At 40.9% G+C, this 72,089-nt stretch overlaps 1 protein-coding gene and 1 long non-coding RNA gene across 2 annotated transcripts; both read left to right on the plus strand.

Annotated features, from left to right (window-relative positions):
• Positions 1 to 16,834: 16,834 nt before the first annotated feature.
• Positions 16,835 to 17,575, plus strand: LOC126455505 (uncharacterized). The gene is made up of 3 exons (XR_007585329.1): positions 16,835 to 16,968; positions 17,127 to 17,233; positions 17,410 to 17,575. It is a non-coding gene; the product is annotated as an uncharacterized LOC126455505 (long non-coding RNA).
• A 7,577-nt stretch (positions 17,576 to 25,152) lies between these two features.
• Positions 25,153 to 53,131, plus strand: LOC126456779 (alpha-ketoglutarate-dependent dioxygenase alkB homolog 7, mitochondrial). Its single transcript, XM_050092558.1, has 4 exons — positions 25,153 to 25,566; positions 26,009 to 26,182; positions 40,498 to 40,622; positions 51,554 to 53,131. Exons 1-4 carry the CDS (start codon positions 25,225 to 25,227, stop codon positions 51,684 to 51,686), a joined length of 774 nt encoding a protein of 257 aa, XP_049948515.1. The 5' UTR covers positions 25,153 to 25,224; the 3' UTR covers positions 51,687 to 53,131.
• The last annotated feature ends 18,958 nt before the right edge of the window (positions 53,132 to 72,089 follow it).

Consider the following 72,089-nt stretch of genomic DNA (forward strand, 5'->3'; position numbering starts at 1 on the left):
AAATCTCCAGCTGGGAATATGTAGCAATGTTGTCTGTCTAGCAGTGTAAATGACTCATAGTTGCAGATCGTTTATCGAATTTAATGCTACTGTTATTCAACATGGCAGCACTTTTCTTTAGGCAAAATGATCAGTTTTGTCAAACAATACCACATGCACACAACACTAATGTATTTTTCCTGTCAAAATAATTCATAAAAGTTGTTACGAAATAACCAGGCTTCATACATTTATAAGAATTTATATCACATAAGATGCTATTTGCACTATATTTAAAGATTATTCACAACCCAAGTAGAATTATTTCCTTGAAGTGGGTTCTGGGCCACCAATACACAATTATTATCGCAATTACGACCAACAATATTTATTTCTGTATGGAAAATCAATTTAAAACTGCCACTGCAATATTTCACTAAGATGGCGGCTAACATAAGACAATCACCTAACGAATCTGGTTCAGGCGTTGTTTTGTTCTCAAAAAATAATACATGTTAAATCTTTTCTGTACCTTAACTATGTGCATTAACATTTAAAAGTATTTCTCCATGTTAATCACTCATTATACAGCATTTTACTAATAATTCGCGCTGTTGATCAATAGAACTAATGGCTGTGCTCCATTGTAGCTGAACAGAAAACTTAACATTTATATAGGGCGAGAATCATATTAGAATAAAAATTCAAACACACATATTGATTTCAGTGACACAAAAACTTTATTTTTCAAATATTACTTAACAACATAATACAGTTTTTTAATGACCTCAGTGCTGCAGGACATCAGCGATGTCCAATCATTACGAAATTTCGAACAAGATGAAGGATTATACTAGAAGAATCATAGATAACGAAAGATGAAGATTTACATTATCTTTTTCCATGAATATTGTCTGAAATATATTTTTCATAGGAAATTAAATTATGTGTTTGACAATAATTATATATTACTATTTTAGTATCGATGAAATCCTTTTTTTATTAATATCACACAAATTTTTGTTCAAATTCCACAAATAATACTGTCATGAATATTGTTCTTAATAAAATATAGTTGTGGATATTACAATGAGTCGACCAAAGTTAACAAGGCACTTTCCTTCCTTATAGAGGACATTCATGTCTACAGGAGACTTTCTATTGATTTTTTTGATTCCTACCATTTTTTTGTCTTACCCATTCACCTCGATCTGGACAAGGGCAAATACTTAAAAGTTGAGCAATCGTCAACAAATTTAGTGGCACAGTGTTTGACGAATTTAGGTTATGCAGCGCATTCCATTTCCTCTTTCAATTTATGATCAATCCAAAAAATTTTAGAATAAGCTTAAAATGAATACATCATACAGTTCAAAGTTTTATGTTGCATTATACCATGAATGTTTCGTTGGTGGCGTTTTAATTGCTTTTACAAGTAAAATTCTTGTTGAATATGAAGTATTGGTAGAAACCTGAAGATTCATTATTTGTAACATGAGTTTTGATTTCATTTAGCTGATGAGCGTGCACTTTGGAAATATGCTGCTCCAGAGTCTTGCGATAATTGTAGTAGTTTCCACGAATTTCACGCTTAGAAGTACTGATTTTAAATACTTTTAGCTACACAAAACTGCTGAGAAGTACATGGTGGTGTTTCTTCTTGAAAACCTGGAAAATCTCAGGGAAATTCAAGAATTTTATAAAATCCTGGTGAATTCGGCATTTTAGCTTAGCAATGAAATAGAATTTTATAAATTGCATATTTTAAAATAGTTAATATTTCTAAGTGTTTTAATTATATGAATATAATTCCATATAAATTATTGATATTTAAAAACTGTGTTTAAATTACTGCTTATGGTTGGTATATAGTGCAACTGATATAAAAGAAAAGTCATAACTGCTTCCATTACTTTATCAACAGCATATTGACACAGTCATTAGTCCCACACCTGGGATTCTCAGGGAATTTTATTTCCAAGTTTGAATAGCCACACTGTAAGTAGCTTAGTGCTATTAAATTCTTAACATTGCTGTCATGTGTTATTGTTTTAGTTTTGACTGATAAGCTGATACTGTTAAACTGAAGTACATTTGCAGGAGTTGCACTATTCCTCAATGTAATTTGATGTATAACCTGGTGGAATAATGTTCTCCTTCAGATCTATTGAGGCTGTTGTGACAATCCAAAAGAAATCATCGATGTATTATGTATTTGTTGTTTGCCGTTGTCTACATCTATGAGGTTCTCCTCACTGTAAATGTATATATATGGATCTAAAACTATGTATCTACTCCTGTCTCTATGAGAGCTAATAGTGTGTAGCCTGTTTGTTTCAGTGTAGCTCAATGAATGTTAGTTTGATAACTCATTTCTTATTTTTTGATCAATAGTATTTGCAGATCCTATTCCCAATTTATTATATTTTTCGTGCCCAATTTTTTTATTTGATTTATGTAACGTCCATGTGATGGCATGTTCCTATCCTAATTTATTACAATTTGACACCTAATGAAGAGTGTAGTTTAATGTACACATTACTTTCTTTTTTTATTTTTTTTATTTGCCTGATACTTTGTTGTTTTGAATGAGTTTTACTAAGCAAATAATGATTTTTACTTTTAAATAATTGTAGTTATGAGCAGGTATATTCTTAAATAATTTGTACCTTGTACCTTATTGATTTCACAGAATAAATAATTACCAATTGGAAATAGGAGGTGGAACCATTGAAAGCTCTTCACTTGTGAAGACTGATAAGTATTTATAAATCAAACTGTCATCCTAGCAATGTTTGTAGTGATGTACACCTTACAAATGGTGCTGCATTACTTCTCAGTAGAGGTACGTAATGTATGGTCCCAGCTCCCACCCATCACAAAAATCCGACTGCTTTACAATGTACTGCCTATATGCTTCTCAGTTCCTGTGGTTGCCTGAGTTATGAACTAGTGTTGACAACGTTCAGTGCCATCTCATTATGTCTCTACTGTACATAGTTCGTAATGTGTAGTTTTACACTGAACAGCTAAGATGATTCTTTCTGGTTACTCAAACGTGCACTGCAGTGTGCAAATACTTTCAAAATTGAAATCAAATGGTGGAAAATCCAGTATGGAATAACAGTGATGTTAAGGATAACAATGATATTCTCACCGCAGTAAGCTGCAGTTCTATCCAATGTCACAAGTATTTCTTCACGAATGTGTTGTAACTTGCCACCGGATTCATGATTTTTATCCCTACTTGCGCGTATTTTAGAATAATTTTAGGAACATCTATGTCTTCTGATACTGCAGAAACTCTTGGAGGCAAAAAAGTAATTCAAATATTGATCATAAATCATGTAGGAATAGGATAAACACAAACATTATGCTTACGACACATCTGAGGTTCTCCTTTCTCGCCGCTTGGAGCGCTAGTGTCGCTCCAGCTGTCAAACGGTAATAACTTTTACAGCAGTGAGTGTCGCGACTGTTATCTTGGACTGTCATTCACCTTCCCCCCTATAATGTGTAACATATGAGATGTTTCTACATACACAGTCACAAAATATAAAATGAATAGGCATACAGAATTATGGAATTTACAAATGATTTACTGATAATTTAGCTATTAATCGGTACACGACAGAGATAGCTTGAATCTAAGAAACTAGAGCCAATCGGGGAAATCCATTATCACATTCAGATTCAGCATGCCGGATATACCCAATATAGGTTCAGGTGTCCCTGTGAACAAGATTTTTTTTGTAGGTTTGTGTTATTAGCCTGCTAAGAAACAAAGTCGTGCAGCGCTTCGTTTACCACAAATTGTACCAGTAGCGATGCGGTTTCGTTTCTGACAGTTTTCGAGCTTTTCTTATTAATTTAATAGAAATATGCCCTTCAATAGTCAACGTTATGTACATACGACAGCGCTATCTCAGGAGTAAATTATCATTGTCGATAATTTCCAAATTAACCATGAATTATGTAAATTCAAGTTGATTAGCTAATAATACAACCTTACACTTCGAATAAAAAATATTGAAAACCCTGACACACTTTAAAATAATTAAAAGTGGCTTAGTCTCAGTCATCTGTAAATGATGAAAAAAAATTTCAAGTGCACTGTTTTAGGAGACTTATGTTATATGTGTATCAATGAATGGAAAACGCTACTATTACCATTATAGAGGTACTGCAACTAACTGAATATATTATGATATGTAAATAACTTGAGAACATGAATACTGAGAGAAAAATATAAATATAAGTGTAATGTAGAATCTAAATAATTTCCAGGACCTTAAAAATGGCTGAAAAATGCATGCAACATTATTATAAGTATTGCCACTTTGATATATTAAATTGTAATAAATAGGCTAAATATTGAAAGAAAATAGGTTTAAGTTGAGCTGTCCTATATTACAAGTACACGCTTTGTCCAAAATGTAATCAGATGGTACCAAATAAAAATCAATCACTCAATTATTTTGGTGCTGTAGAGTTTTACGGAAGTTTGTAACGGTTGACAGCATCTGATGAACTGTTGAAGAAATTCGATTTGCTGGTTTTCATATAGTTTACATTAAAAAAGGATGATGATATCCCCAAATTAGAACAAATGTCACACAACTAAGACATTTGTTTACCACTGGGGAGCTTCGTGTTCAGAACTTTTCGTTATACATATTTAAATAATGAGTATGAAGTAAGCAGCTTCTCACTTTCAAAGAAATAAGAGACAGCAATAGTTTCCAAAATTGTTATAACTGAGCCAGCTGAAGATATAATTAGAGTTTCTACTTTAAATCGTCTGCTACAATGGCTAGCGTAGTTATGACACGACTGTATCTATTAATGTGCCAAAGTGTATCTTCGAAATAAGCCACGGTATCTCTCGTGATGTGTATACAAGTAAAGGCTCGCATTTTTTTTTACGAGTGATATGGAAATTTGACCAACGATGTACAAAAAAAATGAAATGACCATTTTTCGTATAGAACCTGTTACAAGTGAAGCGTATTTTTTATATTATCTGTGTTTACTGAAATGCTGTGTAGAAGATATACTTGTATCCACAGTCTAACATATTTAGACTGTGCTTGTATCATAGTTACTGCACCTGCCCATGGCTAAACAGTGTTATATTGCTGAAGCCCAAATAGAATTAAAATAAAAGAAAACGTATGTACCAATGTCATGGGTGTAAAGACAGAGAACTGAAGAAAATATATGACATTCTACGATATTCTATCTCTTTTATCAGATCAGTGCGCTCAAATTCGATTGCTGCAATAGGATCACTTCCATGAATAGGATCATATCGCCTGCCACACGCAGTCGATACACGGGTTCGGAATCGCTCCTCGAACAAACTAGTATTGTTTGGGCTATTAAGCGCTGTGGATTTGTTTGTGTTACGACAGGAATGTCTATGTTTATGCTACTATAGCTAGATAAAGGCCCGTCCACACGCAACGATCTGTCTGCGCAAATGTCTGCGCACATCACTTCTGCGCAGACAGATCGTTGCGTGTGGACAGATTTGCACCAACCCGAGGTGTGTGCAAACCTGGAAGTTGGAGTTGGAGATTTGAGCAAAGCCCGGTCCACTCGCAATGATCTGTCTGCGCAGACATCGGAGCAGATGTTTGTACATGCAAAAGATCGCTGCAAAAGTGGTGTGTTCACACGACACAAACCCCAATCTACTACTCGCCCGACATCTGTCGGTGTAGAAAAGAAATATCAGTGGCAAGCGACTACGCTCCACGTAAACGTCAAAAATTTAATTCAGTTATTTTGAAATATGCAAATGGAGGAAGTTCTGTTGTGGTCTGTGTTCGCAACTTGTGTTGCAAAAAACATTCAGACCAACCGCAGGAAACAGAGAAAGCGGTCAAAATGGTGTAGGCAGTGGCTGCTAAAGGGAAAAGCAGTTTTCTCACGTAAATTTACTGCGAGAGTTCCAGGGCGAACCTAACGACTGGCGAAATTATTTGCGGAGGGATGTCGAAACTTATAATTATCTCTTAAAGCTTGTAACCCCTCATATTATGAGAAAAAATACTTGTATGAGAAGGGCAATTTCTCCTCATGAACGGCTGGCGGTAACATTAAGATTCCTAGCAACAGGAAGGAGCTACAAGGATTTGGAATTTTCAACTGCAATATCGAAACAAGCGTTGAGTGAAATAGTACCCAACACATGTGAAGCTATTTACGCTGTCCTGAAGGAAGAGTTCATGAAGGCAAGTCAAGTAATTTAAGTCTGTCAAGTTACAGATAATATTTTTGGTGCTGTAGGCGTGTTTGAAACACAGTAGGCCTATATTATTAGAGATTATATACCTACATGGCCAATGAGCTATTGTTTACTTTTTTCTGAGTAGGCATTTTCAGTTCGCTACTGTGTAGAAGCAACCTGTTACAAACTTTTGTTCTAGGATACAAAACTCCTACACCAGATCTTCTAGATTTCTGAACTTTTGATAACTCTTTTCGGCAAACAGTTCGCAACGATTTTTTTTATTACTGTTTCTCTGTTTGCCAAGGAGTCAACTGCCCACAATTTTTCAATTAGAGCATTGTATGCTGCTGTCTTTTTGTCTCGGTCACTATATTCTTTACTTTTAATCTTCCACAAACATGTGTGGTTTCTATATATTTCAATTAATTCACTTACAAACTCCCAAGAACGCTGACGAGTATCAGCCATATTAATACCCTGTGCGCACAAATACAAACACTAGACTGAGCAAACAGCTGTTTCGCGCCAGATTTGCGGCGATCTCCCGTCCACACGCTCCATCTTGTCTGTGCAGATGTGGTTTGAACACACAGATTTGAGAGGTTTCGCTCAAACCTCCATCTCCAACTTACAGTTTTGCACACACCTCAGGTTGGTGCAAATCTTCTGTCCACACGCAACGATCTGTCTGCGCAGACAGATCGTTGTGTGTGGACGGGCCTCAAAACCTCTCAAATCTGTGGGTTCAAACCACATCTGCGCAGACAAGTTGGAGCGTGTGTACAGGAGATCGCCGCAAATCTGGCGCGAAACAGCTGTTTGCTCAGTCTAGTGTATGTACTTGTGCGGACAGGGCATTAAATGGCTGATCTCCTCAGTGCTCTCGAGAGTTTGTTAGTGAATTCATTGGAATATATAGAAACCTCTAATTGAAAAATTGCCATTCGAGGGTTGGATTCCCTCACTTCCTCATTGAGGACTCGCACTGCCTGGGCTACTCTCACGGTGTATCTTCGACGTGGAAGAGCCCCAACCGTGCTTGTCGCGTTGTTGCCCGTCTGCACGCCGTCACTGCTGCCCGCCGCCGCCGCCGCCGCCGTCGTCTGTTCGCCGCCGCCCGGTGCTTGCCGCCGCCGCCGCCGCCGCTTGGTCGCCGTCTGTCGGTGCTCGCCGCTTCCTCCTCTGCCGCCGCCACCTGGTCGCCGCTTCTTCAGCCGCCGCCGCCGCCGCCGCCGCTGTCGCCATCTCTTGGTGCTCGCCGCTTCTTCTGCCGCCGTCTCTCGGTGCTCGCCGCTGCCGCCGTCTCTCAGTGTTCGCTGCCGCCTGCGATCATGGACGCCCCAACTACCACCATCATCTACACCTCTCCTTCACCTGTTCCTTGCCACCCTCCATGGTGACCTTGTTCCTCTCCCACAGCACACCCGTCCTGAAAGTAACTCCACCCCCGATGTTATCCTCGCTTCCCCCAACCTCCTTGGTCGCATTGCCGTTGATGTCCTCGATCCCGTCGGTAGTGACCATCTCCCTGTCCTTCTCACCATCTCCTCTACCCGTCCTGCCACTGCAGCCACCCGCCCACCTGCCCCTCCAAAATCTGTCCATGACTACCACCGTGCCAATTGGGGTGCCTACCGGGAATCCATTGCCTAACAGGTCGAAAGCCACCACCTCACTTTCCACCACCCTGATGACATCACCCATGCCTCTTCCTTCCTTCAGAAGACCATCACTGATGCTGTGGAGGCTCACGTCCCTACCAAACTCATCCACCCTCACCACCCTACGCTTCCTCCACAGGCCGTCCTTCTTCTGCGTGAATCCCGCAGGCTCTACCGCTCCTTCCTCCGCACTCGTGAGCGGGATACTCTCACCCGCCACCGGCAATTACAGCAACATATCCGGAACCTCCTTACAGCAAAGAAACGCCGGGACTGGCGTCAGACATGCACACGCCTCAACTCCACCCTCCCTGTCAACTCCTCCAAGTACTGGTCAGCCTTCCACCGCCTTACTGGTAGCCATCCCACCCCGCATTACCCCATCCTCCATGACGATCGACCCTTTCCTGACAACCTCAGTAGGGCTAACCATTTTGCTTCCCACCTGTCCGAGGTCTTCTCCATTCCTGACGATCCCCATTTTGATTACTCCCTCTTCCCCACTGTCCTTGACCGCACTGACACCTCTGTGCCCCCGCTCGCCCCTAGCTTCCAGTACTTGGATCGGCTACCCCCCTCCGACATCAACACTCCCATCACCATGCAAGACATCATACTCGTCCTCCACTCCAAACGCAACACCGCCCCTGGTCATGATGGCGTCACCTACCGTCACCTCAAGGAATCCCCTCCATCCTTCCTGTCTGTCCTTGCTACCCTGTACAATGTCCTCCTCTCCACTGGATTTTACCCTGACCTGTGGAAGACTTCCCGTGTCCTGCTGTTCCCTAAGCCTAACAAACCCCCCTCTGCTACCTCTTCCTATCGTCCCATCTGCCTCACCTCCGTGTTCAGTAAGGTCTTTGAGGCCATCCTCTCTCGCCGTATCCACCGCCACCTTAACCAGCACCGCCTCCTTCCTCTTACCCAATGTGGCTTCCGGCCTTCCTTCTCTGCTGACGACTAGCTCCTTAACCTTACCCATTTTCTTTCCCTCCAATGTAACTCCCGTCGCTCTGCTATCTTTGTTTCCCTTGATCTCCAGAACGCCTATGACCGTGTCTGGCATCCCGGGCTCCTTTTCAAACTCCAGACCTATGCTCTCCCCATCACCTTCGTCCGTCTCGTTGCTTCCTTCCTCTCCCATCGTCCCTCCTATGTGACTATCCACAATTCCAACTCCCGTACTTTCTACCCCTCTGCCGGCGTGCCCCTAGGTTCTGTCCTTTCCCCTCTCCTCTATCTCCTGTACACTGCTGATATGCCCAAACCTCCCCCTCCTGTTCATCTTCTCCAGTTCGCTGATGACACCGCCTCCCTAGCCCTTTATCCTACCCTTCAATGGTCCCAACGTACCCTCCAAACCCACCTTGACCAATTCACCGCTTGGTGCAACCAGTGGTTCCTCCGTGTTAATCCCTCCAAGACCCAGGCGATCATCATAGGCCGCACCACCCGCTCCTTCCGCCTCCATGATTTCCACCTCACCATTTACGGCCGTCCTATCCACCTCACTCCTACCCCGCAAATACCTTGGCCTCACACTCGACCGCCACCTCACCTGGACTCCCCATCTCCTTACCATCCAAAACAAAGCTCACAACCGCCTCCGCCTCCTTGAAACTCCTGTCCGGCCGGACGTGGGGTCTGCATCCTTCCACCATCCTTCACACCTACAAATCCATGATCCGCCCCATCCTTTGTTATGCTGCAAACAGTAAATTTGTTATGCTGCAAACAGTAAATTTACGTGAGAAAACTGCTTTCGCTTTAGCAGCCACTGCCTACACCATTTTGACCGCTTTCTCTGTTTCCTGCGGTTGGTCTGAATGTTTTTTGCAACACAAGTTGCGAACACAGACCACAACAGAACTTCCTCCATTTGCATATTTCAAAATAACTGAATTAAATTTTTGACGTTTACGGGGGCCGTAGTCGCTTGCCACTGATATTTCTTTTCTACACCGACAGATGGCGGGCGAGTAGTAGATTGGGGGTTTGTGTCGTGTGAACACACCACATTTGCAGCGATCTTTTGCATGTACAAACATCTGCGCCGATGTCTGCGACAGGCGTCTAAAGCTAGCAAAATGAGGGATGCTCAACTACCGGACCTACCGATAGATGGCTCTACCAGCTGATTACTGTCGTCTGTATTGCCCGCCATATTCGAATTTGGCAAGAAGTTTCTCTCGGTCTGTACGGTGTATAAGGAATTACGGACTATCGAAATGGTGATTTCTTGTTCCGCTTTCAATTGTACGAAGCGAGGGAGTAAGGAGAGTGACTTACCATTTCACAGGTAATACGACTCCCGATACAATACGATAAAAATACAGACTTAGTGCGTTTGCTAATTCGATGTTTTTGAACAGGTTTCCTCTAAAGCACCCAGAGCTACTAAAGACATGGATTACTTCCGTGAAGCGGAAAGATTTTAATCCTACGTCTTGCAGTTTTCTTTGCAGAAACCGTTTCCGACAAGATGATTACGTAGTGAGCCCTGGAACGTGGGAGAAACGTTTCAAACCCGAAGCAGTGCCATAGTTTTTGACTTTCCGACACATTTGATGCACCAATTAAACAGCCACGACGACATGTTGTTAGGATTTTGAGTGACAACGATGATTCTACATTTGAGGTAGCTAATTACTTTCCTTGCTGTGTGTGCGCTTTTTACTTTTGTGAATTTGTTTCGTACGCTACATAGGTCTAAGCAATGTTGTAATACAGGTCCATATTTTTGTTTTTAGCGTTCTGTCATGGAATCCGTGCTCGATTTGCACATTGCAGACGCTACTGATTGCGTGGAGAATGTTGTCAATGTGAATTCTTCCGTGGAAAGCATGTCCCACTTATCCAATGCAGAAGCTGCGAATTGTGTCGAAAACGTTAGTATAAGGATGTTTTCACACCCCCAACGTTTTCTTATAATATTTTTTCATCAAACCTTGAGTTATTTCAATCGTATATAACGAAATTATTTCCTTATTTAGAGTGCAGTTGGTTCTTCAGTAATTGATTGTGGTATACAGTCGAAAGTATAAATGGAAGACAAGGCGACCGAAACTTGCATTTTTTTTTCTCAGACATTGTGCACGAATTAAAACGTAAACTGAAGTGTGTCCGTGAAAAAATTCGAAGAAGAAAGTGTTTTCCGTGGATGACATCATAAGTTCATTGAAGGAGAAGGGGCATCTTCCTGAGAAGTTACATAACTTCCTCAATCATCAGAAAGGAACACAAGTGGAATTAGTGTGCAATTTAGTGAACAACTCTCTCTCATCAAAGGGTAATAGATACACAACAAATGTGAAAATGTTTGCGATGACTGTGTACTTTTATTCACCAGCAGCATATGAATACCTGAAAAAATTAATGCCTCTTCCCCACTGATTTCAAAATGGGTGGCAAGTGTAGACTGTGAACCTGGCTTCTTAAAAGATGTCTTCAAGTACATTGTAAGGGACCAGTTCAGCGATTCATGTCTAATTGTAGACAGTGTGGCAATTAGGAAGCAAGTAGTTTGGGACCAAGGAACTAAGCAGTACACAGGTTTTTCAGACTTTGGTGGGGAAGTGCCTCAGTAAAAGAAGTAATAGAGCCATCTGAGGCTCTTGTTTTCATGCTTGTCTCTATTAAAGGCAAATTTAAATGCCTGAATGCATATTTCTTTATCAACGGTGTACAGGCAAATAATCAGGCCACACTGATAAAATCTGCTTTAGAGAGGCTGCATAGTTCTGGCATTAGGGTTTGGTGTGTTACATGTGATGGCTGTAAGGTAAATATAAGCACTTTACGTTCACTTGGCTGTACTTTAAATTTTTACAACGGTGATTTTAAAAGCTACTTTCCTCATCCTGTGGAAAAATACAATGTTTAGTGTATCTTGGACATGTGCCATATGATTAAGTTTGCCAGAAATGCTCTAGCAGAAGTAGGCCTATCTGCTATTGAGTCTCCAACTGGGATTATTAGATGGCATTTCATTGAGCAATTGAACAAGGTACAACAAGAAGAAGGTATGACATTTGCGAACAAACTATCAGGACAACATATAAGTAGTGTAAATAGAAAAATGAATGTTTCATTAGCTGCACAGACTTTGAGTTCTAGCATGGCAGATAGTATAGAGTTTTTGAGGAGGGTTTGTAATCCAAATTTTAAAGGAAGTGAAGCAACAGTAGAATTTTTGTATTATATTGATAGGATCTTTGATATTCTGAACTCTAGAAATCCATTAGGTAAAGAGTATAAGAGCCCCCTGAGACTTGACAACAAATCTTATTGGCTTGGTATTTTCAGACACTGAAAATTATATCAAAAGCTTAAAAATCATTGGTGTTCCATTGCTGCTCCATGCAAGAAATGTTAAATCTGCATTAGAATGTATTTATCTCTATGCTCTTCCCAATATGGCCAATAAAAATGCATTTGTAAATTTTGTTAACTGGGGAAAACTGTTTAAAACAAGTGACTGCGTGTACTCTGTTGTAGAATACTCAGAAACTGTTTCAGATGTTTGTGATTGCTGGGGATATGCGACAGAAATATATACAGGCCAAGATTTTGCATTGTGTTAAAATTAAATTTGTAGATTACCCATTTCCTGCTCCTGCTCTTGGTCATGATTACCATTATGAAATTGGGATTGAGGATTTATATCAGACTCAACTTGTTTGTAAGATTGCATCCCTGCACTCCTGCACATGCTTAAAAACATATGGGAAAAAAAAGCCCGCTAAGAAAATTTTAAACAACAAATCACGTATAAGGCAGAAGTTAAATAAACTCATATTGTTTAATCATGTACAGTGCTCAAATTGGAAAAGATTATGTATTGGGACATTTCATGCAGATGGGTGTGACATTTTGACAGATTTTTTAAAACTATTTTGTCCATAGATTTGTTGTTGTATAATGATGAACTTCAAACGATGAATCACATTGAAGTAAAATTAACTCTTTACATCCTGTGTAGATATTGTAACAAAATTATAATTATTTATTATATAAGCTTATTTTAAGATGTTAGGTGTTACAAAATATGCACTTGCATTAAAAACAGGTGATTTGTGTGAAATTAATGAAAAAAAAGTTCTGAGACTTGTTTGACAGATAGCTTTCAGTGTGAGAAAATATTTCCCTCAATAACTATGTTAACTTGAATTTTTCACCTTAAGAAAGCAGTTTAATCACAGAATGGGTGTGATCTAATGGAGTATGCAGTGGCCTTATGTTTCAAACAGTAATGTTTGTGGATACTCTGCAACATAAGAACAATAAAATTTTTACTCTCTTAATTCTTGTTTTAATACTTCTTAGAATGAACACAATGTTCCAATTGATTGTAAGCATTCTTATTACTTTAGAACCATTCTAGAATAAGGGGGCCTTATTCAGGCAAAACCTAATTTTTTTAATTTTGTCTTTATTTTGGTAGGAGGTCTTTCTATTATATTTTCCTGTGTTGAGGGAGGGGGGAGGGGAAGAGAATGCAAATAATCATATAGAATTATCTTTCTAGCACTACAAAGTACTGAATACAGTGATTACAGTTACTCTTGGAAATATAGGAAATTTCAAAAAATGGTTAAAATGGCTCTGAGCACTATGTGACTTAACATCTATGGTCATTAGTCCCCTAGAACTTAGAACTACTTAAACCTAACTAACCTAAGGACATCACACAACACCCAGTCATCACGAGGCACAGAAAATCCCTGATCCCGCCGGGAACCGAACCCGGGCGCGGGAAGCGAGAACGCTACCACACGACCACAAGTTGCGGATTAGGAAATTTCAGTATTCATGTTACATGCCTAATTTTCATCAACATTTACCTTAATTATACAGTTACACTTTTTGCTGATTTGAACTGTGTACTACATGTTAAAAAGATTTTGTTTGGTCATAGTAATAAAAGCATTTCATTTTTTTTTTTTTTTTTTAGGTCATATGTCCCATATGGAACTGAAATTATCAAGTTACAATGACAAAGGAAGGAATTAACATTAAGGAATCTTACTTCACAGAAATTATGTAACAATGGTTACACTTTTTGCAAGTTAACTTTAACATAAACCATTTAGTTTTCAATTAAGAGTGAAAGCAGTTGCACGAGTCACGTAAAGAACAAAGTTTCCCATAGGGAACTAAAGTATTTTATGTTTGACTTATTGCAGACCCAAAGTATTGTGATCTTCATATTTCTATTTAAAAAAAGTTTGTGACTCAAATTCGCAGTCATTTTGGAATCTGTACATACATGTGTGTAACAAGGTACTTTTCATGTGTCATGTGGAACCTTTAATTTTCTGGTTTAAAAATAATTTATTTCATGAATTACCTTTAATACCGACAATGTCTGAATGCAATATTTACCATTTAGAAGAAGAAATATTAGTGTACAGAATAACAAACCTCATGAAAAATGCGAGAGATTGTAATGTACCGAACTTGGAATGGCTCTTTATCAATAGCAGGTAAAATAAAGGCTTCTATTAAATGTTCAACGAAACCAGTCAGTACCTCTTAATTCACCATAGAGGTGATACAGTAATAAAAGAATTTACTTTTTTCAGAATTTCTGCTAAGTATTAAAAGTGTGAAGACCTATTCAATAAGTATTTGCTTTACCAATAACCTGTAGTACAAGCACATGTATAAGCAGGTAATTAAGGGAGTCAAGACTTATGTTAAAATTAAAGATACTGACTGGTATTACTTGCTCACAAAACATTGTAGTTGCTGTACAGTTTATGCTGTAAGTGGTGTATCCAATGTGATTCCTGGAGGACCTAATATTCTGTTATCCTATGGGAATGCACTGCTACCACACCTGTTGAAAGTAAGTTTTGCTGTGGAATAGTTGTATCAGACGTCTGTATCAGAAAACAAATCTCCACTGTGACACCCTCATGTTCTTGGTATGCTATTAGCTATAATTACAGGAATACTCTTCACATGGAGGGAGGGAGAGAGGGAGAGAGAGAGAGAGAGAGAGAGAGAGAGAGAGAGAGAGAGAGGAGAAAATCATGTTCTTAGGAGGAGCAAGCTTTACAGCAGCACATGCTGTTAAAAGCATAGTGAGATTTTCTTTTTCATCATTTCCAACATTGTACACAACTTTCTTGCACTATTATTTTATCACATTTTTCCCTTGAGAATGGAGAAGAGAGAGGAAGAAGAAAAAAAAGAAAAAGTAAGCGAGCTTTCATAAGAGCTGAAAACTCTACTTGTCAATTTTTATTTTATCAAAATGTTACTCTCTTTCCAAATGCTGTTCTATTTCTTCAAACCAATTCTGAATGTCTCAGGTTATTACATGTTATTTACTGTACATTGTCCAGCAATACTTCTGTTGTTACTGGATAGTTTGTAATTTGGCACTACCTTTGTACCACTGGTATTGTCTAGTGTACTTTTGCAGATAAGAAAATCGTCTGGACTAGAATGTCCTGTCAGTATAGGACAAATTCAGACAATATGGAACTTTTTACACTAAATTTGCAATATAATGTCACCCTTGTCTAACACAGATTGTAGCAGCCATTGGGGTTCCTGTCTGGCCAGCTTCTACAGCTTTCGCTTTCAGGTTTGTTTTTTGCTTGGGCCATATCATGACAACCAGTCATTCCAGTGATTGACACCATGTCAAAGACTGGAACCAAGATTCACAGAAATAAAATTCCATGGTTGTAATTCATAGTCTAATTAATTTTGCTCACTGACATGTTTTGAATTCAATTTTAAAATAAAACCATGGTACCAGCCATTATTTGGGTGTCAGACTGGAAAATTACAGTTTTAAGACACCCCAACCTTAAAATTAACAGCTGTGATCGATGTTATTTTCAACAAGTTCCTTCACTTCCTACATCATCATGGATCAGTCCAATATTATTACTACACTTAACTTCCAAATGATACGAGTTATGCATTTAAAAGGAGCCTTAACGTTGGCCTTTGTGTGTGTCTCATTTAAATGTATTTCTTGTCTCGTATCGAAGACTGGAGCACTGTCAAAAACTGGTGCTTCTACCTTATCACTCAGTTAAAATACACTGTGTCATGTACAGGCGTTAATAAAATTATGGCATTTAAATTTCTGATCAAAGAGAGAGCCAAATTCATAAGTGAATGTTGCAATTACAGTGTCAGCATATATGCAGATCGGTAATGCATCACTTCAGATAAAGAAAAATAAGTTTTTCCGTTTATAACTACGTAATACTTTAATAGTTCAGTTGTAATTTCTGTTGTCAGTAAAGATACCCCTAAGCAAACGATGTCAACTTTTTTTCAAGACACGTATTCACTGTTTTCCTCACTTGATTTTCCGAATTATACCTGTAGTTAAAAGCTTTGGCAACCACGGTAATTTTTTGGGCTCCATTGAATCTTAAATAATATTTTAAAACGGGCAAATAAGCACTCATAAAATTAATAGTAAACAATTTATAGGTCAGCTTGTCAAACTTCAAAACACACTCGAATTTAGGAATTTCATAGCAGAACTGTCACTGTTTTTTCTCACTAGATTAGAAACACTTCATTATGTTGAAGTGTAGATATCTAGAGCATCCAATATAAAAGACTTATCAGGGCGCAGAACGAAAAACATTTTCATCCGTGTTTTCACACTTCGTTTTTCGCCAAATTCAAATATGGCGGACACTCAATGATATAATCTTTGGCCGGCACGCGCTAGAGCCATCTATCGGTAGGTCCGGTAGTTGAGCATCCCTCATTTCGCTAGCTTTAGACGCCTGTGGGCTAAACTGCGATTTTCCGATATCAGTGATTTCTGTGAATGCTACTTTTCAGTATCTGTTATTCTTAACTGTGATTTGTCGCAGTTAAGAGTCGCAGTTAAGGAACCTAAGTCGCGTATCCCTCCGCCACTGCTACTTCCGCGATTTCTGCGACTTTTGCTACTTCTGCGATTTCTGCTACTTCTGCGATTTCTGTGACTTCTGCTACTTCTGCGATTTCTGTGACTCCTGCGATTTCTGCGACGTACCACCGTATGAAAAAGTTACATCTGTCCACACAGAAAATTGCATCTCAACAAACCTGTCATTGGTAAGTATGTTTTACGTTTATTCTTCCGTTGGCTTTAATTTTGTATTAAAGAAACAACTGTGAAAATATTAATAGTGGAATTAATATGTAAGTAGCCGCACAGTACCGTAATAGTTCGTGTTTAGAAAATGAATTCTAACATATTGTTATGTTCATAGGTACCTGAACTACATTTCAGTCACTCAGTAAAGTGATAATTCAAAATATCATTGTCAACAGATCTGAAGAAATTGCCAGTCTTTAGACCGTTTTCGTCAGACGACAGGTTAGTTTCTAAGCGTTTTGATGGACTTAATTACTTCAGTGAGATCGTTCTTGCGAATGTGATATAGCAAATATTAGCAAATGTGGTATAGCAAATATTAGCAATCTACTCTGTCAATTATATTGCTAGTAATTAGTGACAGCAAAAATTGTTTAATAATCCTTGTGTTTTTGCAGACGCAGTTCTGACTGATTACTGGTTGCTGTACATATCTATCCACATCAAGGCTGTTGAGAGAGACTCGTGAAGATTCAAGACAGCTCTTAGAGGATTTGCAGTTTAAAAGTGAAATAATTATGAAATAAGTGTGTGACTGATTAAAGTGTTTTATTGAAGTTGTTGTGCGATTTTAAAGAAATAATAAATGTTAAATACATTGAGTGAATAATAAAAATCTCATTTTCCACATGTTAAGCCGTCCTATACCCGTAATTTTCCGCCACTTATTTATTGGTAAACACTTGTTGGAGAGTGACATGCCGCCCCCCCCCCCCCCTTCTCCACAATCTTGGTGTGACACTGACCTGTAACATATCCCGAAGTCTACAATATGCATTTTGAGGCTGTTGATATGAAAGTGGGAAGTACAGATCTTCCAGTTAAATCAGGAATAGCTTAAGTGCATTACTTGAAAGTGACACAGGAAAAGCTGACTTGTGTAGGTGGTGGTAGTAGTGTCGGCAAAAAGTTCTTGTGTGTGAAGTTGCCATGTAGAACACCAGGTGTAAAACTTTTCTCCCGAGTCTTGAACTGTGTCGGAACAAAAGTGAGGCATTCATATGACTGTTTTCATTTCTCTACACTTATACAGATGTCTGAGTTCTGCTGTGTTAACATTGCAAAGTCCTGTAGGCATGTGGAGTGTTAACCAAAACTGTCATATTGGAAGCAGAATCAAACACATTTGTTACGTTACTTGATATTTTCAGGAGAAAAAGGCAATGTTGCTTCTTATTAATATAATACATTCAGAGTCACAGTAGTATTTGACCAACCATAACTGATGCTGAATGTGCATGTCGTCATATAATATGAAAGGCTTATTTCAATAGTGGTACAAGTCCATTACCTACACTTTTCTGTCTATAATGCTTCTGAAATTAGTGATCCAAACAAACATAAATAAAGGTTCATCTCTAGCAAGAAGCCATGTGCTTGAATATTTCTGGTATCTCAACTGCAGATTTTTCAGCACTCATTTAACTTTACGACTCTATATCTCAAAATTAACAAAAATGGACTTGTACCACTATTGAAATAAGCCCTTCATATGCACACACAGCACATCGATCTCGTGAGGTACAAGGCTCTCATAACGAAGTACATCTGTCGGTCAACAGATGACACTAGGAAAAGTATGTTAACTGCGCTTTTTAGTTGCTACTTGCGACTCTTAGTTGCGATTTGTCACAGAAATTGCAGTTTGACTCGGTAGCGAATAGCGTAGTATGAACTTTGCTCAACAGATGGCAGTGCTAACTGCGCTTTTTAGTTGCTACTTGCGACTCTTAGTTGCGACTTGTCACGGAAATCGCAGTTAGACTCCATAGCGTACCGCAGAGATGGACGTAGTACGAACTATGACCCACAGATGGCACTGTTAACCGCGCTTTTTAGTTGCTACTTGCGACTCTCAGTTGCGACTTGTCACGGAAATCGCAGTTAGACTCCATAGCGTACCGCAGAGATGGACGTAGTACGAACTTCGGCCAAAAGATGCCACTGTTAACCGCGCTTTTTAGTTGCTACTTGCGACTCTTAGTTGCGACTTGTCACTGAAATCGCAGAAAGCAGTGCTAAATTCGACCAATAGATGGCTCACGTCTGTCAATGTGAAATATTACTTGCGACTGCTAACTGTGACTGAAATCGCAGTTAGATTCTGTAAAGTTGCTACTGTGATATCTGTGACTTCTCAGTCACTGTGATTTCTAACAGATACGCGATTTCCTGCGCACCACTACGCCTGTATGTCTGCACAGTGCACTAGAGGTGGGCCAAACGGTTATTCTGGAGTAACCGTTATCACAGTTCCAGTTATTCTTTGATAACCGTTATCGTTAACGGTTATTAATAACTGCCAAGTTATTTTTCGCTAGCGAATACCGATAACTCCGACAGTTAAATAACGACATAGTTGGAATCCATCAGTTTAGTTATCAGTATAACTGCGAATAGTGTGAAATAGCAGGAATGTCGTATGAATCGTGTCATAACCTCAGCTTATTAACTCCGGGTACATTTTAGTTGATGTTAGAACGATTATTAGTGTTTCAGATTCGATGTTTGTAGGTTATCGGTCGCAATTAGAAATATTATCTTCGCAGCTGCGACAGAAAGTACGCGGAACTTCGCCAAAGCAATGTTTAAGTAAAATGTTAACAACGTGCGTTTTTAAGTATGAAGTAATATGTAAACTGAGTACTGTAGGTTAAATTCGAAGCTTAATTTCTTGTGCTGCTCACATAATAGAATAAAGTGTACAGCCTTGTAATACAACAAAAAATATACGTAATGTGACAGATTCGTTTACTCCTGTGCTGTAAAAGCTAGTCCTATTGGGGAAAGTGTGAGTACGCTAATCCAAGTTTTATGTCAGATTTGCAAACTGCTCGATTTCTCCAGCGACAGCATGTTTATAACATATGAAGACATGCAGATCGAAAAGGTTGACAGTGTTACATTTCTGGGACTACAACTCGATAATAAATTCAGTTGGGGAGGGCATACCACATTTTTTCATTCTATTATTTCATAAGGGAACATATTCTGTGGTAACTCATCAAACGTAGCAAAAGTTTTTCGCATGTAAAAGCGTGTAATAAAAATCGTTTGTGGTATCAATTCAGGAACATCATGTAGGAACCTGTTCAAGGAACTTTGTATTCTAACCACTGCTTCCTAGTATATTTATTCCTTAATGAAATTTGTTACAAGTATTTCCAACCAATAGCTTAATACATAATATCAGTACTAGAAATGGGAACAGCAATCTACATAAAGACCTAAAATTACTTACCTTGGTCCAAAAGGGGTCCAATATTCAGGAACATGCATTTTCAATAAGCTGCCAGCAAGTCAGCAACCATTAAAAACTTGGTTTCAGATAAGGCACGGTTTACAGTGTGTTTGAATGACTATTTGATACATACGTGTCTGATTCCACCCATCATCAATATGCCGGAAATGTCTATTTTAAGTGTATCTATGACGTCACTACATACACATGGCAACAAACACGAAGATACATATAAATAATACAATAACATTTCCCACCAAAAATACAATCAAACCAATGGGACAACTGCGGGAAGTTGGGGGTTTTAGGGCGAGGACAAGCTAGTAAAAAAAACACACCATGATCCCAAGACACAAAATGAAGAACAAAATGAAAAAAAATACAGCATTCTGCTACACCAACAAAAATCTGCAGGAATCGGACACTTCCCTTGAACAATATAGGTCAACTATAGGTGACCATACCAAAACACCAATACCCACAACTAAAAGTACGAAAATTGGAATCAGACATTTCCCTTGACCTACATAGGTCAACCTCAGATGACGATACTAAAACATCAACACACACAATTATGAAAATGGGAATCGGTCATTATCCGGTGACCTATGTAGGTCCACCACAGCTACTGATACCAAAAGATCAACACCTACAACTGCGAAAAATAAAACCACAATCCCAAAAGTCCACAAATCAATCATCCCTACATAAATTAAATCACATTCAATACTTCATAAATACACAAAACATCACAGCTAGAAAGAAAAAAAAAATTAATTACCACCAGCAAATTCCGGCACTGCAACCTAGATCGACACCCCCCCCCCCGTCCCCCACACACACACACACAAAAAAACCAACTCATAAACACCGTGCCGTAATGACATTCACACACCACAACACCTTTACGTCGAAGCAGACGGATGGAATCAGACGCTTCCAGTGACCCCTCCTTCTACTCTGTAGATGAATATCGTAACAGAGACTGATGGACCAGCTTAGGTAAAAATTCTGCTATATTTCAGTTTTGACAGCACTTGGTTGCAACAGTCAAGATCGGGTATTCTGTGTACGATAAATTTATTAAAAGTACGTAACTGTGTTTTATTCTGTCAGTGTGCCAATTCTGTAAATATTAGCAGTTACTGTGATATATTCACGTATTTTGACAATCTCCTGACAAATGATGAGGATAATAATTATTATATTCCACTGTATTATGTTATACTTTCTGACATGTTATTTGTCATTCGTGATGGCCAGCGGCTATTTCCGTAGCAGTACGAAAATATTTGTTCGCTCCAGTTGCTATCCTCTCTGGAAATATCACCTGGAACTACGACCTTTAACTGGAGTCACCGAGTCAGGAACGTCTAGACACACAGTTATTCCGTTACCAGCTTCCAGGTTATCTGTAGTGGTAGCCCGATAACTACCAGAGAACTAGAACTACGAGCCAATAACGATAACTGCCAGAGGAGAATACCGGCTCTGACAGTTATTTCCATAGTCGCTCGAATTCCTTAGTAACTTTCCTTGTACTACCCGTCCAAGCTAAATTAACACGTAAGGCGGTGACTTAAGGGAACGACCGCACTTGTTAATGCCTGTACTGCAGCTCCTATCAGCCACGGCTCGGACATTAACTTTATTTAATTGTTTATGCTAAAAGTAACGAAGGCCCACGAAATAGTACACAGTTCTTATCAACAGATGGCGCGCAGTCTCACAGTTATTCCCATGGTCTATAGAACGCCTCTAAATGCGCAGTACGATCTTCGGTCAACAGATGGCGCGAGGCACTGTTGACACTAAACAGTTATTGAAATAACTGCCAGAATCAGAGGAACGGTTATCGCAGTAACCGTTACTTCTCAGTAACCGGTTATTTCTATCAGTTACGTTATTTTTTGCCACCTCTACAGTGCACAGACTAGAGGTGGGCCAAACGGTTATTCTGGAGTAACCGTTATCACAGTTCCAGTTATTCTTTGATAACCGTTATCGTTAACGGTTATTAATAACTGCCAAGTTATTTTTCGCTAGCGAATACCGATAACTCCGACAGTTAAATAACGACATAGTTGGAATCCATCAGTTTAGTTATCAGTATAACTGCGAATAGTGTGAAATAGCAGGAATGTCGTATGAATCGTGTCATAACCTCAGCTTATTAACTCCGGGTACATTTTAGTTGATGTTAGAACGATTATTAGTGTTTCAGATTCGATGTTTGTAGGTTATCGGTCGCAATTAGAAATATTATCTTCGCAGCTGCGACAGAAAGTACGCGGAACTTCGCCAAAGCAATGTTTAAGTAAAATGTTAACAACGTGCGTTTTTAAGTATGAAGTAATATGTAAACTGAGTACTGTAGGTTAAATTCGAAGCTTAATTTCTTGTGCTGCTCACATAATAGAATAAAGTGTACAGCCTTGTAATACAACAAAAAATATACGTAATGTGACAGATTCGTTTACTCCTGTGCTGTAAAAGCTAGTCCTATTGGGGAAAGTGTGAGTACGCTAATCCAAGTTTTATGTCAGATTTGCAAACTGCTCGATTTCTCCAGCGACAGCATGTTTATAACATATGAAGACATGCAGATCGAAAAGGTTGACAGTGTTACATTTCTGGGACTACAACTCGATAATAAATTCAGTTGGGGAGGGCATACCACATTTTTTCATTCTATTATTTCATAAGGGAACATATTCTGTGGTAACTCATCAAACGTAGCAAAAGTTTTTCGCATGTAAAAGCGTGTAATAAAAATCGTTTGTGGTATCAATTCAGGAACATCATGTAGGAACCTGTTCAAGGAACTTTGTATTCTAACCACTGCTTCCTAGTATATTTATTCCTTAATGAAATTTGTTACAAGTATTTCCAACCAATAGCTTAATACATAATATCAGTACTAGAAATGGGAACAGCAATCTACATAAAGACCTAAAATTACTTACCTTGGTCCAAAAGGGGTCCAATATTCAGGAACATGCATTTTCAATAAGCTGCCAGCAAGTCAGCAACCATTAAAAACTTGGTTTCAGATAAGGCACGGTTTACAGTGTGTTTGAATGACTATTTGATACATACGTGTCTGATTCCACCCATCATCAATATGCCGGAAATGTCTATTTTAAGTGTATCTATGACGTCACTACATACACATGGCAACAAACACGAAGATACATATAAATAATACAATAACATTTCCCACCAAAAATACAATCAAACCAATGGGACAACTGCGGGAAGTTGGGGGTTTTAGGGCGAGGACAAGCTAGTAAAAAAAACACACCATGATCCCAAGACACAAAATGAAGAACAAAATGAAAAAAAATACAGCATTCTGCTACACCAACAAAAATCTGCAGGAATCGGACACTTCCCTTGAACAATATAGGTCAACTATAGGTGACCATACCAAAACACCAATACCCACAACTAAAAGTACGAAAATTGGAATCAGACATTTCCCTTGACCTACATAGGTCAACCTCAGATGACGATACTAAAACATCAACACACACAATTATGAAAATGGGAATCGGTCATTATCCGGTGACCTATGTAGGTCCACCACAGCTACTGATACCAAAAGATCAACACCTACAACTGCGAAAAATAAAACCACAATCCCAAAAGTCCACAAATCAATCATCCCTACATAAATTAAATCACATTCAATACTTCATAAATACACAAAACATCACAGCTAGAAAGAAAAAAAAAATTAATTACCACCAGCAAATTCCGGCACTGCAACCTAGATCGACACCCCCCCCCCCGTCCCCCACACACACACACACAAAAAAACCAACTCATAAACACCGTGCCGTAATGACATTCACACACCACAACACCTTTACGTCGAAGCAGACGGATGGAATCAGACGCTTCCAGTGACCCCTCCTTCTACTCTGTAGATGAATATCGTAACAGAGACTGATGGACCAGCTTAGGTAAAAATTCTGCTATATTTCAGTTTTGACAGCACTTGGTTGCAACAGTCAAGATCGGGTATTCTGTGTACGATAAATTTATTAAAAGTACGTAACTGTGTTTTATTCTGTCAGTGTGCCAATTCTGTAAATATTAGCAGTTACTGTGATATATTCACGTATTTTGACAATCTCCTGACAAATGATGAGGATAATAATTATTATATTCCACTGTATTATGTTATACTTTCTGACATGTTATTTGTCATTCGTGATGGCCAGCGGCTATTTCCGTAGCAGTACGAAAATATTTGTTCGCTCCAGTTGCTATCCTCTCTGGAAATATCACCTGGAACTACGACCTTTAACTGGAGTCACCGAGTCAGGAACGTCTAGACACACAGTTATTCCGTTACCAGCTTCCAGGTTATCTGTAGTGGTAGCCCGATAACTACCAGAGAACTAGAACTACGAGCCAATAACGATAACTGCCAGAGGAGAATACCGGCTCTGACAGTTATTTCCATAGTCGCTCGAATTCCTTAGTAACTTTCCTTGTACTACCCGTCCAAGCTAAATTAACACGTAAGGCGGTGACTTAAGGGAACGACCGCACTTGTTAATGCCTGTACTGCAGCTCCTATCAGCCACGGCTCGGACATTAACTTTATTTAATTGTTTATGCTAAAAGTAACGAAGGCCCACGAAATAGTACACAGTTCTTATCAACAGATGGCGCGCAGTCTCACAGTTATTCCCATGGTCTATAGAACGCCTCTAAATGCGCAGTACGATCTTCGGTCAACAGATGGCGCGAGGCACTGTTGACACTAAACAGTTATTGAAATAACTGCCAGAATCAGAGGAACGGTTATCGCAGTAACCGTTACTTCTCAGTAACCGGTTATTTCTATCAGTTACGTTATTTTTTGCCACCTCTAGCACAGACAGATCGTTGAGTGTGGACCCGGGACCGGGCTTAAGAGTTGAGATTTGTCGGAGTACATGTTTGTGTCACAGGAAAGATGTTAACTGGAGTGGCTGTGCTTTCTGTTAGAAAATGTTATTCTTTTTTGATTGGAAGAAGATTTCATTGTGTCTTAGAACACTGTTGTTATAATCATAACACGGGAAAGAATTATGCTGTGACATCGAGAAAAGATCATACTGGTACTAATGTGGATAGCGATAGTAGTTTGTATTACCTACATTTCAAAAATGGCTTTAGTGATGATTTAAAAATGCGTGTCGCACAAAATATGATCGTTATTGAAGATTTTGTAACAGAAGGGGAAGAGAAATCGCTGTTTGAAGAAGTGGAACCATATATGAAAAGATTACGATACGAATTTGATCACTGGGACGATGTAAGTTGTCGCATATCCTTGGACAACAGTATGAATTATCTGATATGCAAGATATTCCATCAGCGCTCTGTTGGCTATCAGTGTGTTTTCAAACGTCTGTATGATTCGGACTTTGTACCTTTTATATGTCAGCAGTTTGTTACTACTTTAAACTTTACATACTTCTGAAGCGTAGAGCCATTTTATCTAGTTCTCTTCATTATATTATTTGCCGAACGACAGACTCATTTCTATTCGTAGCCGAGACTTTAATGCTATCTAATACGAAATAATATTCTAATTTGCTGTATTTATGATAAATCACAATTGAGGTAGTAACTGAGCCAAAATGGCTCCATTTTTAAGAATAATATTCTATGTTGTTCATAAAGAGTATTTTTGTGTTAAGTGTTTGATCTTTGTCTGGCTGTTAAGTCTAGGCCCTGTAAATAGTCTCTTACAGGCCATACATGGGTATCGTGAGACCGAACGTTCAAACTGGAATGCAGCAAACTCAGTGATAATACAGAGAGTGAGAGAAGCTGCTTTTCCACCCGGAACACCTCAGCTCAGTTTGGTGCATGTATTGGACCTGGCTGAGGATGGGTTCATAAAAGCACATGTTGACAGTGTAAGGGTGAGTAAGCTTGTTGTTGTGATTTGTACTGATCAGTTATACCACTTTTCTCAACTCTAGCCTTAGCTACACTATCTTGCAAAATCACGTAAAAGAGAGAGAGAGAGAGAGAACGGCTTGTTCTTATTCGGTTACCACAGCCTAGCTCTGTCTCCCAATCCCAAATCAAAACTTAAACCTTCTCTCCCAAACTCATCAGGATGTCAAAAACTTTGTATGATACATGGTGAGTGCTATATTGCTATCCTATGTGCCTACGGTCACTCTTCCACAGCTCTCTCTCCTCTTCCTAGCTACTTTTTCCCATGACATACTCCACCCATCATAACCCCTTGCTCTAAGTGAGCTGGAGTAAAGACACAATGTAGCCATGTATGTGTGCCCAGTAGCTCTTAAGAAAAGTTTCTTTAAAGCTAGCTTGAATTGTTATGTCTTGTTTATATGCCCGTTGACAGCTCAGTGCATCAACTATCTGGTGAGCAGCCACCTTTACTCTGTATACGATTTATATTCCACGTTAGTATTAAGATCACACAGAGTAATTGGAAACTGTCTTGAAAAATTTTGAATATCATTTGAAATAATTAATTGCTTGCTAAATTTAAATGAGTTATTTTTATAATTTTAAGAAATAATAGGCTTTAAATTCAAACACTGCTTTTTGGGTTTATTAATCTGTTTTCTGAATGATGTCATAAGTTTACGTTACCCCAAATTTGACATTTATCCAGTTAAGTCGGGAGTAAATGGGAAACTGCTGCCTCTGAGTGTAGACTGTTTGTGGATTTTCCAGCAGGGGTAACTGTGCGTCAACACAGCTCTATGACATATGTACATTTTCCTGAGTGATTATAACAGTGTTTATAGTTACCCAACCAAATGTAATAAAAAAATTCGTCATTCTTTGAAAGGAATTTCTTTAAAATAAGCCATTTTTGAAAGGAATTCATCAAATAATATTAAAACTGAGGTAGTAAGTAACATACTCCTTGTCAGTACACATAAATAGAACACAAATACAAAAGCATGTGGCAAGCTTTTTCCCAATTTGTTTTTAACAGGGCCAAATACACACTTGTCAAGACATTGTAGGGTGTCAGATAAATGTGACGGCAGGCATACTCATTGAATTTTATTTTGTACAATCATTTTACTAGTTGTAGACTGACATGGCTAGGGTGCCTGTCAAATATCAAAATGGCACTTTGAGTGGGTATCTGGTGATTTTTACGACATTTTTGTACGTGTATCAGATGGAAGTCCATTGACTTTGAACTGTGCTACCTTTATATATGATCAGTAGTGTCAAATAAGCAGCAAGGCAGGTTAAAACTGTTGTCGATTCTCTACCCGATCCTGTGGATACCCTATCCAGTGGCTTTCCCTTTCCTCCCAAGAGCTCTTACCATAACTGTGACTTGTCATAATTGTAGGCAATGCAGGATTTTTCATTATGTTTTAGACCAGACATTTCATACAAATTATTCAATTTAGAATGCATTCTGGCCCAAGCTGCTGGAGTTGGCAGTCTTGTGCTTGAATGGTGTGTGTGTTTGTGTTTTGTTCTGACAAAGGCTTTGGCCAGAAGCTTGTGTGTAAGTGTCTTTTAGTTTTGCTTGTTTGCAACTTAGTGTGCCATCTTTAAGATAAGTAGCAATCTCTTTTTTTACATTGTTGAATTAAAGTATTCTCACATACTTTAGTTTTCTAAAATTATGTAGAACAACTGCTCGAAATAACATACAATATGTTACCATAAAGTACAGGTGGCAACCCTACTTTTGGATGGGACAAACTGAAATTCAGGATAGCAAAGCAAAAAAGAAATGCTGAACTCTGTTTCAGTTGTTCCTTTATAAAGGCAGATCTGGGGGAGTTAACTCTTCAGACACTGCAAAGAAAAGTGAACAGACCTAAATGTCAGTGGCATTGAGAAACAGTTATGACCACTAAAATTAAAGGATCCAGAACTTGAATGAATCACTATAGAATTCTATATCTAATTTGTGGTTGACTTAGCCCCACTTTTAACCATAATACCCTGTTCCAAAGAATTAGGGGAACATGTGAATCAGTGTCCGGTATGTTAAATCTATTTTGATACAGGCGGTACTTGTGGTCTTATTGCATGGCTTGAGATCTTCACTGCCAATGAAGGGAACAATTAAAATGGTTCACCATCTATTGACCATACGGTGAGTCAGGTGAGCCCTCAGAAGGAAGTGAGCACCGGTGCCCCATTGCTTTGTAGTGAGTACATAGCTAGCAGCTGTCATTTGGGGACGTTGTATTAAAGCAAGCACATCCAGTTTGACATCTTAATGCAGTGCAAGTTACAAGGGTGGTCTGTGCTATCTAAAAAGGGCGGACTTTTGGTTATGTTGCTGCAGATGCCAATGCCTCTGCATGTGTCATTCGTAGGTTGTGGACATGCTAGAGGGAGATAGGTCAGTACACAAGATGAACTGGCCAATGTGCGTTGGTGGAACATACTTGACAGGTGTGTTTGTGGTCATCCCATTCCACCACAGACCCTCAAAGAACTCTCATTAGCTCTCATTGAAGAATGGGAACAGATACTGCATTACAATCCTACATGAAGACCGATATTGGGCCACCTGTGCATTGCGACATCATATGGTTACTGTCAGAGCACTGCAAGACTGTCACAGAAGAGCTACTGGAGCCACTGTGTCTGATCAGACTGCCATAATCTGATTACGAGAAAGGACCTTATGAGCCAAGTGTCTTGCTCTAGTGCCGCTCGTGACACTACAGCATCTTGCAGCTCACCATCAGTACTATCATGCCCATGTCAAGCAGCAACTTCATTACTGGTGAACCGTGTTATTCACAGATTAATGCAGAAATTGTCTGTCATAAGGTGATGGGGGTGTTTGTGTGTAGAGACCCTTGGTGAGCAGTACCTGCCAAATGTTGTCCAGGGAATCGACAATTCCCAATGTTCTGTAAAACTTCGGGAAGGCTTCACTGCTGATAACCATATTGGGCTTCTCATTGTCCATGGTCACCTTACTGCAAGGAAGAACATCGAACAGATAGTGTTGGACTATGTTGGGGCTGCTGCTTATGATTGTGGCCCTAAATTTCTTCTAATGCCAGGGTCTGTGGCAAGCATCAGCAGGGATGTGTTGCCAAGCCTGGACATTGAAGTAATGGAATGGCCAGCAAAGAGTCCCGAACTAAACCCCAATGTGCATAGATGGAACATACTTAACACATGTGACAGATGTGTTTGTAGTTATCCCGTTCCACTACAGACCCTCCAAGAACTCTCATTAGCTCTCATTGAAGAATGGGAACAGATACTGCAGGGTGTCCACCATTGACTTATACAAAGCATGCCATTTTATGTGCCAGACAGTGATGAACGCTCTTGCAGGGGATACACATTATTGGAGCTTTCAAAGTCCAGTGAAAAGCACTCAGGATGATGGAATGAATGATTGTTTCCACTTTGTTTTCTATATCTGTCGGACATTCCAGTTCTTTTTATGTAAACGATTGAGGATGTAATGTTGTTTTGTTGTGCATTTAATGTTTGAGGATGAAGGTGTAATTTGGTTACATACTCAGTCCTCAGTTATAGCTCAGTGGCATATGACAGATGCTCAAAGGCATGTTCATCTAGTTCTTTTGAACAGTGTATATAGTGCATCCCTTGAATAAAAAAACTGTTCACGATAATTAAAAGGAAGTACAGATCACACCCATCCACAAGAAAGGTTGCAGAAGTGAAACACACAACTACCATTCAGTATCCTTAACATCCATTTCTTGTAGAATCCTAGAACATATTTGGAGCTCAAATGTGCTGATTTTATACTAATAGCCTAGCAGACAGTACCTCAGACTTTTTGAAGATGTGTTGTCTGTAATGAAGTATATGGTGTCTCCACCAAAGTGCCCTATTTTCAATTTGCTCCCAACACAAAATTAAATAAAACAAATCTTTGTCATTCTCAAAAATAAAATAAAATATGTCATGTTAAGTTTTTAAAAAATTGTCATCAAACCAAAACACTTCCACATCATTCCCAGTGATGATGCAAACAGTTTCTAGTCTGTATTAAATTTTTATTCAGGTGCGTCACAGCATGTCTAGAGGGATGGTACTGATGACTTCCACAGTCCAGGTGTGCAGGTCTTGGAGGTCCTGCACTCCAGCGGTGAACACCTTTTCCTATATTTAGCTCCAGAGAAACAAATCCAATAGTGTAGTGTCAGGAGAACATGGAGGCGAATTCGTGGGTCCATCGCGACCAGTGAGGTGGAGCACCATCTTGCTGAAACCAAAGGTTTGATTGCAGGTGAATATAGACAACCACTTTTTGAAGACCTTTTGAATAGTTGCATGTAGCATCAAAAGTTCCCACTAAGCCAGACAAACTGATTTGCGTGGACTTAGTTGGAAGCTTGTCGGACAGTCTCAGCTTGTTCAGCGGAGACACCCTGAGCTCCTGCACACTGCTTCAGAATGCTACCAGTGTCTAGAAACTGCCCGTTCTTTGCTTTTATCCTCTTGGCAGGTGCTACTTTCTTGTAAACAGAATGAAATTGTGTTTGCATCATAACAATGAATTTAAACTCTCTGCACCCAAGCACTGTTGTGCCTTCTCCTGAACTGTCACTATTTTAGCTTGGAAAGACAAAAGTGAAACAATAAAAATGCATCAAATATTGGCAAAAAATTGGGAGTAACTTTTTAAGTCCTGCTGCAGATAACGGAATAGTTGGAGCTGAAACAGACTGACTTAATATTTTTAAACTGCCTCAAGAAATAGGGCATTTTGTTGTGTAGACCCTGTGGTGTCTGAAACAAATGGTCTAATATTCAGTCATATCCTGATAAGATTTCAAAGTGATGCAATTATTGCCAACTCACTGTAAATATTCAGAAATGTGAAATTGTGCACTTCACAAAACTTAATTGGAATATTCGTTTTGCCCTTTGGTGTTTATGGATTAGCTAGTAACACCCACTGTTCTGTTATGCATTGTGAATGTTAACTCGTGTATTGTCCAATACATTCTTGCTTCTCTAAAGCTTTTGTGTTAGTGCACTTTGCCTTTGCCAAAAAAATTTCTTTGCAAAATTCTTCACTGGTTTACCCTGTGGACCCAGTTTAGGTTGAACTTTGTCAAAAAGTGATGGTCTTTTCCTCCAATATGTTACTTGACGCAACAAGAGTCCAGTTCTGGTATAAACTTTTGAATTATACCCACTGATGACAAAACTTAAGTATATATCCCAATCTGAATGCTGTGCATTCACGCAATGGCTTAACATTTTGGATACCATGTAGTGCACTTGTTCTGGCCATCCATCCATTTGTTTCAGGATGGAACGGGATGGTATGTAACTTCTCAGTTTTGTCAAGCAACAGAATTGTTTCATTAGTTGGGATGCAAAGTTAGTTCATTTGACCCCAATAATGGTTTCAGTAACCACGTTTACCACTGCCTGTGTTAACATACTCTCCTTCTGTTCTGCGATAGCTACCATAACTAGATATTGTGAAAAAATTATATGACACAGTAAAGACATATTTATTATCCACATCTTCTATTATAAGGTGCTAAGGCATCTAATAATAGTACTGAAAATGGTCTGTCAGCTTTGGGTAGCCTCTGTAACTGATTTTCGTAATGACTCCAATCTGCTCTTTGTGCACACATAATGAGCTGCAATGAGTAATATGGTCTACAGTTACATACTCAAGAATCAGCTTTTATGTTGACTGCAACTGCTATTACAGTATTAAATTGACATGCATGGGTCTATTGCAAATTACGTGACTCATTTATACACAGTTTAAAACACTGTGATAGGAACGTCTTCATGATATTGTTGCTGTACCAGTCACAGGTAGACATAAAGTAACACAACTGGAAATTTTCTCTGACCACATTTCACTTGGTTAACTGCCTTGCGGCATATTTAGACTTCAAAGCCCTCTGTCTTCTGCTTTCTTTTTCATTCTCCAATACCCTTATTGCGGTCTAGTGATATCATCTAACATCTGGTATCATCTTCTGCCCTTCCCTCTATTCACTGGAATAAAACCTTCCATTGCCTCTTCTTACAGTATCTCCTCATTCCTGACTTTATCAGTCCAACTGATCTTCTCCATTCTGTGCCATATCCACATTTCAGAAGCTTCAATTCTTCTCTTTTCCTGCTTTCACAGCGTCCACGTTTCTACTCTGTACAGCACCACACTCCATATCAGGCATTTCATTAGCTCCTTTCTTAATTCTGTATTCAGATCACTAGTTAAGAGCCTTTTTTACTTTTGAAATGCCTCTTTCACCAGCACCTTTGTGACTTTGATATACTGTTCACAATGCATATCTCCTCCAACCCAGCCTCCGAAATACTAGAACGCTCTTAAATTCTCAATCATTATACTTGTACTTTTCTTTTCTTTAAACCCATAAAAATGCCTTTCATTTTCTTTGTATTTATTTTCATATTGTTTGTTATGTAGGCGTCATTCAAGTCATTTAGCATTTGAATCAGTGTCCCATCATTTTCTGCAAGAATTACCATGTCACGTGCAAATCTTATCCATTCTATTTTCTGTACATGTATCCTGATGTTGCTTGTCCCATCCAAACAACTTTTCGCTATATCCTCCAAATAAATATTTAGTAGGATCGGCAAGAGACATCAGCCCCATGTAACCCTTCTCCCTATCTTGTTGTCTTTAGATGTCTCATTTACTATTTGTATGCCCTTGCTTTCTGATTAAAGTATAGATTTGCAGTCTGTCTTCCCTTCTTCCACTTTACTCACTTCCTTTTCAAGTTATCTATCAATTTAGCCCACTGCACTCTGTCAAAGGCCTGTTTGAGGCCTATGAAGGCTGGAAATACTTCTTTGCCCTTTGCACCGACAGTCCTTAAAAGTCCAATGGCATCTTATGTCACTTTTCCTTTCTGAAGCCACATTCCTCCTTATGTGATTCTTCAGTCTTTCCCAGTGATCTGTTGACATCTTGAGGTGTTGTTTATTCTGCCAGATATGAGCATCATACATGCAGAGTACTTCAACAGTGTGATCATGTGCTGCCTGGGCCTGCTCATTTGGTAGATGGGTCCAATATTTGGACCTATGGTCTTCCACCTCGATGGTCAGTCCCAAGCATTCCATTTGCAATCAGCTCCCACTAGAAGTGTCCTTAGGCATTCCCTCTTTGGTCTGTTGGGCTGCGTGTGTTTGTTCCGGAGTGACCATCCATGGGCTGGCATTCCGTTTTTGGTCTGGTGTGGTTCCAGGCATTCCCTCTGCAGTCCACTCTCGCTAGAAGTGTTGTTAGGCATTCACTCCTCAGTCTGATGCACCAGGCCAAATGCGGGCACACTCTGTGGTCTGGTGCACTTGTCCATGTACTGGCACTCTGTTTTCAGTCCAGTGCAATTATAGATGTTCTGTCTGCAGTCCGCTCCTACTAGAAGTGTCCTGCGAAGTTCTGTCTTTGCTCCAGTGTGTCTGGTGCCCTGTCTGGGGTTCGTTCCCCACTCTCAATTATTCTTTCAGTTCTTCTGTTTTTGGAGTTTGGCTGCTGCCCCCATTGCATTTTCAGCAACTCCAGTGCAGGATCTCTTGCTCTGCTGAGTTGATACCCAGTGTCAGGATTTATGAGGTTTTCTGTCAGCTTTCTCTCTATTGACTCTTTTATGACACTGTCCTAGTATCAGGGGAGTCTGTGCCAGAGCTCTTGTTTCATCATGTTCTGTGAAATGATGGGTGCCAGACAGTGCTCAGCAGTAGCTGATTTCATTGCCTTTAGTTGGGTGTGCGTCAAATGTTTTGTACATCTGATGTCCACCGCCCTGCTTGTTTGGTCAGTGTACGACATGCTACTTTGGTAAGTATATTATAAACTTCTGGTTTTCATTATCCCAGGTCATCATCCACATTTCATGCAAGCCCTCTTGTTTTTTTTATGTGGACAGAACACACACTTGATGTTATTCTTCATGAGAATTGTGGTGTCACCGCCAGACACCACACTTGCTAGGTGGTAGCTTTTAAATCGGCCGTGGTCCGTTAGTATACGTCGGACGTGTGTGTCGCCACTATCAGTGATTGCAGATCGAGCGCCGCCCCATGGCAGGTCTAGTCTAGAGAGAGACTCACTAGCACTCGCCCCAGTTGTACAGCTGACTTTGCTAGCGATGGTTCACTGACTACTTACGCTCTCATTTGCTACGACCTAGCAAGGCGCCATATTCAGTTACTATTGATATTGTGAATCGTGTACCGTCAAGAGCGACGTTCATCATTAATGAATTAAAGTTAAGTATCAAACTAGCTACGTCCGCTTTCTGAATTCTAATTCCTTGTCATGTTCCAGATCTCACGTCAGTATAGTTCTTCCCTCCTCACGCCAGCCTGCGTGAGCTAAACCGCGTGCATTTCGGCCTCCTCTAGTAACACGGTGTTGGCTCTTCAGCCAACACAACAAGAATCTTGCTGGTTTTGGCAGAAGATGGTCCTGCAAATGGCAGGTACATCAGTCTTTGCCTCACCTTGCTCTTTGTCTCCATCATGTGGCAGAATGGCTGGTTGAAGGGCCTTCTGAATCTATTCTTGCGTGTACCCATTTACGCAGAACACTGATTGTAGATGCTCTATTTCTGCTGGCAAACCAAGTAGGTCTGACAAAGAATGGCTGGTTGAAGGGCCTTCTGAATCTATTCTTCTGTGTACCCATTTACGCAAAACACTGGTTGTAGACGCTCTATTTCTGCTGGCAAACCAAGTAGGTCTGACAAGGAGTACGCCCTCCATTCTTCCGTGCTGTGACAGCTGCTGATTTCCAGATATTAATCAGTGTATGTAGGTTTGTGATACAAATAGGCCAAAAGACCATCTGCTGTCCCTTTGGCATCTAGAAACAGCCTCTGACCATCCTTTTCCAGTTCCATGGTGAACTTAATATTTAGGTGGAGTGAGTTAAGATGTTCCAAAAACTCATCAGGTCTCTCCCAGCATAAGGCCAGATCAGACTTTTCATCAACATTCCTGAAGAAACATATGGATTTGTATTTATCTGTTCTTATGCCTCCTCTTCAAATGTCTCTGTGAACAAATTGGCAACTACTGGGGATGGAGTGCTGCCCATGCCTACACCTTACTCCTTAATATTGGTCCCCGTAAAGTTTCAGTGAGTCTTTCAGTGGAACCCTGGTGAAGAGGAATACCACATCAAAACTGACCACTATATCAGATTTTGTGCTTTGTAATTGCTCGAGATATTGCAGGAAGCCCTCCTGAGTTGAGAAAGTGGTGATTACACTTCCCCCACTTATGGGAACAGCATTTTCTTCAAGTACTTTACTGTTAGGTACATTGATGTGCCAGTGCTGCTGACAGTTGGGCACAATGGCTTGCTCTCTTTGTGTAATTTCAGCAGTCAATGTAGTACAGGTGGAACTTTCTCGCTTGATCATAGTTGTTGATGAGGCATACGTGTTTCCTTCAGGTAAGTGCTGAACTGCTTGTCCACTTTGTCTGTTGCAGGATTGTACTGAAGTTGACACACTTTCACTTGCTGCAAAATGAGTGTGGGGTTCCCTTTTTCTGCTAGCAACTTTACGATGCTGTTGTCTTCCGAGAGCCTCTTGAGTGCAAGCCTCTTATCATTTGAGAAGTTTGATTTTGGAGGCTTTTTCTTGATCAGCAGGCTGCAGGTCTCCCAGTAAATTTCTTCTGCTACGTTTGGTGAAAGTTTGTTGGCTACTTGCTCCACTGAAGTGATGAATCCTGGAATGGGCACATTTCTTGGAGACCACTGCTTGAGTACCTTCAAAGTGGTGTCATCAAACGGCTTGCCGCTTAGTTTAATCTGCAAGTGTCTTCCATCTGCTGCACTTTGAATCTGTCAAATTTCACAGGCAGGCAAGCAAGCAGAGGCGTTTTTGTAGGCACACTCTTCTAAAGACTGAGGGGCACTGTCTACGCGGTCCCAATCTTCACCTGCTAGGGAGGCTGCACTGTAAAGCTGAAGGTTTAAAAGCTCTCTGACTGCCACATATAACCTGTGCAGCATATCTAGAAACCTTCCTCTCACAAGTGCCACAGTAGCCCGAGATTCTATCTTGTTCGTCACTCTGGAATTCATGTGAAGGAAATGTGTATGCCTGACAAGGTTGTGAAACAACTGCAGTCAAGAGAGAAACTTCCACGTAGACTTAATGGGTGCCAAAATTACTCGGAGAATGTGCAACTACACCCAATTGTCACCAATATTGGTACATCAATGTATCAGATAGCCAAGTACGTGAAGAAACTGCTGTTCTCATATGTGGGGAAGTGTATTCACCAAATCCACAGCTCTGAGGACTTCTTGCAACATCTCAAGAAATTACTTAGCACGGAATCTAATATAGTCAGTTTTGATGTGGTATCCCTGTGCAGCAGGGTTCCACTGAAAGAGTCACTGAAAATAATCACTTTTTAGAGTTACTCCTCTCTGAGATTGGTACTGTTGTGGATACAAGAAAGTTCTTCAGTCTGTTGCACTTGTTATAGGATTAGTTACAAAGAGATGTTAACTCCTTTTAGAATGTTTTCCTTAAACTCTTTAAGATCTCTGCTGGAATATTTTCTACACTACAGTCTTTGTCGTCTTTCATTTCCTCCAACACCTTACTTACTTCTGACCATAGCATAAAGTCTCCCATTTCATTTACATTTTCTGCTTCTTCCTTCTCAATATGCAGATCAGGTCTTTGACCAGCTTCATGAAGACTTTCAATATACTGTTTTCACCTATCCTGAACTTCATGTGGGTTGTTTAAAAGGAGTTTCATCTTTCCTTTTTGTCCCCACATCAGGTTTGTTGTTCTTTCCCTGAAACACTATTTCCTTGGTTGCTTGATGCATCTTTTTGTACTTGCCCTCTTTCTGCAACGTCTCAATTTCTGATCAGATTTCTATTGTCCATTTTTGTCTGGCCTGATCAATTATTCTTCACAGATATAAAATAAAAATTTCACATGCAGTAGGAAACAACATTGATCACTAAAAATTGAAGAAATTTGAATGTTATTTTTACTAACAGTTGTAGCTGTTAACTCCATTGGAGTTATTCTGCTGCGACACCCTTCTTGCCAACATGCAGTTTGAAACTGTGACATTGTATATAAAATATGTACCTATGGTTTGTTAATAGGCTATAAAGTAGAACATAACTGTACAAGAGTACCATTGTTTAAAACTTTCACTTGTGCTGTGATGTGGCAACAAATATTTTTAAGTGCATGTGTGTTAGCACATTCCCGAGTTGTGAAGGTTGTACTGTTTTTGTCTCCCTATTATAATTATTCTAGGTAGATTCTTCGGAATGGTGTAATGTCAAGATTATAATTGCAGAATAAAGTATTCACAGTATGATATCCTTTAATCAATGCCTACAGCCTTTGTAGACACCTTACAGTAAGTCATCTTGGACTTTTTAAGATATAATAATCTGCACACATTTTTGAGTTTGTTTCCATGAAAGCCTTTGTACCTCACTGTGAACTATGTATCAAGCAAGAGTGCCATATCTGCAAATTGCTTAATATGTTTTATGAAATCCATCATACGAGGTGTGATTGGAAAGTTTTAAGAAAGGATCCGCTACTGTTTACTGGTTTGTCGGGCAGGTACATTGAGGGTGGGGAGTGAGTCATTGGCTTCTCCTGGAACGCCCTCTGACAGGATATTGTGTTTCCTTTATTCAGTTTGTTGTGGCAGCTATTTGAGTGTGGGTCTTGTTGCCGGATTCTGTCTGCGTGAAAATGGACGTAAAAGCGGAGCAACGAGTTTGTGTGAAATTTTGTTTTAAAGCCGGGAAATCTTACGAACTATTAAAAACAGCTTTTGGAGATAATTGTATGAGCCAGTCAAATGTTTTTGTGTGGTTAAAGAGATTTAAAAATGGCCGTGAGTCATTTGAAGATGAACCACTGTCCAGCTGTCCTTGCACCTCAAAAAGAATGAAAATTTTGTTAAAGTTCATGACTTAGTGCGCATTGATCGTAGACTTACAATTAGGGAGATGGCTGATAAACTTAATTTAAGTTTCTATGCAGTTCAGTCTATTTTAACTGGAGATCTGAACAAGCGTCGAGTGTCCGCAAAATTCATTCCAAAAGTGTTGTCAAGTGACCAGAGACAATACCAACTTGAAGTGTGCCAAGGACTGATTAATCGGAATAAAAATGACCCAGATTTGTTAAATAGTGTAATTACAGGTGACGAATTGTGAGTATATGGGTATGATCCTGAAACCAAAGTGCAGTCTTCGCAGTGGAAGGCTCCAGGTTCACCACGACCGAAAAAAGCAGGGCAAAGTTGGTCTAAGGTGAAGACAATGTTGGTGATTTTTTTTCGATTCTACCAGTATTGTGCATCATGAATTTACCCATGGAGGACAGACAATTAACCAATAATACTACAAATGTGTCCTTGATTGTTTGTGCGAAAAGGTGTGAAGAAAAGACCTGCAATGTGGAAAGACAGGAGTTGGGTGCTATACCATGACAATGCTTCAGCTCATCATGGCTTCTCCTTAGTTGAATTTTTGACCAAATTCAAAATTCCTGTGCTTCCACAACCACCATATTCCCCTGATTTGGCCTCTGAAAGCTTCTACCTTTTTCCTAAACTGAAATCTTCACTGAAAGGGAAGTGATTTGACTCAATTGAAGACATACAGGCAAATATGGAGAGCATGCTTAACACACTTCAGGAAAAAAAATCCAGGAATGTTTCCAAAAGTGGAAGTACTGTTGGAGTCGGTGTGTTCGGTCAGAAGGGGTCTATTTTGAAGGAGGTGCATCACAGTAGCATGTAAGTACCACCATTGTAAAATTATAAGCTCATTCTTAAAACTTTCCCATCACACCTTGTATAGTCAGGAGAGTATGTAGCAATTTTTTTTCTTGAATATTAGTGTGTCTGTACTTTTGATTACGATTATCAGTTACTGTATGCTCTGTAAGCCCACACACAATTTTATTACCTTTATCATCAGATGAATAAATAATTGTATTGAGGTGCAGTTCTCAGTAACTTATTTTTTGGGCAACATGGCAGATTTTTTACTGTATGTAAGTAATTTTTGATGTGATGACTGAATTAGCTTCTTAAATGAATATATATTGTTTTTAGTTTTTTTGTTTGGCATTGTAAGAAGACTGAAGCGAAATGCAGTGTCATGATGTTTGTGGGACTTGGTCGAATAGTAACAAAAGATCAGCCCTGAAAACTCCTGTTGTCCCACAATCCAGAGAAGAGCTTCCAGAAATGTGTGCACTACCGTACCAAATCCAAGCAAACACGTAACTCAAATGAAGTTCATGTGTTTACTTGCCCTCTCACAGCCCATCAGCCTAAGTTCTGCTGAAGTAGCAATCATACAACTTGGTCGTAAAGCTATTCAAGCCTCACAACATGTAAAAAAAAAATAAATAAATAAATAAATAAATAAATAAATAAAAATAAAAAAAAATAAAAGCAAACTGGAGTTTCTTTTTGTTTATGGTGGTGTAGCCAAGCTGTCACAGTAGCAGTCTGGTTGTATGCTGAAAGCTATCCAGACTGTGCCAAGGGACATTCATAAATCTTTTATTGTTTTATTTGTGATCCCTATCTTTGTTATAGTTATTATTTAACTAGGTATCATTATCCAGAACTGCAACATTATTTTAAAAACATTTACTATCATAAGAATAACCCTTTAAATTTTGAGCATGCATCTGTGCAAACACAAACTTTTCCATTTATATTTCAGCTGTGTAACTTCAGTCCATCCACTCCTACGATAGCCAGATGATGTGCTGTTGAAATATCAGTGGAAAGGCTGGAATTTGCATGGCTGCATGTTCGAAAATTAATGGACTGTTCATTATGCTATGAGGAGCTGAAAATGCACATCATGAGGACAATGCACAAGTGACAAGTAAACGCCATCAGTATATAACAGTGATAATATTAGATATTTAGATGTGTGTATGTTGCAATTGATGTTTACACAGACTTATTTCAATATTCAGTTTGTAATTTTGAAACATGTAAGATGCTTGGACTTAACTCCATGTTTTCAACTGACATCAGAGGTGGTAGTTAATGGCAGACTGCTGATCTCTTGACTGATTTGTTACTGTCTGAAGAACTACCATAAGTTGTTTTGAATTTCTGTTCATTTTATCAATTTTTGCAAATATTCTTGTGATGTTATTTGTGAACAGTTTTATGTCCTGCATTGTCTATACTTTGTTGTTTGATTTTTCAGTTCTGTGGGAACACAATTGCAGGGTTGAGCTTGCTGTCAGACTGTGTAATGAGGCTAGTTCACACGGAAGATAAGTCGGCTATTGTTGATGTCTTGTTGAGGAGGAGATCACTTTATATTATGAAGTGAGTGTGTACTATTATCTTGCTTTTTCTAGAAGTGGTTGCTGACTCTACTATTTCCTTATTCATTTCACATTTGCATTTTCTTGTTTGTCTGGTATGAGACTGGAAGTATTTTTAAGCAAGACAGTCCGAATGTGGTGAAACAGCTGTGTTATAATACAGTTTCTGAAATGGTGCCTTTAGCAGCAAGGTCTACTACCTGCAGCTATCCTTTCAACACATCCTGTGCTCCTGCAATCCCCTTGGCCTCTCTGTAGTTTTACTCATTGTTCCTACGCTCTCTACCCAAAAGTTTCCCTTCCTCTGATCTGTCCCCACTTCCCAGTCCATGTCTCCACGTCATCTTCATTGTATGCTGCACCGCACCGTCACTATTACACGAGATGTACACTATCTCTTATGGATATGAGGAGGTCTTTGCACGGGGAATTACTGCTTTGTTTGGGCTCAATCATTCCTTTCTTTTCCTTATGTTACCTTGAAGAGCTCATTTCTTGTCATCAAAGTGTTGTTCACAAGCCAATTGATGACAGGAAAACAGAGATGCACATATGGCCACATGCTAATTTTTGTGATTTTGGCTTAGAGCATGCGGTATCCATACACCTGGTTTTTGAACTTCCTCATTGCATGCAAAAGGTCGCACAGTGTTGGAATGATCATATTTCATAACATTTACCAGTTCTCTTGTACACTGACAGGGATGATTGTGGAGATTAATGCTTTTAAATGATCTTCACAAATCCCCAAAGGTCTTCCTGAATGTGGAGTCACTAATGTCAGAATGATCCTTCTTGAAATGAGGAAACCATTTTCTTGCTGTGCTGTGCTGTGTCCAGTGACATTAACACCGTTCAGGGTGCAAATGTTTCTGGCTGTGTCTGATATTCTCACCCCTCTACTAAACTCAAATAGAAGAATATGGTGGAAATGTTCAGATTTCTCCCCTTGGCAGACCAGTTTCCAGTGTCCACAGCGTCACTATCTCAGATTGACAATACGTAGACTCAAATAGCAACAGTGAACTACAAATAAAAAATGACAATCAATAAATAAACTCAAAACAACAAGAATACCAACACAAAAAACAAAAACACTACGAACTTATGCACTAACCTAAATGTCTACTATTGCCCGAAAACTGCAGATGATTGATTTTATTGTGAATAATGTAAATACTTGGAAAATGTAAAAACGTGTGTGTGTGTGTGTGTGTGTGTGTGTGTGTGTGTGTGTGTGTGTGTGCTCTGTCTCCTTAAAGGATTTCTTCCAAAAGCTAGTCAAGTTTCCATTATTTTTTGTGTGCCTGTCAACGATTCAACACTCCTGTTATTCAGTGAGTTGTTCCCTTTACTCCTAAATTGTTTAATGTCAGTATTATCTGTTATATTTCACAGAGAGATGTTTATTAGTTCCTTTCACCTTGAAATACACATAATATTTGTAAAATCAAACTATGGAAAATTCAGAATAGGGTAACAACAATATTATGAGAAAGGATAGACTGTGACACAGTCCATAAGGGCGAGATGTGGAACTACTCCCATACACATGAGCACTGTCTGGCCGCTGAAGCAGCATTGAGTTTGGCCCAGTAGCCAGAGACAGTGGTCGTGTGTGTTTTTCTACTTTAGAAGAAGACCTTTTGGCTGAAACAGGGTGTATGTCTATGGGTCGGAGGTATAGGACACAATGCCCATTTTTGGGCAAAATGGAATTATTTGCACAATCCATATGACTTTCTTGTCTCCTACTCAGAGGTATACCTCTATGTCCTACATGGAATATTGTCAGAGTTACGATGCAATGAAATAACACAAAGTCCACTTTACCTTAGAGATGCACACCACCAACTGGACGTAGTGCTGTATACTTCTGCACACACTGGTGGCGCTAGTGTGAACTAAGGTCAGTCCAGTGTTTGAAATGGGATTTGACAGCGTTATCTCCAGTGTGTGTTTCGTACAAATTAATAATTATGAATCCAAACCCTCGAAAATTATGACATTACTTAAAGGCAGTAATAGTGCTGCCTCAATAGGTAAGCTATAATGTTTCCTACAGTCATTATATTAATGAATAATGTGGTTGTAAACACAACCTAACCTATGAGGCATTGATATTTCACCAGATGAGGAACCATTATGTGGTCTGTTTTGTGTCATAATCAAATACTAACCAACTAACTATCACACTATTGGCAGTGAAGATGATGTAGGGGAGCATTCGAGTAACGACGAACAGGATGAGACTAAAATTGTGACAAAACCTATGAACCTTCAAGTGGGACAAGTTCTGATTCAGATGACAATAACAGTACACGGAATCAATCAAAGAATAGGTTAAAAAACAGTAATGTTCAAACTGTCGCAAATGAACAACAAATACCGAATATACTAGAGGAAGATTTATACTTAAGCAGTGACAGTGAAAGTGCTGTAAAAAGTTGTGCAGTTTTTGAAACACATGAACGTGTGGGAAGGAAATGAAACAATAAAACTAATATTCCACAGCATGGTAGAAAGGGTGTAGTTCATGCTGACGAATGGAAATGTAATGTCCGTAAATGCAAAGTTGTTGGTGGGAAGGAATATGTCAGTAATAAAGATAAGACTGTTGCTTCTAAAGTACTGCAGCCTCCGTGCATGTGTAGGATGAAATGCTCAGAAAAACTGCCTGAAACTGAAAAACGGAAGATTTTTCATTCATACTGGCATGAAAAGGCAGATACGAAAGGGCAAATTGTTGGCACATGTGTTGAGCAACGTAGTAAAACTCGTTGAAAAAAAAAGATACTTAACCTTGAATAAGTGTGAAGAAAACACTCTTAAGCTACTATTTTACTGTAAATGGTGGATGAGTTAAGGTGTGCAAGATTATGTTTTTGAACACCCTTTCTATCTCAAATACAGTTGTTGTACACATTTTAAAAAAAAAAAACATGGAGCCAAGTGGAGTAGTAAGAAAAGATCAAAGGGGTAGGCATACTCCAAGCAGAAAAACGCCTGATCAAAAGCCATATTTCTTCTTTCCCACATTATGAAAGTCACTACCCAGAGTTAAGCAGTAAAAAATGGCTTTGCGCAGACATCTTTAATAAACAGTTCAATTTGTTATTCAAATCACCTGAATATGACACCTGTCATTCGTTTCAGGCAAAGCTGAAAAATAATCTGACTCCAGAAGAAAAAGAATCCGTTGAAGCTGAGCATATTGTTCATCTGAATTAATCAAAAAACAGGTACCTTCTAAAAAGTAATGACACTAACAAGGCAAGAGGAACACCAACACACAAAGTGTTAACTGGAGACCTTCAGAAATGTTTGCCATCTCCAGTCATATCAAATAGTATTAGTTTCTATAAAAGGAAGCTTTGAGTCTTAATTTTTACCTTGTATGATGCCTAGATTCCTCAGTTCACTGTGTGATGTGGGGTGAGTCAAAAGGAGGGTGAGGCAGAAATGACGTTACATCAGCAATTTTGAAGTGGGCAAATAGTGTCATACCCCGACAGTGACGTGGAAGGAATCGCACTTTGGGCAGACAACTGCCGTGGACAAAATAAGAATGTGAATATTATAATGTGTTTTTTCCAGTTACTGCATAATTATCCACAAATTAAGACCATAACTCAGAAATATCTGCTAAAAGGCCATACCCATATGGAATCCGACAGTGTTCATGTATTGATAGAGAGGAAACGGAAGAAATTGAATAATATGAGCATTTTAACACCCTGGGACTGGCAACAATTGGTAAAACACACTTCCAGCAAGTACGTTGTTCATAATATGGAACTTCAAGATTTCAAAAGTTTTAATTCACTGTACGCCACAAAAGACTCTGAAAGGCCTCCCCTTGTTCAGAGGAAAATGGATATGGAGAAATGGCCATTTTTGTAATCAAAGTGTGTGCAATTACAAGTGAAACAGGAAAAGAGAGAAATTCTGTATTTCAAAACATCTTTTGCTGGTGACAACAGACAGGCCGACTTCGTTAGGTTACACAGATATGCACTTACATTTCAGCAGATTTGAACCAACTCTCAGATGTCACAAGACCTATTTTGCTGCAGAAATATAATGATTTAAGGGCACTGTTGCCACATATGCCTTCAGTTTGTCATGCATTTTATAAGAACCTGGAACATACACATAATACAAACATAACAGACTATCCAGAAGAAGACATAGATGTGATTTAGGACCAAATGTGACATTTATGTTCGTGCAGAAAGTTGTACCACAATGTGAGTAATGTTCTGTTCATGTAATATATTCTTACAATGAAATTAATGTGATCGAGTAATGTTATTCATTAAACACCCAGAGCACTATGCCACAAAATGCAACACCATGTCCATTATATACCTGCAAAACTGGTACAAAATGGAAAAAAAAGGCTATTACATGTGATCGAGTAATGTTATTCATTAAACACCTAGAGCACTATGCCACAAAATGCAACACCATGTCCATTATATACCTGCAAAACTGGTACAAAATGAAAAAAAGGCTATTACATGTGAAGCAACATGATACTTAATGTTCAAAATGTAAACTGACCAAATTTTGTTATGATGATGCTATTAATAGGCAAGATATTTAAGGGAGAACACAATAAAACACCTTCAAACTGCTCTCCTGTAAAATGTAGTAAATGTGACATAGTGCCCTATACCTCCAACCCACAGATACGACCCGGGAGCTTCAGGAAAAACCTGGGAATTTTTTGATCTGGAAGAAAACCGGGAAAAACCTAGGAATTTTTTAGAATTCTGGGTATTTTTTATTTAGTTTTCCGTTAAATTTCTGTTATTTTGACTGGTAAGAAACAATACTCTAACAAAGGATATTACTGTATCTCGCTACTGTAGAATAATACTACTGCAATGAAACATGAACAAGGGGAAAAAAATGAAAATTAAACTTAAATTGCAAAGGAAATGCGCTATATACAACAACAAAACACAGTGCTCATACAAGCATCTGCCAATGGTAAATGTGTCGAAGCCTTTAGGAAGACTATGCAATGCTTCATAACAACAAATTGCCTCCAATGAGTGTGACATCACGACTGTTTACATTAGATTCATTTGAGCAGCTGTTAGCAAGCTCATGCACATGCACAGTTCAGTTGTGCATGTGTAGTACCTTATCCCGCTTCTGTCTACAGAACTGTGGCTGTTAGCTGTATAAGCAGTAGCAGCAAGATGCTACCTGGAAAATTTTTACTGACACACGGAAGGTGCCAGATTCACTGGGGGGGGGGGCAAACCGGGGAATCTGCCCCGTGTGGCAATTTCAGTGGGTGGGGTGCCAAATTCATGTTCTTGAGGTAAAAAAGCATTGTATAACAAAATGCCTAATCTCCAGTGGAAATTGGTCTATCAATTATTCATATGATTTTGAAACACATCCCTGTTGGGTTTTTGAACATATCTTAAGTTTATTTATGAACGAATCATAAGTTGATTTTTGAAGGTGTGCATAGTGTACGTCATGTCTCTGCCAGGGGAATCCCTGGCACACAGAAGCAGACGGGGCTATACGAGCTGAGCGGAATAAAGCTGAACTGGTGAATGCCAATCACTGTCTGTTTATGTGGTTTATTGGGTTTGCGAATGATCAGTGTTATAATTACCAGTGAAATCCATAGATTCAGACTACCAGAGTGGGAATAAATGACTAACAGGAATAACAGTTAAGAAAGATTACATATCTTCTCGGTGTATCCAAGAAAATGAAATTTTGACAGAAAATTCTTGACCAGACCGTAACACTAGTAAGGGCCAGTTGTTCAGTCCCCGCTAGCAGCCACCTAAGTTCTATTCTGGGAGTAGCACAGAAAACGCGTTGTACGAACACGCAATAACACCCAACCGGAGAATAAACTCGGGATAACTAAACTGGTGATTGTGGCAGGAGAGAGTGAAGTTAACAGCAGAATAAATTTTGACACTGGCGGGAATAGTTACAGAATTAGTGATGACAGAATTGTTTGGTAGAAGAGGAAGGAGAAGAAATGGCGACATCACACAAATTATGGAAGAATATGATGATTCCAAATTTATATAAAAATTTCGTACTACTACTTTTCCGATCTCATGTTTCAGAAGCTCGAACGTATGAATGAAATTTCATTTATAAAATATACAAAAATAAAATAAAATACAATACAAAGTACTAAAATAAAATAAAATACATGCTTTTTGTCTCTCGTTATAGTCCGTAAACTTTCTTTACAGTAAAATACACCAGGATTACTGATAAAAATTTTTACTTATTATTTAAGACAAAACTGGTCAGATACATCACATAAAAATTGGCGATCCTAAAATACAGAAAATAAGAGAATAGATACATTGCAAGTGGTAGCGGATATGACACTTCAGTTACTAATATAATTTTGGGTATACACGTATTTTTTTTTTTATAAAACCTCCTTTACACGCTTGTGTATACAAAATGTCAGGGTGGTAAACTCCCATCAAATGTCAAAGGTATTGCTCCTGTAAGCGTTTTTACAATCTGTCATTTGTACATAAAACGTGCTGGAAATTATCTAAAAGTCTTTTATTTTTTAAATCAGTTTGATCATTAAGTAGGTCACTAGGATGATTTTTAATACAGTTGTAAATGTCTATTTCTTCTAGAATATTCATGATTCTACTTTGAGGCACAGTATGCAGTATTTCAAGGGATGAATCTATGTTGTTGACCATATGTTTACTCTCAGTTAAATATTTGCTGAAGGTAGAGGTATTGCTCTCTGTCTGCCTGATGTGTTCTTTAAACTGGTCATTAAAAGCCCACCCAGTTTGTCCAGTATAACATTTTGTGCATGAGCCACATTCTATTCTGTAAACCCCTCATCTTGCAAATTGGTTTGTTCTACCTGTTCCATGCCTGTTTTTTTAGTTAATGTATTGTCTGTGTGAAATCTGATCCCTATGTTGGTTTTCTTAAACACCTGTGCAATTTTATCTGATACTACTCCTAAATATGGTAATTTGGCAAACTTAGTGTTTTTATAGTTAACATCATTTCTTTGAAGTGTGATTTTATCGGTTATACCTGCCCTGCCTTTTTTCACTTTCTATTCAAATAGTTCTGTGACCATTTCTGCTCTGAAACCATTGTTAATTGCTACTTCCTGCAAGATATCTAGCTCCTTGTTTATTTCATCATTGTCTAGCGGAAAGTTACTTAACCTATGTATCGTAGAGTTAAAATAGGCTCGCTTATGGCACACTGGGTGGCAAGAATCTTTACTTATTAAGCAATCTGTGGTGGTTGGCTTACAGAAAATTCCAAATTTATGCTGGCTGTTAATATTTGAAATTTGGAGGTCCAGGAAATTTATACTTTTGTTAACTTCTATTTCTTTCATAAATTTTATATTTGGATGCAAGCTATTAAGTCGGTCATGCATTATATCTATGTCGGTAACAGATCCCTCAAGAAGTACTAAAGTGTCATCGACATAACGTTTATAGTACCGAATTTTCTTGGTTGTCTGGTCAGAATTAGCGAAAAATGTGTGTCTACTGTGTTTTTGAAGTTGTCAGCTAAAGTTAATTATTAATTTAACTAAGCATAAAAAATTGGCAAGATTTGCGAACTTGTTGACTTATTGGAATTAGTCACTTCTCAGAATTACTTCACATTCCAGGGTGCCATTTATGAACAGGAGGGTCTCGCAATGGGCAACTGTTTGGTGGGAACTTTAGCTGACATCAGACCTGTATTGGTTAGATCAACAACAATGCATCTGTGAAATAAGGGTTACACAATTAGGCCGTGTGTGCTCCATACATACCTTTCTATACTTCAAGAACTGTGAACTTTGTGGTTATGAACTTTGTGGTTATGAACTTTGTGGTTATGAACTTTGTGGTTATGAACTTTGTGGTTATGAACTTTGTGGTTATGAACTTTGTGGTTATGAACTTTGTGGTTATGAACTTTGTGGTTATGAACTTTGTGGTTATGAACTTTGTGGTTATGAACTTTGTGGTTATGAACTTTGTGGTTATGAACTTTGTGGTTATGAACTTTGTGGTTATGAACTTTGTGGTTATGAACTTTGTGGTTATGTTTTTACTGCACATAGATATGCAACAGTAAACTGTTGTAGCAGTATGTGGATGTTTGCCTGCAAACCATTAATGAGGCAGATCGAAAGTTAAACAATAGTGCACTGGCCATATAACTGTGTAATATTGGGGGAGGGGGTTGAACAGTGAAAGTAAAAGACTGAAACACAACTGTGCATCTTTCGGCTACATCATTTACAGTTGACAGTAGTTGTTGCACTTCCATGAACTATTTTTCAACCAGTGTAGCAGCCAGTACGTCAACACTGAGGACAATCAACAAACGAAGAGATAAACAAAGCAGGCGAGCGCTGTCACAAGGTGTTGGTCACTGAGGTAGGTGCGAAATCATTTCAGTGCTGCTGCAGTAACCAGCTACAATGGGACGTGGGGGACTGTTGAGTTTGTGAAGGGTCTTAGCAGGGATTGGAGGGTATGTTTGACTTCTGGGATGGTATCAGTCTGGCAGATTATAGGTGGATGAGTCAGACAATTGGCAGGGGCCTTCCACCAGGTAGTCACTGCAATTCATCATGACAGCGGTAGAGCCATTGTCTGCAAGGAGGATGATTAGGGCAGGATCTGTTTTGAGATTGTATATGGCCGTTGTTTCCATTGTTAAAAGGTTGGTGTTCTTATGAAGGGTCTTGGGGAAGGATGGTGCGGCCAAGATCGAGGTAAGGAATTCCCAGAAGGTGACCAGGGGGTGGCCAGTGGGAGAGGGGGGGTGGAGGGAGATGGCAAAGAAGTGTTTCCATTGCAGGGATCGGGAGGAGTGTAGGTCCAGCTTGGTTAAATTCAGTTGTAGATCTAAAGGTGAGGCCTTTGGATAGGACTGGAACTTCTGTGAGGTTGAGGATTTCGTTGGAAAGGTTAACAACAGTGTTTGGGGATTGTTTAGGCTCTAGAGTGTCGATAGGGAGTTTTGGAAATGTGGCAGGTTGAAAAGGTCTGCTAGGAAGGTTCTGGGTGCTATGAGGGCTTGACAAGGAGGAACACTATGGGTAAGAAAGGGGTTGGATGATGGTGTCCCAAGGTGACTGTAGGATTTCAGCAGGTTGTATAACCTGTGGAGGTGGTGTCCGGATTGCTCTTGTAGGTACTAGAGAGCAAGGGATTAAATTTCAGAGATGTGATGTATTAATAGAAATTGCACAGTAGCAGTATCTTGCTGGGGGAGCAGAGGTTATTCTGGGAGGCCTGTACCATGGAAATGTGTTTTTGCAATACCAGGTTTGTGAGGGATAGGTACTGGCAGAATCTGAAGAGGTGGTTGAAATGGTGGGATCCAGAGAAAGAAGTTTTATGTTAGGCTGTTGGGGACTTTCCTTGGTTTAGTCAGCATTTAAGGAACAGGATTTAGAAGTGGGTTTAAGCCTGGGAAAATTATACTTTTCTGAACTGATGCAGAAAGACGGAGTAGGGGAAAATGGTTGCAGATATGGCATTGTGGAAACAGTAAGTGATACAGAAAATGGGCAAATGAAGGTGTTGAGTGGGTGTGAGGGAAGGTGGATAATAGTAAAAGAAGCATGAAAGTAGGTACAGGAACACAAAAACATTTTCAAATACGCACAGATATGTGAAAATAAGCACAAACTCACACAGTACATAAAAATCAAACAATGGAAAAAACAGGTTGGAATGAAACAATATTATGAAAAGGATAGTTGCTACTCACCATATAGCAGACATGCTGAATCGCAGAGACACTACAGAAATACTGTCAGAAAGTGACCTTTCAGTCAACAAGGCCTTCGTTGGAAATAGACATAAAACACACACACACACATATACACGCAACTCACCCACTCATGACCACAGTCTAGCTGCTGAGTATCAGATTTTCTGAACTGTGCGGGTGGGAATCATCCTTAAGACACATTCTCCATGCCTGAAATTATCCCAGCCTCAACCTATGGTAACCTACTGTCCCCACAGCCTTCACCCAACAGTTTCGGCCCCTGTGTCCTATCACCTTCTCACTTTTCACATTCCTTAACTCTCTGTGTGCCACTCTCTGCCAGTGTACCTGCCCATCGTTTCCCCTTCACTGCTCCTCTCCTTTTCTGCTGCTTTCCTTTTCCACTCCCTGTTTTTCCCCCCAATACTCAACCTCCCAAAACTGCCTGGCAGTCTGTAGCCTTGCACATCTCCTGTCCCCAACCCACTCCAGATTACTATTCATGTGACAGCCCCAATCTCAACAGAACTGCTAGTTGTAGTGGTCATGCATATGAGGTGTGCCTGCTTGTGTGAATTTACGTGTGAGTTTTCTTTGCTGAAGGCGGCTTCAGCTGAAAGCTGTAATGTGTAACAGTCTTTTCATTGTGCCTGTCTGCAACTCAACAAGTGCTCTTTATGGTGAGCAGTAATCTATCCTTTTTCTAACATTGTTGATATTCCAACCTAGAGGTTCCATTGTTTGACATGTGTTTTTCTGTTCCTTTAAATTATGTTTTTCTGTTTCTTTATTTTATTCTCTGTGATGATTGTTGCTAAAACTGACACTGGTTGAGAATAAAGTGTTTATGTACAGGCTGGTGACTCAAAAGACTTTTCTTGACAGCTGTAAATCGTTACCTACAAAAAGTACTAATTAATATGTTCAGTCTGTGTGTAACAGCAGTCATTGATTTTGAACACTGCTGAATTGTTACTTTCATCTTTTCTTTTTCTCTTTATTCATTATTTGAACAATTCCGTGAAGTGGTAATTATTGGTAAAAAGATATTTTGAAGTGTTAATGGGTGCATTGAAACTAATAAATTGATGTGATGTGTTACCTAGTGGATCATGTTACAGTTAAATATATCTTTTTCATTTTTTGCAGGGATATTGCAAGATATGACTTTACTCATGAAGTTTTGGGCAAAAAGAATTCAAAGTTCAGAAATCAAGAAATTGTACGTGGGAGGAGATTGTCGGTAATCTGCAGAAATGAGCCAGAGCCCACAAAAAAGTGACACAGAAGAAGAAGAAGAAGAAGAAGAAGAAGAAGAAGAAACTAAGTTTACATAGTATCTCAGAAAGTGGGGCTCAAATCTCCTCACAGCCATCCTGATTTAGACTTTGCGTGGTCTTCCTATATCACTTAGGCAAATGATGGGATGGTTCCTCAGACAAAACAAGGCATATTTCCTTCCCCATTCTGAGGTTGTTTTTATTTATGTTAATTACCTTGACAGCTAAGGGACATTGAATCCTGATTTCTGCCCATTCTTTAAATATGTTTTGTAAGCTCCTAGACGTTACAAACTCTTTGCTACTACTGTTTACTCGTAACACCTTTTTGGAAAATGGCTGTTATTGATCCAATTACCAGGCTGCTATTGAAATCCATGTTTTGACACACTTGTTTTTTGTTGTTCTGATGTGGAAATGTGTCTCAAGACATTGACAGTGTATTGGTCAAAGAGAGAAGCCTTTTTCAATTTAAATGTAGCCATTCTGAATTATTGAAATATGTTATAATGATGAAGATGTGACAGAATTGCCTGTTAAATATGCAACCAATAAGAGATGCTAAGGACAGACAAGCCTTGCTTTTAAATTACAGAAGTGTACCTGATACTGAAAAACATTGTAAAGTGAAATATTCAAGAAAAATGACATCAGCTTGTAGCATTTCACGTAAGTTGAATAAATAGTATTATAATTTCTAAACATAGTGGTATAGTGCAATCCACGAACGATTGCAGTTGGTGCATGTCAAGGCACAGGTGAGGATTGGGTTGTTGATGGTTCCAAATGACAGTTGTGATACACCCATGTGTGTGCCTTCCACTTGAAGAAAGCATATATCCTACAAATTCTCTTGCTTCCATATGTGGAATGTATCATGTGGAATGTATCAATTACCACTAACATCAGCAATGACAGCTCGCAACAAATGGAACAGAAATTCACTAAACAACTCACTACAATAAAGTTTAATGCTCACATTAGCTACAACATTCGGAGCAGAGCGCTCAAAACACTCATTGGCTGTCGGAGAATACGTGATGTAGGCATGCAGAACAAGCCTAAACTCGACTGCCATTGTTTGTGACTCCGTCTACAGGATATTTTTAAATATTGACAAAAATTACTAAAAGTGCTGAGGTGCTGTGATAAAAATCAGGAAAATCTAAGGGAATTTCAGGAATTTAATAACCTAGCATTGAAACTGGGTTTTATTGAGTTTTATAAATCACAAATTTTTAAACACTTAATATCTCAGCGTGTTAATTGTATGAATATAGCTCAGCTGAGGAAAGGAAAGAGTCATTATATATTGTGATATGCTGCAACCCCCTTTCCCTTCCTTTTCCATTAATTTATAAGAAGCTCCTCACACCTGGAATTCTCACAGAATTTTTTTTCCTCCCATGTTTGATTAAGCACCCTGAAAATGAATGCAGTGATACAATTAACAGGTGATATGTTGTCTTCTTGCAGTTACTTCAGTATAAATCGAGTATATAACATAATAAACATGATGGATAACATATTAAATCAGTATTTTTATTCTCTATAAAAATATTTTCTACCAACTGTCTTCATTAGGCTTCTCTTCAACTTTATTAAAAGATGTGAACCGCCTGAAAACAGTATTAAAACAAGTCACGTCCTAAAATAATTTCAAAGTGCAAGTCTTTGCAGTTATTTTTGTGGGAAATTGCAGCCAAATTTCCACATATTGAAGTAAATAATCCGCACTGGCTGTAGAATACTTAGAGAGTCACATCCAGTGTTGCGTCTCCAGACGATGCGTCTCCAGACGATGCGTCTCCAGGTGATCTGTAAAGGAAAAATTCTTTTACAAATAATCCTTAACATTGGTGTAAAGAATAAAGGGACACTGAAAAGTAGTATTCATAGCATCCACTACGTGAGAAGGAAAACAAAAGTAAAATAATGCATATGGGAAGAAGCAGGTTTTTGACAAGATAAACATTGTAAAATGTGACTCTCCCTCCTGTAATATTATTACGTTCACTACAGCTGTTTGTCAAAGAATACAAATTGCACGGAATGTCCAGCATAGGGAAGCAGAAGGCATAATGGCAAGTTGAAACTATACTACTATGGTGTATACTGATTATTGCCACCATATTCTTTGTAGTGACAGTAATTGCACAGCAGTTTGTGAACAACAGTGAAGAGCTTTAAGATGGGAGGGGACTTGTGAAAAAATTTTCTTGTGGAAAACTATGTTGGAGAATGTAGCAAACAGAGCCTACTGGAAGAATTTAGCATTCAGTGATTGCCAAGTGTATGAATATTATCATACTTCTTTATAAGCTATTACAAAGGCAGCACTGTTTAGTTACATTGTTAAACTCTAGAAATGGCTATTACGGCTTTAGGGATATGTGCTTTTAATACCAGATATTTTTAATTTTTTAAAACAAAAAACCACAATTAAAGCAGGATTCTGTAAGTGCACCAAAATGAAGGGGTTGCCTTGTAATAGATCCAGGTGAAGAGCTAGCAGCCATCTATGGTTGATGAGGAGAAAGAATAATTTTAAATTATAAGGATATTAATTAAAAGTACATTTATTTTACAGAATCTTGGATTGGCTGTGATATCTGAAGTATTAATATATTAAAGAATTTGACAAATGAACCTTAGAATCACAATTGTTGTTTTTCAAATGTGTGTGAATTCCTAAGGGACAAAACTGCTGAGGTCATCGGTCCCTAGACTTACACACACACACACACACACACACACACACACACACACACACACACACACACACACACACACACACACACGCCTGAGGGAGGACTCTAACCTCTGACGGGAGGGGCCACGCAGTCCGTGACATGGCGCCTCAAACCGTGTAGCGACTTCATGCGGCTGTTGTTTTTCATTGTTGATGACTCTTTATGTACATGTATGCTCATAAAGCCATACTGAAATGACCACTTACTAAAGAGATTCTTCCTGCTCCATTTGTTTATGGAGTGCAGGAAGAATGACTAATTGCTTAAGTGCCTCTGCACATGCTGTAATTAGGCTAATCTTGTCTTTGAGGTCCCTACGGAGAGATATGTAGGGGGTTCTAGTATATTCCTAGATTCCTCACGTAATGCTGGAGCTTGAAATTTGGTAAGTAGGCTTTTGCGGGATAGTTTGTGTATACCTTCAAGCATCCATCACTTCAAATTTTTCAGTGTCTCTGTAGCACTCTACCCATAGGTCAATGACACCTGTCCCGCTACATTGTATATGTTTAGTATCCCCTGATAATCCTGTTTTGTACATGTTCTACACACTTCAGCATTATTCTAGGAAGATTGCACAACTGTTTAGTAAGCAACCTTGTGCTGCATTTTCTCAGTATCCTACCAATGACCTGATATCTGCTTCCTGTCTGTAAGACAGTCTATAGGACCATTCCAGTTCATATCCCTACATATTGTTACACTCTGGTATTTATATTAGTTGGCTGATTCTAATTGTGACTCATTGATACTGTAGCCATAGTATTACCTTTTCCATTTTGTGAAGTGCACAATTTTACGTCTTTAAAACGCGTTATCACTCTTTGCATAACATTGAAATTTCATTAACGAGAAGTTACTGAGATTTTTGAAGGGACTGTAGCCCATATCATGTAGGAAGACACTACCATGCATAGAGGCAGAGAAATAAGCATGGATGGAGGGGTGAGATCTGCGCACACATGGCAGCAGAGAGCGGGCAAATAAGACCAAATATCGAATAGTGCGAACAACAGTTGGGTTCATTTGCCTACCGTACATCATATTATACGTTCAAATCTATGAGAGGAATAATAAATTTTAAAACTGATTTCGATTGGTCATCATGAGAGAAATGTTATGTCATGTGTTGACGATGTCCACTGCTCCACAGCTTTAACCCACGTGAACAGCTAACACATTTGTGAAGACAAGCAAAATTTTCCTCAAAATTAAAATTTATCTAATGACAATGTCATTGAAACTGCTTGCAATAATTGTCATTTATACAATTTGGACTACATTATAAGTAAAAATGCAATATAAAGATCAAATGCACACAAAAATCATTATGCTTGATTGATAACTGCTTCTAAGCCATAGAATTTTTTAAAAAATTGTATAATGCATGTATGTGGGTATTTTTTACTGGAGTTCATTGTAATCATTGCGCATTAAAAGAATTACTGGTTGAAAAGACTAATGGAGAAGATTATCGTAAAAATTGTCAGTATGTTGTCATATTGTTTGCTGTCAATGGACATTGAGTGTAAACTAACTTGTTCGATACTATGGTGACCGACCACATTTATAACCCATAGAGTGAGCGAACAATTAACCATTTTCTGTGAACAACTTGGGAATGGTGACTAATAATGCCAAAAACCACCAATATTTCAACAGGTAACCCGCCCTATCATTTTAAGACATTTTCCAAAACGTGCCTTGCAAATGCAAGGAAATATTGGAGTTTTTGACAAATTTATCCAGCTGCATTCTCGCTAGTTCTTAGAGCATACAAAACGCTGGGAAAAGCTGAACTCCTCCTTTGGCAATTTGTTGAACATTATAGTCTGCATACTTCATAGGATACAAATTTCTAATCAATAAAATCTAGGAAGTTCTCATATACAATTTATATTTTAACCAACACATTTTTCAAACCACAAGTCTGTAAAACTAAAAAAATATTATTACTTTATTTTGTTCCAAGGGCTACATCGTAATGCCTTTGTCACTTCTGAGTTTGTGTCTGAACTATCTGATACTAAATTTACAATGATAGCTTCAAGATTTATATCCATCTCCATCTCTTTATCAGTCTTCTTCCTGAAGTTTTCAGCATGCTGCACAGGCTGTCCCCACCCTGAAGGGGAGCCAGTGTCTACTGTTTCAGGCAAAACCAATTCAGTGTCTTTATCTTGAATTGTTTTGTTTCCGACATAGCCTTTAACCTTTGCCCAAATTGATTTTATGGTATTATACTGATAGTAATATTTGGGTAAACACAAAACTGTGTGATCACATTCACGTGCGACAAACTCAAGGTTGTGCTGTCACATGAATTCTATAAATTAACAAGTTGCAAGAGTCTGGTTTATACTGTGTGGGATATTTTTATTTTTAGCTAGGGTACAATATTAATTTTCCTGGTGTTTGTACTTTGTATTTTCATTTAACAGCTTAATGATGACTGGGATGGTAAATTACAATGACCATTTTCGAAGCAAGATATGGCAAGAATTGTTCAGTGAACCCCTTCATGAAACAGACATCGTTCACTTCCAAATGGTAATGACTGCTGCTTTTCTTCCACCCAAATACTAGTTTATTCTCAGGAACATACCGGAAGAAGAGCCAACAAGCAGAATATTTATTCCTATGGGAATTTTGAATGTGCCAGTACCATCCAGCAGGCAATCCTGGAATAATTCTTATTCACCTATGTTTCATCAAGGTAATACATTGTTCAACTACCTCCTCCTCTTGTACTGTACATTTTTATAAGGGGATGTGGTTTGTGCTGCGCCTATGGCATTTCTTTTCAGCATATTAGAAACCAATGTCTTCTAAAATTCTTTACATTGACAAATCACTACCTTTGAAGCCAATTTTCTCTTGAATAGCTCTAACAAGTTTTTATTTTGTTGGGCAGTCACAACTCACATGGAGCACTTTAAAACATTGTTGTTGGAACCATCTATTTCTTGCGATTTCGGTACTTTCAGATGACACAAAACCAACTTTTCCTAAGGTTTCTACAGCTCTGACACTTTTGTTTACAATTCTCTCTACAGTTCTCTTACTGATACCATGTACTTTTGCAGTCCATTCTTGCGATTTCAGTCAACAGTAGGAGCACTGCTTCCAAATTCATGTTGGCAGTTGAATGAGCAATTCGGTTGTTGCGAAGTACAGCAGCAATGGACCATTTAGGAAAGAGATTCTCACCATCTGGCTGTAACTTGCAACTAGCCACTTAGAAAGAGAATTGCTTTTATTGATTGCCACCGGCTAATGGAGGATGCACAGAATGACTGAAAATTGGGCCACCGTACAGGATGCGGACTTTAATAGACAACTCTGAATGAAACACAGGGGAAAGGAATATTATACAAGGGTATGTCAGAAATGTTGTGACAAACTTCTTGGGGATGTGGGGCACATCATAAGGATTGATGATTGCACAGTAACCCATGGCTGCAAATGTCAGGGATAAGTGGTTACAGAGGTCAAAGATCAGAAAGGAAACGAGAAAGTGAGTCATTTATTGGATATAATGAGTGCTCTTGGTGTACAATATGTAGTAGACAAAATGAGAAGCCTCATTAGAAAACATTAGATAACACAGCAGATACTGAATTTTATTGATGAAAGGAGAAAATATTTAAAAAATCAGCAAATGAAATAGGCAAAAGGAAATACTGATGTCTAACAAAAAGACGTTCACAGCAAGTGCAAAATGGCAAAGCAAGTATGTCCAGAGGAGAAATGCTTGATTGGATAAGCATGCATGGGCATGGGAAAGATAGATGCCATCTATCTGTATTAATTGTGGAGGAGAGTATTTTGAAGGAGACCATGCGCAATAAGTAAATGGTGAGTGTAGAAAAATTTTATCGACAAAGTTCTGGAATTTTTTGAACATACCTTGAATAATAATTCCAATCCCAAAGAAGGCAGGTGCTGACAAGCGTGAATATTACTGAACCGCTAGAGTAATCAGTCACTGTTGCAAAATACTGGCATTAGTTATTCACAAAAGAATGGAAGAACAGGTTCTTTAAAGCTACTGTATACAGCAGTATGGTGGGTCGCTACCATTGTGTGCTGTTATGATAGGGACATATCTCTACTATTCCTTTAAACTTGAGCCACAGTTGCTCTACATTCTCAAGGTTAGAGGGCAGCGTAAGGTACTCAGGAAAAGGTTTCACTTTATTTACTGCCACTTTCAAAGGAACATGGGCACTTGATTGGATTGTTGTGTTGTGTTCTCTATGTTGGTGGTGTCCTTCTTCCTGCGTCGGATTGTTGTTCTTCGCTTTTCTGTTACCATAGCTGTTTATTAGCTTTGTACGACTTGCCTTTCCTATATGGATTTTCTTCAGTACTTGTGTAGTTGAGTTTATTTATATGTCTATCTGGGTTATCATCTACATTTTCAGCCACTGCTTTGGAACTTTGTCTTCAGGGCACCTTTTTGGATTAATTCAGTTGTTCTGTGACTCCTTGACTTGTGTATCATCTTGATAAACAGCCCTTTTGCTTGGTCATCGATTTAATGTGCTTGATGTTTTTCTTGTAATTTGGTATAATGTCCCTGGTTCCGGCCCACGTGTGAACTTAATCTGAGGCATTTGTTTTGGAGTAGTTAATGGCTCATTAGCACATTGGCCCCAAGATGTTGATCCATGTAATTGTCACTTTGCATGGTTTTTGTTTTGTAGCAGGATTTAGATCTTTGCTGGTCAAAAATGGCATTCACAGGTTCCAAAAATGAAGAGAGGTGCAAAATGTGACTGTAACTTGCCCACAGATATCCAGATGAGATACTGGTCACTACATGTGTTTATATCTGTGAGGATCATTTTGATGTACATAAACACTCCATATGAGCACTTTGTCACTTGCAGCATAATAGGTGGCATACTGGACTTCTGATGCAGTGTTTGCAAGAGTTATCCGTATTCAGAGCAAGTTGTTGTAACATTACTATCTTCGTAAGTTTACTTTATTCATAATATAATTATGTAAGAGCTTTAAATTCTATATCCCACTGCATTTTAATATAGACTGATGAGTAATACAAGCACAAGAGAATGTCTCCCATAGCGTAATGCTGCTCCCACCAACCTGTGTCTGTGGTGCATTCAGCACATTTCAAGCCAGCATTCATCTCAATGATAGTGTTCGTGGAGACAACCAGTCCAGCTACCTAGTGCAGCAAAAGTGTGATTCACCCAAAGAACTGACATGTTTCCATTGATCGACAGTCGAATCCTGGTAGTCCCGTGCCTACTGCTGTAGTACTCACGTTTCCAAATAACAAAGTAATTTTTTTTGGATAACAATGCTCCATGTCACTGGGCCACAATTGTTCACAAGTGTTTGAAGAACATTGTGGACAATTTGAGCACATGATTTGGCTACCTGGATCGCAAGATGAGAATCCCATCAAACATTTTTGGGACATGATCGAGTGGTCAGTTCGTGCACAAAATCCTGCAGTGACAACACTTTTAAAATAATGGACAGCTAGAGGGGCAGCATGGCTCAGCATTTCTGCAGCTTGTGACCATATCAGTTGGATTCTAGACGATTGGAAAACCTTGGCCTGGTCAGATGAATACAAATTTCAGTTAATGAGAGCTCCGGTATGGTTCGAATGTGGCGCAGACCTCATGAAGTCATGGACCCAGCTTGTCAGTGAAGACTTTGGTCAGCAAGTGGTGATCGAAGGAATCACTGTGTCAAAAATCTATGGATATGTCACTGAATGCTGGTACCTGTTTTGACTGGACAAGAGGTGAGAATCTTCCTACACGTTGGTCAGGTGGTCTGAAGATGGTGTACTATATTGCCAAAACAGGTTGCTCAATAAAATTACAATTGGGAATTTAAACGGCTGAAAGGTGTTTTGATTCAACATTATGCACTGAACATCCGACTGACATCATCTATATGATGATGCGCATATGGGGAAATGGTTACTTTTGGCTACGTGGAGACCATTTACAGCCATCCATGAACTTAATGTTCCTGAACGATGATGGAATGCTCCCAAGGGGCTTGCTGCTCCTTAGTGGGTTCGTGCTTGACTACCACGGGGCCACATCCTTTGCAGCATCTTTTCCCTTCCTTGCTGCATGTCTATCCTCTAGGTATTCTTTTTTCCCCTCCCTTGGGGAACATCTCTGGGGTGTTCTTTGGGATGTGTTCTACATTTTCAGTAGCTGACATCAGAAAAACCTCTCCACTGTTTTTCATTCCTTTCTTCATTCCCTTCTCCTATCCTTCCTCTGCTTTGATGTTGAAGGTTTCTCCTTTTCTTCTTCCTCCCTATGCACTCCTGAAGGCTGACGCACACGTCTGTTGCGTAATAGGTGACTGGGTAACACGTAATACCCAGCCTCAGGGCTACACATAGGGTTCGCACTTATCCCCTTGGTATAGCCCAGGCCCACAGATGGGTGACTGCCTGAGTTCCTACCTTCCAAAACTGCCAATTGGTCCCTATGTCAGGTATCCGGGAGGTGTGGCATGAATTGTAAACAATCACTTAAGGCAGGTACGTCTCCCGCTGAAGGGGGGTTAGTTGGAAGGAGCACGCCCTTGGAGATGCTGGTAGTTATGGGGGATTTTCTTGCAATGAGCCAATCATCCATCTTCAAAGTCTTTGTCTACTGAACTACTGAAAGATTCTCCCAGGTGCACTATGGTACCTTGTGGTTTCATGTACTGAAGACGGTCTGTCCTTTGCTATGGTAAATCCATTTATTATTCAAAAATGTGTTGATGCAATTGCCGGCCCTGTGAAATCCTGCTCTTGTGTACGCTGTGGCACTTTTCTTTTGAAGACAACTTCTGATTCTCAAACACAACAACTGCTTGTAGCTTTGCTCCTACATGGCTATCCTGTTCACGCTGAGGCCGATTGAATGCTGAATCCTTCCCATGGTTTTATTTACACTAGGCTGCTCGATGGTCTGACCGAGGCAGAAATCCAAACATACCTCACTGATCAGGGCGTCACTGCAGTCCATTGGGTGATGAAAAATGTAGATGCATCCTTAGTTCTCACATGCTCTCATTTTCTCACTTTTGATAGAGTGGTGCTTCCATCAAAGATCAAAGCAGGCTATGTAGTTATCACAGTCCAGCTGTACATTCCAAACCCAGTGCACTGCTATCAGTGTCATCATTAGAGCCACACTCGAGTACCCTGTTGACACCTGGCCAAATGTGTATGTAACCTGTGGTAGGGATGCTCACAAGGGTGATAGTCTGCTGGCTCCTCCCTGTTGTATCAATTGCAATGGTGACCATGGAGCCACCTCCTGAGATTGTCCTGTGTATCTTGATGGGTGGACTGTCCAGGAGATCTGGGTGAAGGAAAAAGTGTCTTAATCTGTCGCTCGCAAGTTGTTGGGTAGTCAGAAACCCTGCGTTTTACCATCCGGCACTTACATACTGTTCTTACCACATCTCACTCCACGAGGGATGTGGCCATGCAGACATGCGATCTCAAATTCAGTACTGCAGTTGTAAAATCTCCCAGTGTCATGGTAGCATCCCCATCTCTCCTCCAGCTGTGCCACAAGCCACCAGACTTCCACATCAGTGAGTGAAGTCATCTGCTACACTACTGGCAGGCTGAAAAGGACAGAAGGGATACTCCTGCGATGACTTTTTACTTCCTTCCAGCCAACAATCATCTGAATCTTCCTCTACCAACGGGAAAGTCTCCCAGAAATCAAAGAAAGACATACGGTCTTCAATGGTGTCACCACGTGATACCCTCATCCGGTCAACCTACGTGTCACTGGTGGGCATTGTCAACTGTTTTTCTGCTCTGGACTCTGCAGACTGACAGAGCGAGAATGCCAACACCTCTGTACATCTCATCTCATGGCACAGGCTCCTCCAGACTCTGCGCTCTATAATAGTGAGTCTTTGAAGGCTGGCACTCGGCAGTCACTAAGGTGATACCCCTTCATTTTTCCCCCCTCCTCTCCTTTCCACAGCATGACTCTCCTCCAATGGAATGTTTGTTGCCTTAGGTCTAACAATGAGGAATTACAGCTGCTCTTGGAATCACAGCGTCCACGTGTTCTCTGCCTCCAGGAAACAAAAGTGCGTCCTCATGACCACTTTGATCTTTCACATTTCTTTCCAGTCAGCTTTGACATTTCCCCTGAGGATGCTACTCCATCTCATAGGGGAGTCATGCTGCTCATCTGGGATAATGTTCATAATTAACCATCTCCCTGACTACCTGGCTTCAAGCTGTTCCAGTCTGCATTTCCCTTCCTCATTTCACCTTTTCCCTTTATACCGTTTACATCCCTCTGTCATTAGGTATCTTCAGTACAGGCTTCCTCCAGCTTATGGGGGAATTCCCTGACCTCTTTCTGCTGCTTGGTGACTTTAATGTCCACTATTTCCGTTGGGATTCTCCCAGAACCTATCGAAGAGGTGGTCTGTTGGCTGACCTCAATTAAGTTAAGCTCATTTGTCTTAACATGGGAGCACCCACATTTCTTTCAGACTCCACACACACCTATTCCCATTTAGACCGCTTCTTTTGCATTGCCCAGCTTGCCCGTCATCTCAAGTGGTCTGTTCTTGCTGACATATACTTGACTGACCATTTCTTGTGTGCTATCTGTCTGCTGACTCCTACCCACCTACATGCTGACTGAAGGCTTTACTCCTCCCTGGTGACATTCGACGAACAAAATTTGCCCAGTTGTGATGATCAGGTAGAATATCTTACAAACATTATCCTTACCTTCATAGAATGTTCCATTCCTTTGCACTTCCTCTTTACCGTACCGTGTCCCGCTCCCTTGGTGGACTAAGGCATTTCGCAATGCAAATCGAATGCAGAGATGTGCTCTCCACCTTTTGAACGACCAACCTACGACAGCAAACTGTATTTGTGTGCACAGTGTCATCGCATTCTTCAGGATAGCAAAAAAGCTACCTGGATTTCATTTAGTAGTTCTTTTAACACTTCCATTCCCTCCTGTTGTGTGGGCCAACCTCCGTCAGCTCTCTGAGACCAAGGTCCATTCCCCAATTTTCGGCTTGACCGTAGCAGATGATGTCATAGTGGACCCTATTGCTATCTCCAACACCTTGGGCCCCATTTTGCTGAGATTTCAAGCTCCACCTACTATTATCCTGCCTTCCACCATTGGAAATGAGTGGAGGAGTCTCGGCTATACCCTTCTCTTCTCAGGATTGTGAGTACTACAATGCAGCCTTTACTACGAGGGAACTACACTCCTGGAAATTGAAATAAGAACACCGTGAATTCATTGTCCCAGGAAGGGGAAACTTTATTGACACATTCCTGGGGTCAGATAAATCACATGATCACACTGACAGAACCACAGGCACATAGACACAGGCAACAGAGCATGCACAATGTCGGCACTAGTACAGTGTATATCCACCTTTCGCAGCCCCCCTGCGGGTCCGGGGATTAGAATAGGCCCGCGGTATTCCTGCCTGTCGTAAGAGGCGACTAAAAGGAGTCCACCCCCCTCACGGGGGTAGTTCGCGCCTGCGTCCGGAGACGGACGGTTCCACGACCTATCATCGTGGTCCTTTTGGTTTTTTCACTTCTCGTTTCTTCCTTCCTTTTGTTGGTTCCTTTCTTTGCTCTTCTCCACCTCACTGTCTTCCTTACTCTTTCCCTTGCCTTCTCCTTGCCTTCTCATTGCCTTTTTCTCCTTGCCTTCTCATTGCCTTCTTCTCCTTGCCTTCTTATTGCCTTCTTCCCCTTGCTTTCTCATTGCCTTCTTCTCCTTGCCTTCTCTGGTCTCCGCCTCGGCGTTTGAGACAGTCTGTCCTCTTTCTCCCTCTCTCTCTTCTTTTTCCTCTTCTTCCTTCCTCCCTGTGCGTGTCTGAAGGCCGACCCACGCGTTCGCACGCGTAGCCGGTGACGGGGTAACGCGTAAGTCCCCGCCCTGGGTAGACATGTAAGGCACGCGCGTACCCCCTGGTAAAGGCCAGGCCCGGGGAGGGGTGATTCCTGAGCTGATACCTTCTGACCATGCCGATTGGTCCCTCCGTCTGTTTCTCGGGAGGTGTGACCTGAGGTGTAAACATTCACCTAAGGCGGGAGTGCCCTCTGAGAGGGTCCCCACAAGGAAGGAGCGCGCCATCGGAGACGCTGGCAATCATGGGGGATTCCTCCGCAATGGATTCTACTCCATCTCTTTCGACTTCGACCCAAAAACGGAAACGTGACCAGCCAACAGTGACAAAAGTACTACCGCCTGCCCCACAGTTCCTCGTAGTTTCTCGAACTGAGGACGGAAAGGATTTTTCCTCTGTCAACCCTTTCGTTATTCAGAAGGGCGTAGATGCCATAGCCGGATCTGTCAAATCCTGTACCAGGTTGCGTAACGGCACCTTATTACTGGAAACTGAGAATGCCTTTCAGGCACAAAAACTGCTTCGGGCCACCCTCCTGTACACGTTCCCTGTCCGGGTGGAGGCCCACCGAACTTTGAATTCGTCTCGTGGTGTGGTCTATACTGACTCCCTCGACGGATTGACTGACGAGGAGCTTCAATCATTCCTCGCTGAGCAGGGCGTGACGGCTGTCCATAGGGTCATGAAAAAGGTCAACAATGACCTTGTACCGACCCGGACAATTTTCTTGACCTTCGATAGTGTTAAGCTGCCATCGCGCATCAAGGCGGGCTACGAGGTTATTTCTGTTCGCCCCTATATCCCGACACCTACGCGCTGCTACCAGTGTCAGCGTTTCAATCACACTCGACAGTCTTGTTCCAATGCGGCTAAATGTGTCACCTGTGGCAGGGATGCCCATGAGGGTGACTGTCCACCTCCGTCTCCTCGTTGTGTGAACTGTCAGGGTGACCATGCAGCATCCTCCCGCGACTGTCCTGTCTATAAGGAAGAACGCTGTATCCAGGAAATTCGGGTCAAAGAGAAAGTGTCCACCTCGGCTGCTCGCAAGCTATTGGCTAGTAGGAAGCCCACGCTGCTCCCAGCGGGGAAATACAGTACTGTCCTCGCCTCTCCTCGGACTACCCGGGAGGTAGCAACCCAGACATGCGATCTGACCTTCAGCACCACGGTCGTCCGTTCGGCCAGTGCTAAGATCGCGCGGTCGACGTCTCCTCTTCCTCCCATCGCCCCACAGACAAGAGCACCTTCTTCAGCTTCTGCTAAAACGAAGACACCGAAGTCAGATGCACGGGCCTTCAAGAAGGAACCATCCCGTGCAGACTTCCTCCGTACCTCGACCTCACAGCCTTCGACCGGTACTTCCACTACACGTCCTTCCAAAAAGGCGCATAGGAAGCACAGTTCTCCTTCCCCGCCACGGCGCATTTCTTCTCTTGCGCCACCCAGCGGCTGCCGCCCCAGGCCGTCATCCGTTTCGCCTGGCCGCACCGCTGGTCGCCGTACATCTGGCCGTTCACTGGCGGAGGAAGCTCCCCCTCCCGGCCATCCTCCCGAGATGGCCGATGACCCTATAGACCCAATGGACGATGACTGTCCGCCTACTGATAGCGGCGGCAGTGCTCGCTCGAAGCCAGGCCCTAAGCGGCCTTCGAGGTGACCACTTCTCTCATCTTTCTTTTCTTACGATGGCACTTATTCACTGGAATATTCGCAGCATTCGCTCCAACCGAGAGGACTTGAAGTTGCTGCTCCGCTTGCACCGTCCGCTTGTCGTAGCCCTCCAGGAAACGAAGCTACGCCCATGCGATCAAATTGCCTTGGCACACTACACCTCTGTGCGTTTTGACCTACCCCCTGTGGTAGGTATCCCAGCTCATGGAGGGGTTATGTTGCTGGTCCGGGATGATATTTACTACGATCCCATCACGTTGCACACCGGCCTGCAGGCAGTTGCCATCCGCATTACTCTCCCCACTTTTACGTTTTCCTTTTGTACCGTTTACACTCCATCGTCATCTGCCGTTACCAGGGCAGACGTGATGCAACTTATTGCTCAGCTACCTGCACCATTTTTGTTAACTGGAGACTTCAATGCCCACCATCCCCTTTGGGGCTCTCCAGCATCCTGCCCGAGGGGCTCCTTGTTAGCAGACCTTTTCAACCAGCTCGATCTTGTCTGCCTCAATACTGGCGCCCCTACTTTTCTTTCGGACACATCTCACACCTATTCCCATTTAGACCTCTCTATATGTACTCCCCAACTTGCACGCCGGTTTGAGTGGTATGCACTTTCTGATACATATTCGAGCGACCATTTCCCGTGTGTTATCCATCTCCTGCAGCATACTCCCTCTCCGTGCTCCTCTCGTTGGACCATCTCCAAGGCAGACTGGGAGCTCTTATCTTCCAGGGCTACCTTTCAGGATCAAACCTTCACAAGCTGCGATCGTCAGGTCGCACACCTCACGGAAGTCATTCTCGCTGCTGCTGAATATTCCATCCCTCACCCTACTTCTTCTCCACGTCGCGTACCGGTCCCCTGGTGGACCGCAGCATGTAGAGATGCTTTACGTGCTCGTCGACGTGCTTTACGCACCTTTAAGCGCCACCCTACAGTGGCGAATTGTATTAATTATAAACGATTACGTGCTCAGTGTCGTCGTATTATTAAAGAAAGCAAGAAAGCCAGCTGGGCTGCTTTCACAAGCACCTTCAACAGTTCTACCCCTTCTTCTGTTGTCTGGGGTAGCCTACGCCGGCTATCTGGCACTAAGGTCCACTCCCCAGTTTCTGGCTTGAAGGTCGCGAATGAAGTCCTTGTGGCCCCTGAGGCTGTCTCCAATGCCTTCGGCCGCTTTTTCGCCGAGGTTTCGAGCTCCGCTCATTACCACCCTGCCTTCCTCCCCCGCAAACAGGCAGAGGAGGCTAGGCCACCTGACTTCCGCTCCTCGAATTGTGAAAGTTATAATGCCCCATTCACCATGCGGGAACTCGAAACCGCACTTGGCCGATCACGGTCCTCCGCTCCAGGGCCTGATTCTATTCATATTCAGATGCTGAAGAACCTTTCTCCTGCGGGTAAAGGTTTTCTTCTTCGTACATACAATCGCATCTGGATTGAGGGACATGTTCCCGCATGCTGGCGCGAGTCTATTGTTGTCCCGATTCCTAAGCCGGGGAAGGACAAGCACTTGCCTTCCAGTTATCGACCTATCTCGCTTACCAGCTGTGTCTGTAAAGTGATGGAGCGAATGGTTAACTCTCGATTGGTTTGGCTTCTCGAGTCTCGACGCCTACTTACCAATGTACAATGTGGATTTCGAAGGCGCCGCTCTGCTGTTGACCATCTGGTTACCTTGTCGACCTTCATTATGAATAACTTCTTGCGGAAGCGCCCGACCGCGGCTGTGTTCTTTGATTTGGAGAAGGCTTACGACACCTGTTGGAGGGCGGGCATTCTCCGCACCATGCATACATGGGGCTTTCGCGGTCGCCTCCCTCTTTTTATTCATTCCTTTTTAATGGATCGACAGTTTCGGGTACGTGTGGGTTCTGTCCTGTCCGACACCTTTCGCCAGGAGAATGGGGTGCCACAGGGCTCAGTTTTGAGCGTCGCTCTCTTCGCCATCGCGATCAATCCAATAATGGATTGCCTCCCAGCTGATGTATCAGGCTCCCTTTTCGTGGACGATTTTACCATCTATTGCAGCGCGCAGTGTGCACGTGTCCTGGAGCGCTGTCTTCAGCGTTCTCTTGACCGTCTTTACTCCTGGAGTGTCGCCAATGGCTTCCGTTTTTCTGCCGAGAAGACGGTCTGTATTAACTTCTGGCGCTACAAAGAGTTTCTCCCACCGTCCTTACGACTCGGTCCCGTTGCTCTCCCACTCGTGGAGACAATCAAATTTTTAGGCCTTACCTTTGACAGGAAACTTAGCTGGTCTCCACATGTGTCATATTTGGCCGCCCGTTGTACCCGTTCTTTAAATGTCCTCCGTGTTCTCAGTGGTATGTCGTGGGGAGCGGATCGAACCGTCCTACTTCGTCTATATCGGTCGATCGTCCGCTCCAAGCTGGATTATGGGAGCTTCGTATACTCCTCTGCACGGCCATCCATCTTACGCCGCCTCAACTCCATACAACATCGGGGTTTACGACTTGCGATCGGAGCATTTTATACCAGTCCCGTAGAGAGTCTTCATGCTGACGCTGGCGAATTACCACTCACCTACCGGCGCGATATACTGCTTTGTCGGTATGGCTGTCGGCTACTGTCAATGCCCGACCATCCGTCTTATCGTTCCTTTTTTGACGACTCTCTTGACCTTCAATACGGGTTGTATGTCTCTGCCTTGCTACCCCCTGGAGTTCGCTTTCGTCGCCTCCTTCAACACCTTCATTTTTCACTCCCTGCAACCTTTCGAGTGGGCGAGAGCCGCACGCCACCTTGGCTCCAGGCTCAGGTCCGCGTTCACCTCGACCTCAGCTCGCTCCCAAAAGAGGTCACCCCCGGTTCGGTCTACCACTCCCGTTTTTTGGAACTTCGTTCGAAGTTCAACAACATGACTTTCATTTATACAGATGGCTCTAAGACCAATGACGGGGTCGGGTGTTCCTTTATTGTCGGGGCACAAAGTTTCCAATACCGGCTCCATGGCCATTGTTCGGTCTTCACAGCTGAGCTCTTTGCCCTCTACCAGGCTGTTCTTTACATCTGCCGCCACCGACATTCTGCTTATGTCATCTGCTCAGATTCCCTGAGCGCCATCCAGAGCCTCAGTGATCCGTACCCGGTTCACCCTTTCGTACACCGGATCCAACGCTCTCTTCAGCAGCTGGTGGACGTCGGTACGCCGGTTAGCTTTATGTGGGTTCCTGGCCATGTCGGTATCCCTGGGAACGAAGCTGCAGATGCCGCGGCCAAGGCTGCGGTCCTCCAGCCTCGGACAGCTTCTTGTTGTGTCCCTTCGTCCGATTTTAGCAGGGTCATTTGTCGGCGCGTTGTGTCGCTGTGGCATGCCGATTGGGCTGCACTTACCGACAACAAGCTTCGGGCCTTAAAACCTCTTCCCGTGGCTTGGACGTCCTCCTCACGCCCTTCTCCGGGAGGAGGTCGTTTTAGCAAGGTTAAGAATTGGACACTGCCGGTTCAGCCATCGCCATCTGCTGACGGCTGCGCCGGCGCCGTTCTGCCCATGTGGGCACTTGCTGACGGTTAGACACATTTTAATGTCCTGTCCTGATCTTAACACACTGCACCTCGATCTTAACCTGCCTAATACTTTCGATGCCATTTTAGCGGATGACCCACGAGCAGCTGCTCGTGTTCTTTGTTTTATCAATTTGACACACCTCGCTAAGGACATTTGATGATGTTTTTTAATCCTATGCCTGTCAGTCTGTCTTTTATTGTGTTTTCCTTTTTAGTTGTTGTTAACTTGTGCCTCGCGGTGCATTCTTAGAGTAGTCAGGGCGCTAATGACCATTGAAGTTGTGCGCCCGAAAACCACAAAAAAAAAAAAAAAAAAAAAAAAAAAAAAACCTTTCGCAGCAATGCAGGCTGCTATTCTCCCATGGAGACGATCGTAGAGATGCTGGATGTAGTCCTGTGGAACGGCTTGCCATGCCATTTCCACCTGGCGCCTCAGTTGGACCAGCGTTCATGCTGGACGTGCAGACCGCGTGAGACGACGCTTCATCCAGTCCCAAACATGCTCAATGGGGGACAGATCTGGAGATCTTGCTGGCCAGGGTAGTTGACTTACACCTTCTAGAACACGTTGGTTGGCACGGGATACATGCGGACGTGCATTGTCCTGTTGGAACAGCAAGTTCCCTTGACAGTCTAGGAATGGTAGAACGATGGGTTCGATGACGGTTTGGATGTACAGTGCACTATTCAGTGTCCCCTCGACGATCACCAGTGGTGTACGGCCAGTGTAGGAGACCGCTCCCCACACCATGATGCCGGGTGTTGGCCCTGTGTGCCTCGGTCGTATGCAGTCCTGATTGTGGCGCTCACCTGCACGGTGCCAAACACGCATACGACCATCATTGGCACCAAGGCAGAAGCGACTCTCATCGCTGAAGACGACACGTCTCCATTCGTCCCTCCATTCACGCCTGTCGCGACACCACTGGAGGCGGGCTGCACGATGTTGGGGCGTGAGCGGAAGACGGCCTAATGGTGTGCGGGACCGTAGCGCAGCTTCATGGAGACGGTTGCGAATGGTCCTCGCCGATACCCCAGGAGCAACAGTGTCCCTAATTTGCTGGGAAGTGGCGGTGCGGTCCCCTACGGCACTGCGTAGGATCCTACGGTCTTGGCGTGCATCCGTGCGTCGCTGCGGTCCGGTCCCAGGTCGACGGGCACGTGCACCTTCCACCGACCACTGGCGACAACATCGATGTACTGTGGAGACCTCACGCCCCACGTGTTGAGCAATTCGGCGGTACGTCCACCCGGCCTCCCGCATGCCCACTATACGCCCTCGCTCAAAGTCCGTCAACTGCACATACGGTTCACGTCCATGCTGTCGCGGCATGCTACCAGTGTTAAAGACTGCGATGGAGCTCCGTATGCCACGGCAAACTGGCTGACACTGACGGCGGCGGTGCACAAATGCTGCGCAGCTAGCGCCATTCGACGGCCAACACCGCGGTTCCTGGTGTGTCCGCTGTGCCGTGCGTGTGATCATTGCTTGTACAGCCCTTTCGCAGTGTCCGGAGCAAGTATGGTGGGTCTGACACACCGGTGTCAATGTGTTCTTTTTTCCATTTCCAGGAGTGTAGATAATGTTCTCACTTCATCCCAACCCTCCACCTCAGGGCCGGACGATGTTCACATTCAGGTGTTGCAGAATCTTTACCATGCGGGTAAGCACTTTCTCCTTCATACGTAAAATTGCATCTGGACAGAGGGCACATTTCCCAGATGCTGGTGTGAGCCACTGTCACTCATACCTATGCCCACTAACGACTGTGAGCTAACATCCCAAAGATATTTGGGCTCACATCCGGCTCCACTTCGTCGAAATGTCTTAATTCAAACTTGTCTAGGGGTTGAACTGTGCATGTTGCATTACACGCCATAAATTACACACGTGTCACCCTTTGGTTAAATTGTGTGGCTGATGGCAAGTTTGCGAAATACAAAGTTAATATAACATATAATAACAGTAATAATAATATTGGGAACTAAATTAACGACCCATAAATAATGTAGGCCACACAGTTGCGATTTGGTTAGAATAATGTTTATTCAGAATTCAAACTAATAGTGAAAGTGATCGTATTTAGAGTTACTGTTACACTCGAGCGCATATCATTTGACGCAGTTCGATCATTCACAATCTTATCGCGAATTACAAGTTCGATACTCCACCTCGTTAACTATATGAAAAGGTAGAGTTCATACCAGGCTCACGGCTGCTCACTGCTCAGAGACTAAGTCCCGCAATACTACACAACGTGAAATTTTCTAAGTTGTTTCACTTCCTAGCTGCTTTCACGTCTCAATCCCAACTGTACCCTTTGGCGTCTCCAGCCAAACTGCCCCCTTTGGTGTCTTGACCAGAACAGCTCTCTGCCCATCTCCAACTCTGTTTTCTGTGCGCCAAACATCCTCGCTCAACTGACTAGCGCAGTTCCCTTTCCTGAAGCTGTCCATCTGATTGGCTACAGCTTATTCTACATTGCTTTACATTTTAACATTTTTAAATA

This window comes from Schistocerca serialis, chromosome 2, assembly GCF_023864345.2.
Source record: "Schistocerca serialis cubense isolate TAMUIC-IGC-003099 chromosome 2, iqSchSeri2.2, whole genome shotgun sequence".
Classification (NCBI taxonomy): domain Eukaryota; kingdom Metazoa; phylum Arthropoda; class Insecta; order Orthoptera; family Acrididae; genus Schistocerca; species Schistocerca serialis.

Excerpts from the sequence above, each read along its gene's own strand:
- LOC126456779 (XM_050092558.1), top strand. The coding sequence starts at position 25,225 with ATGTTAACTGGAGTGGCTGTGCTTTCTGTTAGAAAATGTTATTCTTTT. Across the intron at positions 26,183-40,497 it reads CACATGTTGACAGTGTAAGG|TTCTGTGGGAACACAATTGC; the intron begins GTGAGTAAGCTT and ends TTGATTTTTCAG. Across the intron at positions 40,623-51,553 it reads AGATCACTTTATATTATGAA|GGATATTGCAAGATATGACT; the intron begins GTGAGTGTGTAC and ends CATTTTTTGCAG.